Here is a 72,089-nt window from a genome sequence, read left to right on the forward strand (position 1 = left end):
TTAGGCATTTTTGTGAAATTTTCACTGAGAGTTATGAAATGTTTTAGGTATATGAATCAAAATATAAATACGTCAAATTTCTTTTCTTTTTAAATTTTGATGCGAAATATTATTTTAAAAGATTAAAAATTGTATAATATTTTTAAAATTTCAAAATATTCCGGCGATTTAATTTTTAATTTTTTTCTACTATTTTTACCCCCCCCCCCCAATATAAATTTATTTAGAATAAAACTGGATATGGTTTTATGTAATTTCAATTAAATGCTAATTTTTTAGAAATATTTTTATTTACACTGACTGAATTTAAATTAATAAATTAATTGGAACTAAAATTGGTTTTTAACTATTTAAAATAACTCGAAATATAAATTGCATACTTTATTTTCTTTTAATGTTTAATAGAAATCTTTATCATCAATTCTATTGAATTTCTTCAAAAATTAAGACACCTGGAATTTTCAAAAATAATTAAATCTAATTACAATATCATTTTGTGGAAAGTAATTAAAATGTGCTTTTTTAATTTTGGGCCTTGAAATATTCGTTTTATTGAACAATATATCTTATATTACACTATTTTAGTTGGATATAAATATATATTTTTGTGAGGAAAGGATAAAAATAAAATGTCATGTTTTTGTCGACTTTTGCTTATTTCAAAGTCCACTGTCCCCTTAATAAACCAAAATTATTATTGAAATCTATTTTTATACTATATTCTTCATATTTAAAAAGTTATTTTAATTTTCTGCTAAATACGGTAGAAACTTTAAGGACAAATAATTGTTTTAATAAAAGGAGTCACTCTTCCATGTAAGAAGCATTTTCTTTGTATTCAAGGATAAAATAAGTGAAATTCTGGACACAAACATAAATTCTAGACAAACGAACGTAAATTGCAAAAAAAATGTTTCATTTTGTGTATTCATAAAAAGGCGATTTTCGAAGAGGTTTATTTAAAAAAAAATTGTTATTCTCAATTCTTTAAAATAGGGTAATGATTTATTCTAAAAAATTTCGAATACTACAGCACAAAATAAACTCATTTTTAATAGCTCATAATTTTATCATGTCTGTTAAAGCCTATTTTCTTCATAACTAGGTAGAAATTTACAACGCTGATTGAATATTTACAAAGTGAATTAAAAAATGGATTGCAAAATAAATAAGTTCTTAATGATGAAGCAAAACAAAAACCTAAAAAAAACACTTTAGGCTTTAAAAAAAAAGAAAAAAGAAGAAGAAAAATGTCCTTTAGACACCATTTTACCTCATGGATATGTCTCAGAATTAGTCTTCGTCTAATTCCACTCAAAGCCCTCCCCTCCCCCCCAAAAAAAATATTAATAAAGAAATATTGTTGCCAAAAGGATTTGCTTTTGATTTTCTTCTTATTAGAATAGTCTTAAAACTGTCATTTCGTATTTAATTCTTATTTATTTTTATTGTAGGGAAATATATTGATGAATCTGAAGAAATGTTTATTTAATTTTCTTCTCTGTGTAATTCGTAAAATATTGCCTTTAAACCAAGGTATCTTCACTCTCTATAGTAATTTATTTATTTATTTTATATAACTCATTCAGTAAACATTGTTTTAATTTTTTAATTGTTCGAAATATGATTCAGGAATGTTAACAACGACACCCTTCCAAAATCAAAATAATAAAGATATATCTCTGATGCTGGCAGTATCATATATTCCTTTTCATTTAATGGGATATTTAATCCTATTATTCTTGAACGGAATTTTCTTTTTATGGCTCAAAATAAGTTGGAGGAACTAATCTTGTATCCACGTTGATCCAATTTTCCATCAAATTAAGCTTATAAAAGTTATAGGTTCACTTACATTTCCTACTGTGATGATACAACTAATCCTTAAATATCGTTTACCTTAGTTTTCTTTTAGACAGTTTTAGTTCAGAAAAGAAAAGGAAATATATATATATATATATATTTTAAATTTTGAGCTCTTAATTGAAAATTTAATGCTACCTTATTTAGATTTATTTTATACGTAATTTTCTTAACAATTTTTTCAAAACACTATTGTCTAAGAAACCGAGTTAATACAAGGGGATAAAAGGAAACTTCTATTAAAAAATAACGTTTTAAAGAAAATAATTTTTTGCTAAATTGTTTGAAAACATTTGACTTTTTCAAATATTGATTCAAAATTATCATTCGACTTAACTTACAATACAAGCATTCGACCTATGAATGCTTGCGTTATTTCTTTTCTCAAATATATACATTACTTGTCTTCTTAAATATGTACATTAATTCTCTTTTTTAAACATAGTTCATTTCGCACTTCTTTCCTTCCTCTTTCTCATCGGTTCTTTGTCTTAAATTGTCTTCTTCATAATTTTTTCCCTCTTAAATTGATTAAACTATATTATATTTTGATATGACCTGCCTTGATTTATACAAAAATAAATTTAAATGATTTCATTCTGAAATTTAATCATTTAAAATTTTATCATTTAACAAAAATAAATTTAAATCATTTCATTCTGAAATTTTTAGCTAAAGAATTTTCTCTGAAAGAAATTGGGAACCTCAATGGAATTAAATCCACCACGAAATTTAGATTAGGAGTTGCCTTTTCAATCTTAAAATATTTTCAAATTGAAATTAATATCAGAAATTCCTTTCTTTGTATTTCCTTCTAAAACCTTGTATTTTTCGAAAGGAGTAACCACCTGTAGAATTTAGTTTAGTTATATTAACATTCCATTTTTTAAAGTAACACTAGGGCTATTTTTGGACGAACCTAGTAATTTTGAGCCACAGTTAGATGACGAGGACGACACCTGAGAAAGCACCGCCTCTCCAAACTTCTACACCACTCCAGCGGGAGAGCGTTTGCCCCCGATGGATTTAACATGCACCAGACCCGCTTACACGACGGTTCTTCGGTGGAATCGGGTCTCAAACCAGAAACCCTCTGGTTCCGACGCCAAGATCTTACCACCAGGCCACCGCGGCCCTCTAACCATTTGTGAGAATGGTTCTATTAGAAGAAATCAGAGTGGCTGAAAATTCATGAAATGAGACATGTGTGGTGTATAACTATGTAAGTAGAGTTAAAGAACAAGAATATTCCATAATTTTTTAAGTATGAAGTATTATGATAATACTTGGTGCGCAGTATTGATTATTAAAAATAAATAAACTACATTTTAAAATTATACTCACTAACATTTAAGAAGATAACACAAAAAAAGAGTTTGAAAAGTGGTATTAAAACATTATTTTGTTATAATTTCATTGGCATCTTTTACAAAATGCAATTGGTTAAGCAAAATTATCTTTATCGAATCAAAGCAAGTTACGAGTTTAAAGAAATGCTTAATATTATATGAAGCACAAAGGATCTCTTGTGATCGAAATATTGAATAAATCAATTGAAATTACTCGTTCGAATCCAAGAAAATTACGATACTTCCTCCTTGATCTAATTTGGTGGCCGTTAAAAGAACCGGGGAAATTTCCATGGCTATAAAACTGCAATTTATTCACGGCTCTAAAAGGCTTCGTGAGTTATCTAAATTTCCCACCTAACTGAATTAAGAATTCGAGGAACTGTTTCCTCCATCAATTACATTTTACGTCGATACATGATATTCTCACTTTTGTTTAAAATGAGCGTTTGATAGTTACAGGACCTGATGGGAAAACGAAATACTTTTGTGTACTGTTTTCGAGTGATTTAATCATCCTTTGGAAATTGGATTTTTCGAAGTCAATTACTTGAAAACAACTAAAAGTGAAATTTCATCAACTAGAAAGAAGCAAGCGTAACCTTTATCTCTTTATATTTTTATTGTTGGTGCAAGATAGATTGTATTCAATTTTGTAGATTAAGCAAGGTTTATAATAAGACAAAACTAGACGCATCTTGAAACCAAGGGAACTCTATTGAGATTACATCAGTTTGATAAACTATAATTATTAGATCAAAAAATATATTTGTAAGATAAATAATCGTGAACTAAAGGAAATGAATACAAAAATATTTATGCTCTTTGCATGCAAGATTGTATCTGATCCGTGTTTCGAAAAATAGGCATTTTACTATTGAAATCCTTAATTTAGCTGTTTTTGCTATATTGGGACATCATGTCCTTGAGTAAAGATTGGAAGAATCTCAGAACCAGATTCGGAGGGCCGTAGATTCGAGACCATATTCTAAAAATATCTACTATTATATGAGGGCATAGTAGAAATTAAATTAGCTGGGATTAATTATAGTCTCGCTGAAATAGCGCGGAATGAATTGAGTCGAACAGTACAGGTTCAGGAAAAATTAAAAGGTCTTCCCTTCGTTATTTTCTGTCTTAGCTGCAAAATTCATTTTGATATTTTCTTGTAAAGTAGCTTTTTTTCCCATTACTCATTTCAATTTACAGTTGGATTATTTGCTTTATTGATAATGAAAAGAAATCTCTGTCTATTACACGCTTTGATGGAAATTTGACGGTGTAATTCCTGTTTCACAACTAGAGGATGTTAATTTTGAGTCCACTTTCAAGGAAATATACTCCACGTTTGTAGTTTCTCTAACGAATGTTAAATCTGGTCATATTTAATCAAGCGCATTTATGTTAATGTGATTTTGAAAGACATAATGTGGGATCTTATTGAAAAAAGCCAGTTTTCAGGAACCTCTAATATGATTTTAATTAACTAGTTTTGTTATGTTTGCATCCCGTTTTAAAGATATTTGAGCTTTTATTAAAGAAGAACGAATCCTTTTTCATCGTGACTGGTTGAATAAGACGACATGTAAACCGGTTTCACATTCTCTTAAGTTCCAAATAGTCATCAGCAAGGAATGACTGCATGATTAGGTTGGATGTAACCCACAAAAAATGGTGGACCCTTAGAGAAACCAAGCATTACATTCATGATCTTTCGATCTCAAAGCCAAGATTCTATCACAAAAGTAATTTAGTTTAACTGTGAAACGGAATTTTACTGTATCATATCGAATTTTCTACAAGATATTCATTACAAACTGATTCAGAAGTTAACAGCAAATTTGAAAAATCTATAGGCTACAAATTCCTGAAAATGAAAGTTAAAAGCCCAGAAACGATGGAAGAAAAAGAGCAATTTTTAGTCATGAAACCCTTTTATTTTATAATTGAATGGTTGCATGATTTATAGTTTAAACCACAAGTCGCTTTCGCAGTTACTGGAGTGATGTTTTGCATAAGATAGGACATGCATTTTGCTTTTAAATGCTTTGTGCGTCCTCCTCCAATCAGGAACTCAGCTTCAGAAGACGAATTATTCTTTTTTTTATATCTTTGAAACAATTATGCTTTTCTAATTGTATCATACAACTAGATAGTGCTTAATTCATCGAAAACTGTGGTTTCTTAATAAGAAAATAATTACTCTCCCAACTAATGCCTTATCCTATGTAACGCTCAATTGTATCAATATCAGAACTATATAGTGGATTAAATTGTAAAATTTGTTACCAATACATTTTAATTTTGTAACGAAGCATATGCAGTTTCGTTTCCTTCATTTCTGTGCAAATGTCAGTTTTTTGTCTTATTTTTCGCTTGCGAATCACTAATTTTTAAATTTGTTTTTGGGATTCAAATTAAACTGCACTTGATTGCTTTGATTGAATAAACTATCAGTTGTTTCTGAGTAAATAATTATTAAAAAGCAAAAATTTTGAAGCCCAATTAAAATTTCTATAAAAATAAAAAAAGAAGAAAATTACCTAGTGTAATTAGAGAGTCTACTCTGAGCGTGTGTGATTAGTTTTTTTATGTGAAGGTTTTTATGAATATTTTGTTATAAATATTACCAAATCTTAATCTAGGCATTGTAAAAAAACTAATTTCCATTCATAAGAATTTACACTCATGTCCATAAATTAAAGATAATTCAGAGTCACTCAGAAATCGAACTCTAAAATACATATATCACCAATAAAATGACTACACACATCTTCAAAAATCATATGCAAATTGCAGAAAGCCACCAGATGACAAGGATAGTACGTCACAATGACGAGAGTGTAAGAGAGTGATGTATAAGGAATACAGGCAAAGAAGTAAAATTGTTCGCAAGCGCTTTATAAGCCTTTCAGTGCAATAATCTCATAGTTATGACATAAAACACGCATTTAGATGATTTTTTTACATGGTAGAATTAACGGCTGTCTGGAATGTGAGCGTACCCAGATGGAATATCCCAGGAACTTGGAATCACCCAAAGTGTCATCTCCAAGCTTTGGCAATGATTCCAAGATGATGGTAATGTGAGTAGACGTTACAGCACAGGTCTCCCCCGAGTTACAATGCCGAATGAGGATCGGTATCCATGGACCGGTATGGCAGTTACTTCCAAAAAAAAAAAAAACAAAAAAAAAAAAAAAAACAGACCGAGCACATCGTCAGACCTGTCTCGTCAGCTCCCTTCAGCCACTGGTACGACAGTTTCAAGGCAGACCGTGTACAGACGATTAGGGCAGATTGGTCTATATGCTCGTAGGCCAGTCAGATGTGTTCCACTTACTGCAACTCACTGTCGACTGCAGTTAGCCTGGCGTAGAGAGCATGCATTGTGGACACCATAACAGTGGGCTTGTGTGATGTTTTCAGACGAGTTTAGGATTAGCTTGTAGTCTGATTCTCGCCGGACTTTCATATGGAGAGAGCCAGGCACCCATTACCACCAAGAGAGCATCATTGAACGACACCGTTACGGTGGTGCAAGATTGCTTGTTTAGGGAGAAATTATTCTGGGTTCCAGAACTCACCTGTATGTTCAAATTGGAACCATGACAGGCCAAATCTATTGGGACGTCATTCTGGAACAACATGTACGTTTGTTTCGGGGCGCCATGGGCGTAGAATTCGTGTTTATGGGTGACAACGTCCGTCCTCACAATGCAAACATCGTAAACGAATGCCTTCGATCAGAGGATATCCCCCGTATGGACTGGCCAGCATTCTCACCGGATTTGAATCCAGTAGAGCATGTGTGGGACATGCTTGGCCGAAGAGTTGCAGCCCATCAACCACCTCCTACATGTCTACCGGAACTTCGGAGAGCATTGCTTGATGAGTGGTGTAATATTCCCAAGATCAGATCGATAATTTCAAACTCAGCTTGCCTAGGCGTTGTACGGACTGTATTGCATCGTCTGGGAGACATTCTATGTATTAACCATCCTACCAACCATGCAATATTGGTTTTTGTAATTTTTTTTTTTTTTTTTTTTTTTGTAATTTGCTTCAGGGAGCAAAAAATCGCAATTTTTATTAATGCTATCCAACATATAGCATCTTTTTTGCTCTTTACCTTTTGTTTAATAAATAGGCTTTACAAATAGGGCGCATTTGTCTTGCTTCTGACTCTTTCTTTTCCTGAATTTGCATTATCCTTAATTTATGGACATAAGTGTATTAGGAACTATATAAAATAATTGTTTTACCATTTATTGCCATTTTACGATTTTAAACTTTTTTATGCTAATGTATTCTTAGCAGCGGGGAAATCGTTTGAAGAAAAATATGGTACTGAGGAAAATTTCCTCTTATAAAAAAGGACATTGAGAGTTTTAATGTTGCTAGAACCTTTTCTGGGGCTAAAATGCTTAAAAGAATTGCGTGTGAAAAAATTTTTAAGACACATACAGTATTCTTTAAAAAATGATATGATCGCAAGGATCAAATTCTACCAATGTGAAATCTTTTATTTGCTTTTCAGATCTTCTTTCAAGGCATTCATATGTAATTATTTAATAAAAACACATGATCCGTTATTTGTATGGTCTTAAGAGCCTTCTGTTGGGATGATTTGAAGTAATTTCATTATAAATATTCCCTATAGAATCATTCCTCATTTATAATAGCATTGACTTCAATAATATATTCATAACAGCGATAAGCATAAAGATATTTTATAAATAGGCTTTTATTGGAATTTTCCAGATTATTAGACTTGAAATCATTAGGTTTGACTACTTTAGTCACTATGCCAATTAAATGGCAATTTAATTCACAGTTAGTAGTAAGGAGAAATTTCTTTGAATAATACTCATCCAAAGTTTCAAGAGTTCAAGTTATGACCGTCGTTATTCACTTCGGAAAACTCTGCTACACTAGATACAACACATAATACTAGAAATTTCCTTCTAAGAGAAATGTTTTGATGATTTAGTCACAGTTGCTGCTATGGAGTCGAATGAATGTTTGCAGGTCTTCGTACGATGTCGGTGAGCTCATTGATGTTCTGTATGTTTTTATTGTTAAAGTAACGATGAATTTGGGTCACCAATCAATATTTTTTAAATATTTCTTCTATTAAGTTTGGAATAATTACTGAAACTTTAATTGTAATGTTTGTTTTATTGGGAATAAAATGATCTTCAATAAACTATTATATGTACTTTTAATAAATTCTTAATATTAAAATCTTCGATGGATGTTGAGATTTAATAGAAATAAAATCATGTTTACCTTTTAAGATTTGATTCCAAATAATGACTAACATAGATATACTTCATATGTAATAAATATTACAAGAAATCTAGAAACACGCTATCAATATTTATCACTTTCAATATATAGATAAAATCTTTAAACATCTACTTCAACCTTGCAATTAGTAAAACCTCTATGTTGAAAAATGAAATGATATGCAATAATACAAGCTCGAATTCTCATAATTTATAAAATTTGTTTCATTTTTTTCGTAGAATTTATCACTTGGTATAGTTTTATTTTTTGTATTACGTATAGTATTACACTGGTTATTCATGATGCATCATGTATACTAAACATTTTAAATGCATATACTAAAATATTTTAAATAGAAATCTTTTATTTTGTATTAAAAATATACTAACTGGAAAAATCTTTTATGACGATTACTCTTAAGCTGAAGTCTTAAAATCTAGGTTTATCTCTATTTATTCACAACCAGTTCATTAATGGCAAACCATCAAGCATAGTATTAAATTCCCAAATTTTTGTTTTTGTAGAAATCACCTTTAGCCTAATATCTGCAAATGAAATCGAAAACAATCGTTTAAAAATTATTTAATGGCGATAAAAAAAATCCATCTTTCCCATTTTGCCGCCTAGACGAAACAGTATGGTATAATTTTTACAGTTTTTTTTTTTTGTACCAAACGCAGTACTTGTTCTTACGATGGGCTTCGGCAAGTAAAAATGGTTTCAGAAATGCTAAGGTAATTTTCATTTTGAATTGAGTAGCAGTTCTTGGGAAATGTTTTAGCCATTTTTAAGTCAAGGAAATTTTCTTTAATTAAATAGTAATTTTTAAACTATTCTCACTCGGGAATTCAAATGTTGCCCCATCTTTCATGAAAGAACTTTAACCAGTGATAGAAGCTCATGTTCTTTTGAAGTAACCTGTATTTCTATCTACATAAATATGACGTGAATGCTTTACAAGACAGGATTATGAATTGGGACATATGGTAATCGGAAGGTGATGAACAACGTGTCCTACTTCAGACTCATGCCAAATATTTGCAGCATTACCTTAAGACATTTTGAAACATGCTATTTAATATTGCTAACATTTCTATGCCAAAAAACAACCTTGTCATATTTTTTTATATAATTTTTCTTCCTTGTTGGATTTATCGTACTCCATACGTTCTTCTAGTTCTATTAGATGCAATCAAACTTTTGTAATCTGGGGCGCTGAGTCTAAAAAATCATTTGTAATAATAATTCCTGTGGGAGCTGGCCGGATTACTTGTTGGCTTGTCAAATTTCCCCTTTTCATTTTTTTCCAGTAGATGATCTCTCTTTGGGACAGTTAGCGGTTGGCTGGAATTAGGCAATATTTGTCCTCCTAATCATCTCGGATAGAGGACGAGAGGCTTCTTTTGGCTTTATAAACTTGGATTTCTTTAAAATAATGTATCGGACTTTCACGCAGATACATCATTGTTTGGCTTAAGAATATCCATTTTGGATAAATTAGCAAATATATATTACTGATAACCGAAGTTAGGGTGGGATACGCTTATTTCGGATGAAGTGTAGTTTAGTGTACCCCCTGAATTTATCGCCAATATGGCAACCCAACGAATCGATCATCTGGCTACCTTAATGCTGTTTTGTTTACTTTTTACAATGGTTGCATTGTACATGAACTACAACTATTTTGTGAAAAATGTTAAATTAAAAATAATAAAAAATATCTATTAAAGACTTTAGTTTAGTTCTGCATTATAATTAAAAGTTTTTTACTACTAATAAGACACTGCATTTTTATTTTTAATGTAATTACGAAAAGAAAATATTTATTCTTTTGCAATTTTTAACTGTCAGTATGCACTTTAAAAAATCGTCTGAATTTTTACTTTAAAAATCTGCAATGGAATTCTTTGCAATTCTCGTAATTCTTTTTGTGCTCTGATGGTTTCCTTGATAATTTTTTATATCAGTAATTGTGCAAGAATGGATGGCAGGAAGTATTTTGAATCTACAGAATGGATGAAGGGTGAGTGGAATATAATTTACGAGTTAATGAAGTTAGGATAAGATGTTTGTTTGTATGTACTGTTCCTGTTATTCATACAGACCTTATGTTCAATGTACTAGCGAAGCTACTAGGTTCACGCTCCCCTTGATAGCGAAGCCGTAGGATGTTTTTTAAGTTGAATTCTGCCCGGTGCCTTCAGATGCTGAAAGGCATCGCATGCTCTAAATTTTGCTCTTTACACAACAGACCAACGCTGCCGGTTTGAAAAACTTCTTGATTTCAAAATTGTTAAGATAAGCAGCAATAGCTAAAAAAAATAAAAATCTCAGATACAGATTAAATAAATCTCAGATTAAAATAAAAATTACAATAATTATCTGTAAAGATCATAATATTAATGCAGAAAGTGGTAACTGTAACTGTTTCGCAGAAGTGTTTATTTTGACCGCCATCTTTATTGGCGCCTTGGCATCCTTGGCCCAGCAAGGGGCACACTAAACTACACTTTTACCTTTATTTCTTCATAATCATCTTGAGAAATCATCATCATTTATTTTTTTCTGAGGTGTATATGTGTATTTAAATTCAATTTCGTATTTTAATTTATAAAGCCTGCTTACATAACATATTTTGAAAATTACTGTTATTAAAGAGAAGGAAAAAAAATAGCATTGGTTACGAGATGGTAAGTTTCTCTTACTTCAGTTTTCAAAATGCCGCATGAGGAAAGTGGTTTTACTTGTTAAGTAATGATATTTTGATATGAAAGCAAACTGAAAAAAGTATTGATTTAAACGCATCAAAGGCTAAAATTAATAATTGGCAATTTAAATGTATTTTTAAATTTTAAACAATAAAATCAAATAATTTCATTTCATTAACAAATTACAGGATTTTTTGAGTGATAATAATTAATGTTTACCTTGTTTTGTGAGATTTGCATGATTTCTGTATTAAGATAATGCAACTTTTCAGATTAAGCTGCTATGTTATTGTAACTATTTAGATTGTTGAACGAGCACCTTTGAAGAGATATTGTTTGGCACTGAATATTAGTAAGATGGTACCGACAATATTACTATTAAAGTTGAGTTTTGGATTGGAAATTGTAGTTCGAAGCAACGCTCTGCCAAAGAACTACCTTATGGTGTATATGGTAAACGTTGTTAAGCTCTCTGAACTAAAATTGAATAAAAATTGTGGTGAAGAAATTTGTAGAGGGAAATGCCATCTCAAGTAATGTTCTGGGTTTTTTTTATTACAGTTCAAAATTGCAATAAAATAACTAGAGTGGTACTTGAGATGGCATCCAAAAGGATACCAGGATGTTTTATTCCAAAATTAGTTCTACCTGTTGCTTGAAATCTAGGTGTTTAACTGTATTAAGCTAGATAAGTAGACCGTCTCACCTTTTTTGTATGCTTTGAAAATATGTAGATAATCGTCAATTGAATATGACCAACAATAATGGATTGTGAAGCATACATCAATTAATTTATGATGATCTATTAGAATATAAAATAAAAACTAGGTTTAAAAAATACATTTAAATCTAAAGCAGTTTTAATAATGTATGGAGTTTTAATATTCTTCCAGGCCTTTGCTGGAATCGGAAATGCAGCAACCGATACCAGTTGAAGTTCATGCTGAAGTGAATAAAATTATAGTTCGTGATGTTGGATGCAATAAGAATGCAGTGAAGGCTTACTCTTTTGATAAAGTGTTCGGCCCTGAAGCTGGACAAGTAAGTATAAATATGTGAGATGTGAAGAATGTTTGTGAAATCCAGGAACAGAAAAGTCATTCTTATTTCTTCAAAGAATTTTCCGATTAGAAATGGAATTCTTGTTAGAAATTTATTTCATAATAAACATCTCTTATCAAATTGTTTCTAATATTTAATTACCAACGTTTGAAAAATCTTTATAATCATAATTATTTATGTGGAAATTAAAATCGAATGCTTACGGTATAACTTCACATTAAAATTAACATATTTCAAGAAGAAATATCAGACTTTTCCTCACTATCAAAAAATTATTTATAGATTGAAAATAATCTTACTTTTTACGAAATAGATGCAAGCTTATTGTATTATAAAGTATTTTTTAATTGTTTCTTGTATGTTCCCATTTGATGTTCAATGGGGGATGTTTAGACCTCTTTTCATTAACATTTGGGTCGGAAATAGCATAACCACATACAATTGTCGTGCCAAGTCGGTATTTTAAATTTCATTCTTCTACATCGCTTCATTTTTACTTATCGTGTTTTCGCATACGAACAGGCAATCCATCAAAATGAACCCTTTGACATATTTTGTTCACCCTTTGAAAGATCGACAATTCTAACTATAAATTCATATAAGTAATAAATACATCCATAAAGCTCGTGGTTTTATACTAATATGTTCACATGCATGTGTGCCGATTAATAATTCTTAAAACAAACGTTTGTAGTTTGGGTAAAATATAACAAATGCTTTATTTAAAGTATACACAATCGCTAGCTATACTCTTTATCCATCTATTTGTCAAATTGTGGATGCCTTCCAAGAAAAATCGTTCACATTTTAAGGTGATCCCATCAGGAAGCCATTTTTTGACATCTTCGTGGTTGTCGAATTGTTACTGGGAAAGTGCATGAGACATCGATGAAAATAAGTTTTTGTCCGAAGGGACCAGGTCTGGAGAACAGTAAGAGGCTCCAGGCAAGTCCAGAAATGATGCCTTTGACGTTTTTCACAAAGTGTGATAAGGCATTGTCTTGATGCAAATTCGCTTTCCCTTGTCTTGTAACCGAATCTGGACGTTTTTCAATCAATAAAGGATTCAAATTGATCAGTTGTAATCAGTAGTGAAATGTATTGACAGTTTCACTTGGTTTCAGAAATTCATGATACATCGCTCTTCTGATCCCATCAAAATTTAAAATCTCCACTATTGAATCATCTGAACCAACGCGTAAACGCACCTTGCTTTCGAACGTTGTCACCGTAAGTTTGAAGAAGGATACGCCGGTTTTCATTTGTGTTTTTTTTATTGAAAAAGAAAAACAGCACGTGCTGTTTGTTTGGTTTGATACTAAACATGTTTAACACACAAATACAATAACTTGAACTCGATTATACATTAGCGGCGTTTTGACAAGTACTGTTCAAACAGCAAATTGATTTAATAGTTGACACAGAACTAATTCTTGCTTTTAGTGCCATCTAGATGAGATATCAAGAATTAAGTGGCATCCTTAATATATTTTAAAATGTATATTTTTCAGTTAGAAATGATTAAACAAATTTATGAAAATGCAATTTTCTTGCATTCGGAACATTTTTTACTACGAATACGAGAAAAATAAAACTGATATATCCTTTTAAAAACTGGGATTTTGTTGCAGAAATGAGATTTATCGGTTTTATCAGCAGTTTGTAAGAAGGATTTCATTAGCAACTTGATCATATCACATGTGGTAATACATTATAACACTGTGGAGAATCAGTTTATAATATCATTAAGAAATTAAAATTTACTACAAAGAAATTCATGAAAAGAATTGAAATACTAATGGTTGCATAAATCCATAGGAAAGAAAAAAAATATCCTCTGCAATATCAGTACCAATGTAATATAAGTTAGTAATATAGTGTTATGTATTTACTCATGAATTGTGATTAGTTGAAAAATATCCTGTGTAACTTAAAAAATATAAATATTGATTTCCTTTTTTCACTTTTGTAGGCTTTGGTATACAATAACGTCGCTGCTCCACTTATTCAAGAAGTTCTTATGGGATTTAACTGCACTATACTTGCGTAAGATTGGTTTTGAAGTTAAAGCTTCAGCATATCTCGAATTATATTATAATATAAATGAAGAATATTCTTAACAATTAATTAGTATTCGCCAAGTATTTTGCCAAAATATTACGCATGGAAGACACCACATAAAAAGGACCCAAAACTACCCATTGACGAGCTTCCATTTCAAAATTACAATATAAATTTTTTTTTTCAAATGAGTAAAATAAGCTGTTGACCAATCAATTCTCAAAGAAAAGTTCGTATACGATCAAATATAATCGGATATTATTTGTCCAATAGCTAATTACCATGATCGATGAAATAGAAATGAGCTTGGTTTTCTTCTCCTTTAAATGCTTAATTCAATCCTTTTCCTCTCTCTGAAACAGTTTAAATTTCAGAGCTTTTAAAATACTAATGCTTTATTTGGTATATCATAAAATATGAAAGTGCTAAATTATTATTGTTATAGCTATAATAAGCACTAGAGATTTTTGATTATACTTTAAGAAAATAATTCTTCCCAAATAAAACTTTTTTTAAAAAAAATCAAGCCTAAAAGCTCAAGTTAATTTTGATTTCATTACTTCCTCGGTATAATTTGTGCATAATGATTAAACACAAATGCAAAAAAAAGTTTAGTCAGAATAAGGGGCACAAAAGCGATAAGAAATCACATAAATTCTTGTATAAATGTGCATTGTACAGGATTTGGACAAAAGTACAAAGATGCATCTCAAAACTTTCACCCGAAATTGTTGAAAACTAGTTCGTATTTTCTTGTTTAGCCGGTTGAGAATACTTTATCTTTCTACACCAAGTTCTGATGGAATTTTCCATGGAACATGTTCCTCTTCTCTGTGCCGATGAATGTGCTGCCTTTTTTGTGCGCATTTTTAAGCTAAAATTTCTGTTGAATAATATATTGACCTTTTGATACAATAAATAAAGAATTTTGCTGCTCTCATTTGCTTTGTAATTTTAAATTTTAGTTTTCAGTAGTTTAGCTTAAGGTACCATTTTGAAAAAATAATACGCGATTCATAAAGAAACTACAACACATTAAAATGAAGTATAATTTCACTTTCTGAAAAGATGGGCAACGAAACTGAATAGTCTTCAAGTGAAACTTTTCTTAACTTTTATTTCTCGTAAGTCATGCGAAGCTTCCTTTTTTTTCCAGTTATGGACAAACTGGAACTGGAAAGACTTTCACTATTGAGGGCGATCGCAATGCTGCATTAAATAATACCACAGAAGTAAGCCGTCTTTATTTTAAAGCAAAATCAAATCATATAGATTTTTAAGTCATTAATAAAATCATTGTAAGCGAAAAGATTTGAAAAACAATAGTTGTTTAACTTAGTTGTTAACAACTTTAACAATAGTTGTTTTAATATTTATCCGTTTAAGGCAAAGGGTGTGAACTAATTCTTTAAAAGTGATCTTATCTTTAATTTTTCAAAATTTCTCAACTGTAATTTATATTTGTGCGCCAGGATTCTACAAATCCTTTGTAATATGATTTATGCAATGAATTGGCATCAGCGAAATGTATTGAATTTTTAAGACCGTGTTTTATGGAGCATAGTCATATGTGGCTGTCATTTCATAACCCCCCCCCACACACACACACTTGATAAAAAAGTAAGCCAAACCGAATAAAGATTTAATTTGAAGACGGATATAGCTTATATTTTAAAGAAAATTAAATGTGCTAAAACTAGTAATGTATTCCATTTTTTTTCTTTCTTTGTGGGCTAATGCGTTTCATACTTCAATGTTGATTTTCTTTATTTTTTCTATGCAACTTCACAAAGTGATGATTTGGGTGCCTGTTACTTTAAAAGTTACCCAAAATCTGCCTCTAATTAACCTTATTTAATGATCCAATAAGTTGAAATTCTTGATGGTTATTCTGCATTTACTTGGGCGAGACGCGGTGGCCTGGTGGTAAGGTCTCGGCAACGGAACCAAAGGGTTTCAGGTTCGAGACCAGATTTCACCGAAGAACCATCGTATAAGCTGGTCTGGTGTATGTTAAATCTTTCAGGGCTAAACGTATTTTCGCTGATGTGGTGTGGAAGTTTGGAGAGGGGGAGCTATCTCAGGTGTCGTCCTCGTCATCCCACCGCAGTTCAAAATTAAGAGATCTGTCCCAAAATAGTCCTAGTGTTGTTTTAAAACAGGACGTTAATATAAGTAAATTAACTCAAACAAACTGCATTTACTTGGATTCGGCAAAATCAGGATTATACCTCTGGCGCTTCCCGAAGTACGAAACGGAAAACATCTGTGTAGTATTTCGGATTCTCACCTACATTATTCAGCGAAATAAATTCTATGTATATTATTCATCCCGCAAGTTTTAATTATTGTGCTTTCATCATTCCTATTTGTTGCTTTTAATATTTTTTCTTGCATTATTAAGTTTAGATCTCAAACATTGCACCCGTTTTTGAAAAAAGAAATAGAGGGTAATATTTTATAAACTTTTATTCATCGTCTTAAAAAATGTGAAAAAAAAGTTCATTTTCAGGACAGATTTCCAAAATAATATATATTTTTTATTTTTCCAATTATAGAAAAAGGTATTCTACATTTGCCTTTTATTTTGTAATAGCACTCTAAAGCTGGTATTATTCCTCGATCCATGAAGCATATATTTGAAGAGCTCACGAGGCAGAAATATGATTTTGAAGTCAGCGTTAGTTTCTTAGAATTATATAATGAAGAGATATTTGATCTGTTATCCAAAGCTGATGATTTAACGAAACTCAAGTTGTATGACAGCGCTAAAGTAAGTCACGCAGTGTTTTAAATCAAATAAGTCTAAAAGTAAAGAGTACATATGTTACATATATTGAATATCAATGTTAAGAGCGTTTCTGCTCACTTAGAATATATTTCATATTATAATTTCCACATACTTGCATATAGCAGTATGATTAGAAGGTTTGGCGAAATGCTGAAGTTTATCAAAGCATTCCTTGTCGAGTAGTTCTCTTTAATTATGAAATCCTCCATTATAACTATTCACTAAACTCAATTCATTAACGAAATGAATCCTTTACATTCAGACTTAATGATCCATAGATGTATCAAATCAACACTTAATTACATTATCAAATTAATATTGGAAAAGTATTTTGCAATATTAATTCAGAATAATAATGCCTCAGAATAATATTGCCTTATTCAGAATAATAATGCCTAGACACTGATATACTGATGATATGAGTCTTTGGAAAAGTTCAGGTATTTCCTTGAAAGCGACGTACCAACGAAGCATAAAATATTAATTATTGCATTCAACAAATGCAACATGACTATTTTCATGTAAAGAGCACGATTCTATTTTCCTAATGTTCTTTTGTAGACATGGACGTTACTTGAAAAAAAATTTAATTTAGCCTAGCAATCGAACAGATTAACCCATTAAAGAGCCATTTTTTCTAATCATATTATGTTAAAATATTTTTAGGCTTGAAATTAAAATAAGAAAAAGGATTCATTTAGATTATTAGATAAATTTAATTTGATTAATTAATTTTGTTAATTAATAATCAAGTAACAAACCAAGACATATTTTGTCTGAGATAAAGAACTGAAGCATCTAAGTTTCTGACTTATTAAAAAAATTTGTCAGAACTTATGCCAACCTACATAATTTCATTCAAAGATTGATAAATTTGGTGGGAAGCATACTTTCCACGGCCTTAGAAAGGGGTAAAATATCCGTTTTTCTTGAAATCATTGTTAATTTTTTTAACAGGGTTCTGTCACAGTTCAAGGTCTGGAAATGCGGAAGGTTAAAAGCATGCAAGATGTATACGACGTATTGGAGAAAGGTTGTAAAAAGCGGAGGAAAGCTGCCACACTTCTGAACAAAATGTCGAGCAGAAGCCATACAGTTTTTACTGTGGTTGTGAAAATGAGAGAGCATTCTTCGACTATAGAGAAGACAAAAATCGGGAAACTGAATCTAGTATGTTGAATTTCTCAATCTAATTTATTGTATTTTGAATAAATAAATTGAAATGGAAGGATGATTAAAAGATGTAATTGCGTGAAATAAATAAGTGAAATATTTGAACTGATTTTAGCATACAAAACAATTTGTTTTATAAATTCATGTATTGAAGTTTGAGAATATATTAATTTTTTGTCTAACCAGAATGTACATATATTACTTTGTAATAGTTTTAAGATGTGGGGTTCCGATTCCAAATGAATCTCAAAAATTTTTCTGCAAAATTTAAATATCTAAATTATTAATGAGTAAGATTTAGTTAAATGCCCATATGATCAGATCCATGGATAAAGAATTTTGATTGATATTTTAAAATCTGCAGAGAAGCGAAGGCTAAATCTATTGACCAAGCATTCGAAACCTGATTGAGAAAGTTTATATTTTGAATTCGGATATCTGTTATAGACGGTGCATCAGTTCCACGATTATGATTTTTCTTGTTACAAAATAAAGTGAAAAAAAAAAAAAAAAAAAAAGCTAAGAAGTTGCCAAAAAATTTTCGAAAAAAATAATCAGCTCATACGATTGTATTTATTTCTTGATGCAATAAAATACAACTTCGTATTCAAATAATATTCATGCACCTATTTTGCTAAAAAATGAATAAAACTTTTATACCAGTTTGAATCGCTTAATTGCAAAGTGATAACAACTGAAAGTAAAACATGTCATTGAGTTTTTAGTATAATATTTGTTGCAAATTTAAATAGTATTCAATTTCATTGTGCTAATTAAATTTATAAAATATATAGTTAGAGATTTGCATCAATTTTTAACATTTTATTCCGTAAATTAAAAGAAAATGCAATAACATCCTCAATTCGGCAATTCTTGTACTAAGGAAACATTTTTTCTGTACGTATAAAATGGTTTAAATCAATTCAATCATAAAAACATCTAGAATAAATTAGTCTTTCCAATCCTTATCGTAAAATTACTAAAATAAGTAAAACTGCCAAAATAGACTTTTTTTGTTAGAATCTATCAAAATATACGGGGTGCAAATATATTCCATATTTGACTTGAAATGGATTTTTAAGGACTACACTTTTGACTAAAATATCTGGTTATTTGAAACTTCGTATCAACACAGTCTAATATAAAGCCGGTCATTTTAATAACTTCCGTCTACCACGAAATGAAAGCACAGGAGAATTTTTCTTCCTTTTTTTTATGAATTGTAAGTAAAACTGTATGAAACCAAGAATAGGAAACTGTATTTAAACTTTATTTAAAAATATGTCTGGAGCGCAAATGTGACAAAAAAAAAAATAATAATTAAAAAAAAAAACGTTGAAACTGATTGAAAATCTTGTTATATTTTTATAGGAACTTTCGCAAGTTGTATCGGTTGCTAAGCAAGGCAATTGGGATTTCTGCATTTGTTTTAATTTTGAATTCTTTGAACTATCGAATATATTTTGTAGATGTTATAAAAATGTACATGATAATCATTATGTGGACCATTTATTTTGAAAAAGGTACAATTCCATTTTCTTTTACTTCGAGAAAATTAAAAGAATATTAGTCACTTCAAAAATATGGATTGTTTAATCCGGCAATGTTTCTACTAACTTATCAATATGTAATTTAATTGTATAAATTTCTTTCACACGAATTCAACTAAAATATATTTACGGATCGTAAATGCAATTGAATCATTATCATAATTAGTCAATTGTAAAAGTTTTCAATTATGAAAAATTAAATATCACTGAAGACACATTTTGTATTAATCCAATTTTGTCTATAAATAATAAGGAATAAAACAGGAGAAGTATTTTTTATTTTGAATGTTAATAATATTTATATATTGTTAAATTATAAATAAATTATTTTGGGTTTCAATAGTTATAAATTATAGGATTTATTATTTCTTCCCACCTGTATCACCATTTGATGTTAATATGAAATGATCAATGTTTGGAAGAAAATAAGATTATCTTAGAAGGTGAAATAAAACAAATGTAACCACAAACCCCACTAATTATATCTATGAAAATTGGATTTGTACCACTTTCATAATGAATCGACACGCAATTTTAAATTGAACAAAACATTGCCATTTCTTAAAATATTAAATACTATCAAGTTACAAATGAAAGAAATATCTGAATTAATTACAAATTTAGTGGTCTCATTTTTTAATGGATTTACACCACTTTCAAATAAACGGTCCATGTATTTTAATTATAATAAAAGACACGCCATTCTAGAAGATAAGAATAATTTCTAGAAAATTAATATCTTGATGCATATAATCGTACAAGAAATTTTCTTGTTGCTACCATTTTATGAAAATTCAGAGAAAATGTACCGTTCTTCAAATTACATGCTGCAGGTGTTTCGTTAGTGAATCCACGAGATTCCAGAATTAACTTCTACGACATAATTACTTTTATTAAACTACAAGTTCTTAAAAATCATGAAACATCTTTCATTAATTTAAAAATGATTGCTTCAGGTTGATTTGGCAGGAAGTGAAAATATTGGCCGATCTGGAGCTGTAGAAAAACGAGCTAGAGAAGCAGGTGAGTTAAAAATTGTAAAATAAAAACAATGATTTTTCTTCCCTATACATCGATTTCAATCTTACTTGCTTGTTATTATCAATAAGAAACTTGTTTAATTTCCGGGGCCACCCACGATGGAGATTCCAATCAATAATTTGATATAGGCTGGGGAAATTTCTTTTTTTTACAGAGAAACTTAGAAAATAATTGCTAAAGCTTTTATTTCTTTCAGGAATACAAGCATGATACGCTTCTAGTTGAGGATTTATTAGTCCTACAGATTGATTTTGGTGGTATCATAAAATCGTTTTATAAATGTTTTTTTTTTATATTTGATTCAAGATTCAAAAATGCTTTCCACGTGGCAAGTGTATTAAGATTCTTGGAATCTGTGGGATTTTGTGACCTCGCTAACAGTGAATTTATTTCATTTTCAATGTGTTTCTGTTCTGGCTCAGCTGTATAAATAAAATCTATCTCAAAGTCACCATGGTAATCATCAGTATGTTAAGGCATCGTCTCAACAGATATTTTTCATAAGGCCTTTTTATATCAACCTGAAGATAAATAGCTTTGTTTCATTACCCAATTGGTAATTGTTACTTCTGTAAGTATGTCTCTCGGGTATTTGAAAGCTGATTTTTTTCTTCTCTATTCTAATATAAATTTAAAATAAAAATGTTATATTCATGTAGGGAACTAATTATTTTTAATTCCTAAACATATACATAGACGTTATTCAAACAGATTAATTTGTAATAAAATATTAAGAAACATTTTTGTCTTTCTGATATCAACACACAGCCATGAAACTTGTAGAATTTAAACTGTATTTTAATCATAAATAATTTCCGTTTAACATCCAAATCTGAGTTCTAATTCATTGTTGTACAAAAATCGATCTTCAAAACATTAGTACATTTGCAGATATATTTATTTTACAGATGTACTTCATAGTATTTTCTATATTTTAGGAATTTGGTATCTGTTATTCTTCAAAAAGTAAACATAACTTGCTTTCAAGTTTGAAATATTTATATATATTCGGGTTATGTATTGATGCATACAAAAAGAAAACATTAAAAAATATATAAGGATTGGATTAATAAGAAAAGCCATATAGAGAGGAAAAGGAATTTTCATTTTGACGACTAAAAGCAGAATTATTGGACAAAAGTGGAAAAATCCTAACATGAATGCTATAGAAATATGCATATCAAGGTCAACAGCAATGTAAAGGAGGATTTCAGCAGAAACTATTAGGTATCTCGGGAAGCTGAGTATAATGCTACGATAGCTAGAGGAAAAAAGTCAAAGACTTGTTCATTGCTCCGAAAAATAAATATTTTTAATTGTTTTATTTATATATCTCTAATAATTTTCCACGTCTTCTTACCCTTTTGTAGGTATTTTTGAGAGTTAAAATTAAAAAATAAACTAATAAAACGTCAAAATGATGCCTCATGTTGAATGGTGAATGAGTCACCATTCGCGAGCAAAGGATTAATATTTTTGGAAGAGATGGTTGAATCCATGTATGGCGGAACTCTAATTCTACACTACTTTTTCAAATCCCTATTTCACAGTCGGGTTAGCTCAATCCTTGTAATGGGTTGTAAGTCTGAAAATAGAGTAAGGAATTTAATTTTTATTGATGCGATAATGAATAAAATGAAATATTAGATTTACTAAAGAAAAATTTAAAATAAAATGCACCGAAACCGAATTTAATATCAAATTTTATTATTCAGCAGATAACTATTACACATCCGAAATTGTGAAGTCATTATTCAACTGTTAAATGCAATGACATGCTTCACCTCAGGCTTCACATGTCAATATTACTAAACAATTGTGGTATAAAGTCGAAAAGCCACGAATGCTCCAACAGCTAACACAATTTTGTTGGTACAGTTTGAAAGCAAAGGGATATGCAAATAAATATTAGTTCCTGTTATTTCCTTTTATGTTAAAGAAGTATAATTAACGTATATTCAATTTTGTCACAATGAAATTTGTAAATTTGACAGAAATGAAAAAGTCATGTTAATGAAATTATTATCAGTCTTTTTTGTTTTATGCTTACTTTTAAGCATTTTATTCTTTTAGTTCTTAAGCTTAAATGCGAGTCTAACATAAAATTTGTATATCTGTAATGACAGCACAATAAGATACTGTGCGCGGTATTTAAACATTTTCTTTATTTTTTTCAGGTAATATTAATCAGAGTTTACTTGCACTTGGACGAGTCATCACAGCATTGTGTGAGAATGCAATTCACATTCCTTACCGGTAATTTTTTCCCCTAACAAATAAAGTAAATCTGTACATAATCAATATTTTAAACGGTAATATTGCAGAAAGCCAATGGCTGTAGACTGTATTGAATCAAGAATATTTTAATTATGTATTAAATCCTTCAAAATATTCTAAACAGTGTACAGAATCTAACCCCTGTACTTTTGGTGTGCTAGATTTTGGTTCGTATAACAAATATTTGCATAAAAATATTTTTTAAAACTTAACATCTATCTTAAAAAGAACCTATCTATACTATAACCTGTCGGAAATCGTGGTTTTTTACTGTTGTGATTACTTTTCTTTTAGAGAAAGTAAGCTGACTCGCCTTCTGCGAGATTCTTTAGGGGGTCAAACGAAAACGACTGTCATTGCCACTATATCACCATCTATTTTTCATTTAGATGAAACTTTGAATACTTTAGAATATGCCTTGAGGGCTAAAAACATCATGAATAAACCAGAAGTTAACGCCCAAGTTTCTGCAACAGCTCTTACGAAGGTAATGCTTTGTTTTTCAACAAACTTATTTTAAAACAAAATATAAAATATTACTAAAACTGATAATTATAATTTTTAATGTAATACATTAATTATATTGCATTTCTTTTGGCAGAACACTACTTAAAAATTATCAATTGGAAGTCGATTCTCATAATCGGTATACGCCACAATACTTTTCTCACGTGATTAAATAGTCGGACAATTTGCCATTGGATAATGTTAACTAAGAGCGTTAACAAAATATGAATAACTCAAAAAATACTACAGAGTGTTCAACAAAATGTATTTTCGCATGGCTTATGTTAGTTGCCAACGATGAAAATTTGAGGATACATTACTGTAATTTCTGAAAGGAAATAATTGAACCGTATTTTTTCTCATAATATACTTATAAAATATGAACCACATTATTTCAAAAATATTTTAATTATTTCATTTTTAATCATGCTTTTAAATTTTACCATTTTATTTGACGATTAATCAAATTTACCTTTTACGCTGCTAAACCACAATCAAATATACATTTATGTATATTCGCAATGGCCTGTAGTTAAATAAATTTTTTCTCAAATTTATTCTCGGGAAACATGGAATTTGCTTTTTTAATCTTTTAATATTAAATTACCTATATAGGTAGGTCATTATACACTAAATAGGCGTTGATACAGTGAGTCTCAAAATTATATGTAGGCCATTATACACTAAATAGGCGTTGTTACAGTGAGTCTCAAAATTATATGTAGGCCATTATACACTAAATAGGTGTTGTTACAGCAAGTCTCAAAATTATATGTAGGCCATTATACACTAAATAGGTGTTGTTACAGTGAGTCTCAAAATTATATGTAGGCCATTATATGCTAAATAGGAGTTGTTACAGTGAGTCTCAAAATTATATGTAGGCCATTATGCACTTAAATAGGTGTTGTTACAGTGAGTCTCAAAATTATATGTAGGCCATTATACACTAAATAGGAGTTGTTACAGTGAGTCTCAAAATTATTTGAACTCGCAAAGTTCTAAAGGAGATATTTAGAAATTAAGTTTTAAAGAAATAACGGAATAATCGCGAAAAAAATAAGCTTTTGGAATCGGAACATAAGTGCAATGCAATAAATGAATTATATAGAATTTTTACAAAAAAAAAAAAAAAAAAAAAAATGTACCGAAAACATAACTTTTCAAGTATTTTGCATTTAAATTTTGTGTCCGTTCCTTTGAATTATCTTGAAAAATCCCATCACGCATACTTCGGGCTAATGTCTGGAGAGTATTGGACTGTAATGAGAACTAATTATGCTTTACTTGTTGTTATAATTCCTGAATAGTTGGAAACTGACAACCATGGGCATACACTTGTCCAAATACTCCCACAAAGGTTTCCAATTAGATTCAAATCTGGGGTGAGGATTGACAAATTCATAACAGTCACTTGATTCTGGATAAACCAAGCTTTTGTTCAGTAGGAGGAGTGAATCGCCGAATTGTCCGGGTGACATTTCCAGTTTTCCCTCCCCTTCAAACTGACTTCCCTGAAAAGGAAGCAATAGAAAATTCCTCTCTTCTCCTTAATTTCAAAACAGTAAAAGGTTTGCATTGGTTTGAAAATGCAGGAAATGATTTCCCTTTTCATAAAAATAAATCATTAACCTTTAAAATGGTGAGAATCTACTCCTACTCATCTGAATATTTTTTATTCTGTGATTATTTTAAAAATAAATCCAAATTATTTTTCTGCAGGAGTATTTAGGGAAGATCTGTGCTCTGGAAAGAGAGATAAAGGAATTAAGTTCCAAAGGGAATTTTCAAGTTCATCCAGATAATTTGAAGTAAGACATTTTGATTCAAATCTTTCCGTTTTGATTTTATCAAAAGGATATTTCTATGGCTCTATATGAAGTTATTTATAAGATTTTTAATAAATGATAAGTAAAAAAAAGATTTTTTATTTTTACTATCGCATAAATGATTAGTAAAGATTTATTATTTTTACCATCACATGAAAAACACGGATTAAGCAAACATTGTTTCGTCTACGTTAGGGAATTTTAACATCAACTCAGTTCAAATGGTACTTGCTAAGAGGCCGCAGAAATTTTTAATCCAATGATAATCTTGTTTGAGGAAAAATGATATTATCTTACTTCATAGGTCTATGTCAATTAACATGTTAAAGTCAGATGAGATACAAAGTTGAATTTTTCAGATGACTCTGCAATTTTTAAATTATATTCCACTAATTCTGGAACATCCTTATTTACAGTATGTTAAAGAATCCGAATTAAAATTTGTAGATTAACTAACCCGATAGAGTAGCGAAATCTTCAATGAAAAACGTTTTAATGCCCATTGTTAAAAGGCACTGTTTGAACAAAAACATATAAATGCAATGTTTCAAGTACCACATCTGGCTGAAAAAATAATCGGATTATGAATTATCTGCATTTTTTCACGACTATGCACATTTGTGTTTTAGAAAAATATTTTTCGTTAGAGAAATATTTATTGATTTTTATGCGTTTTTAATGTGATGTTAATAATTTTAAATAACTTTTAGCAAAGAAAACTTTTTTCTTAAAGGAAAATTCCGAGAAATGAGAGACTAATAAATATTACAAAGTTAACACAGCATAACAATGCATTCTTGCATAGTTCAGTTTAATGCAAAACATATGTTCTATCGAACTTTGATTACCTCGAGTTCTTTGTTAATTAATAATACAGTTGTAATGATATATCATTTTTAGTTTATTGTCAATTTCTTCTTTTGAAAATTGTTTTTATTCTATAAAATAAATATAAAATATATTCTCTCTTAATTATCTTAATAGATATTTAGATACTGCTTTACAAACCAAATCCAGAGAAATAAGAGAAGAACTTGAAATGAAAGAGAAACTGATGGCAGAATCTCTAGAGGTTAGTATTTTGGATTAATTCCATTTGTAACTGCTATTTCATTAATGTGATAAAATGGATTAGTCTTACCTACCCAGTTCTAAATGGAAAATTTTGTGGGGCACGGTTTCCTTGTTAAAATAACATGCTCTTTGAAAAATCCATGTCTTGTGCAAAATCAGTATAACTTGAAAAAGTTTATTTTATTTCAATAAAAAATTGTAAAAATTTCTTAACACTATACAAATTTTCGATTGTATAAGGTATGCACAAATGAAAATGTGTCTGTAGTGAATTTATGAAAAGGTTTAAAAGTTTGAACATTCACAAATTGAAGAATAATAGATAAGTGATATTATCAGTGCAAACATAATTTATAAATAATCACCTTGTTGGTTGAAACAAATGTCCTATCCATCTATGCGACAATGATTAACTTCAGGGGAAAATGTTGGATGTATATTGTTCTTTGTACGCAGAAAAACTATCTACATCTTCCATTCCAGGCGGTCATTTGACGATCTTCCTTTATAAGAGAGTCATATACCGCTATTGATTCTTTAATGAAGACTAGATGTTTAATCTGCCAATGGTCTGTCCGGGATCATTGCAGCATCAGAAAAGTTTACTGTATAACATATAATCAGTTCCATTCACATTCTTCATTGGACTGTAAATTTCATTTTCACTAATACCTATTGCGGATAAAATTTGGTTTGCTAAGCTCTAAGAATGATTAGGAGAATTCATTACTTTCTTGAGGCTTTTGTTATACTTAACACACCGCTGCAAACCACACTACACCAAGTCTCTAATAGGAAAGGCATCCAATATATTCTGGCAAGGAATATATTCTGCATTCTGTTATATATTAATCAAAAATATAATGGAATGACTTCGCTAAATCCACACTCGGTATGCCATATTTTTGAATATTTAATGAAAGATCGGAATGTTTTGATAAGCAACGAATGTTTTTAAAATTGACATTAAGATTTAGTTTGTTGAAAGGAATTGGAAAGGGCTAAAAATGTACTTATGTAGGAAATTACTCACTAAAAAAAATCATGTAACAGTAATAATGTGTATAAACCCTGTTTTTCTTTTATCATCATGAAAGGAATGAATTGTAATACGTATAGATGTTATATTGAATTATCTGAATGAAGAGCAACATTCCCTCTGTAGTACTGTGCCCATGTATTTTTCTGGCATCAAAGTGAATTATTTTTGTTGGGCTTGAAAAATGAGATCTGTTCAGAAGTTACTGTTATATTCGTATCATCCTTCGAACCTGTGAAGTCCTTTTTCATAGTCTAAATCGTGACGTATATGGAGAAAAATGAGGTTTTGAATCTGGCAAATCAGTATTTCGCTATTTGATGCACATTTTCTGTACAAATAGAACAATCTCAAAGTAGATAGCATCATTGATTTTTATTTTTTGAGAACTCATTCGTACTATAAATGAAATCAATTGCTTTTGAATGCAGCAGAATATCAGGAAATAACCTTATTGAAATGATATGGAGAAGATAACATCGTTCGAAAGCTAATTTTTGCAAAGTATATGTTAGATATTCCAAATAATTTTTCAATGACCAAAATACAATTCTGGAAATCCACACACAGACGGAGTTTCAAACATGCAAATTAAATCTTTAGGGGATATTCTGAAATTTGCTAGAATTTCATTGGAGAGTTTATAACGTCAGTTTCTTATTTAAACCGTGCTCGTTTTGCTTTGCAAAGAATTGAGACAAATGCCACAACAATTCCATCCGTCAATGCTGTTAGTTCCGAAGAAATGAATATGCATCAAGCGCCAATTTGCCCCTATAGAAGCAAGCATTTCCCCAAAAATCTTAGTGATTAAAATCAAGAAGTTGAGGCTTGATAACAAGTTCGCGTAGTACATAATTAGAGGTGTAAACATGCATTTCTAAGTTGTCCAGGCAGTCATGCCAAGTAGTTTAGCTATAAAGAGAAATTTTTTTGTTTTCTTTAATGTGACATTTCAACATCTTACTGTTGAATTTTCAATGCAATAATTCTATATGAAATTTGATTTTAAGTTTTGGAAAGAAGCAATGCCGCTTAAGCATGTTCGAACCGTCAACATAATCATAAATTTATTTTAAATATAGCATACCTTAGAGCTATAGCATTCAGATTAGTAGGAAATTTGGGATTGTTAAGTGATACGAATAAAAGAAACAGGAAGACAAATCAAGTAAAATCAGTTACTGAGATAATGAAAAACGCCTTTAAATAGGCATTCCTTTTAAACAAGTTCATCTGTTTGAAATGAATTATATATGTTACTCTGAATGCAACTGTAATTTTTAAACTTTGATATAAATCCTCTATTGTCGGAATTAATACCCCAAAATTTCCAAGTGTAATATAATTGATAGGTAAACGCAAAGACTGCGTTTTTAATGAACGCATTGTACAGCAAGAAAATTCTGCAGTTAAATTAAAGGCATCAAAAATTATTAATCTAATAGGAATCAGTAGGATATATAAGGTATACCGACATATAAAGATAATTTAATGTTTTTTTTTTTATTTCGATTTACAAACGATATTTTAATATTGTTAATAAACTCGATGCGGTAAAAAAAAAAAAAAAAAAAAAAAATCGAATTACTGACGAATTCGAGTTAGCGAAGTTATTCTAATGTGATATTAACAGTTTTGTAACTGTAAAAGTCAACTTTTATTCAAATATAAATGACTGAATATCCTCAAATTAAGCTTAGAAAATATTTAAAATCATCTTAAAAGTTCTCCTAGAATTAACATTTCATTATTTTTCAGCTGGATGAAGCCATTCTTAAAGCAACGGAAACCTTGCGCTTAAAGGAATTGGAGTGGAAGAAATGTATAAGCGATCAAGAAGAAATAGCCGAAAGATTGACAAAAGAACAAAAGGAGATTCAGATTGAAGAGAGAGTGAGTGAAACCAATGGAACTCTTTGTAAATTATATGTTGTGTGATAGGGTGAATTTAACTGCTCAATAATTTGCAGAGAAATAGGATTTACAAGGAAGGTATTTTTACATATGAATGTCTCCCACCGGTCTCAAAATTAAGGATGAGAAACTTCCAGTAAGGTGGTTGGTCTTGATGGATACAGACATTGTAGGGGTCTGCTACCTTGTATCGATTACAGGACATACTTCCCATAGGAAGGGTTGTACCGTGGTCGGCGATAGTCCTTAGGACTCAACCATAGTTCCCATCAATGTTTCTGTCGCGGCTGTCCGATCATTTAGAATTTTCTGTATGCCTTAGGTTTCCATATGAATGTGTGGTCGGAAACGCAACGTACCACCGTTACAGTATGTTTGTGATAATGAAATAACGAAACGTGTACCTTTACGAAAACTTTTTCTGATGCCATGACAAAAGAACTGGACATGATGTTGAATTATTTTTCCGAGTGGCGTTTGCTTGTTGCCCACAAATTTTCAAACTCAAAAATAGCAGTTATGTACAATACCCCATCAATACTCGAATGTGTGTAATTTCTTCTGCAAGATAAAACACGGGCTGAATACTCAGCTTGTGCTATGGCTTATTTATTAACTGTTTCGACAATACTTTTAATTCATATTCTATGTTTGTATCATTCCACTCCCAACCATATTGTTCCTATATCGCTATTCCTTGGTTTTGTTTTCGGAATCCTCTTGAAAATAACAGAATAATAGTTATAAATCATCCCCCATATTTGTTGAGTTTGCTTTTAAAAATAAAGTTAGGTGGTTATTGAAACTTTGTATGTTGTCGGCTGAAAGTATAAAAAGGAAATGTGGTTCCTCTTCTTAGAATTCGAGTATATTTTGAGTTCAAGCTTCAGTCTAACTATTCTTGATTCCTTTCTCAACAAAATTAAACAAGAATTTCTTATTAAATGATCGAAAGATAAATTTGATTGCGTCGCCAGTAATTTGGCTGATATTTCAAAATTCTCAAATCTTTGACATTGGCAGGCTTATATGAGCGTAGCTCTAAATGTCTCAGTCAGCTTGAATAGTTGATAATGTCACTCCTGCTTTACGGGTAGAAAGATTTGATTCGAGGTACCAGATTTTCCACTAAAGAGAAACTTGAAAAGCCGCTTAAATAAGTATAGGTCCTCAGTAGATCATCGCCAATCTCCCTTAAAATAAGTTTGTTACATTTAAATTGGATCATGAAGAAAATGCTTAAGAAGGATACGTTCAGATTGCCAATCAATAACGAAATTTCAGTTTCAAAATTTGGGCATATATTCATTGGCTCGTCTGTCTATTCAGATTGATTTGTCATTTGTTTCAAGCTGTAGCGCTGTTCAAAGTAATGGTGTGTTTGCCCTTTCAGGACGAGGATGAAATTAAAAATGCATCAGAATAATGATATAGAAGGCACTAATTAAAAAATATAAGTGCAATTCGGTTTAATGATTGGTGAGTACGTTGTTGATTTTTATTTTGCGCAAGTATTTTGTCCCACTTTTATTTTCATTCAAAACTTCCATTCTAATAAGGAATATATCCCAAACAATTTTTAATTAGGCGAATTGAAATTTGGTCTTATGTTATCAGTAGGATAAATTTTAATATTTGATTATTTTATTTTTGGACAATTTTTCAATAGTTTTCAGTCATTAAGGTAAGACGATTTGACATCAAGTAGCACATTCAACTGATTAGCTTTTCAAATTTTCTTACCATTTTGTGTCTAGGTTTTTGTAGAATAGATAAATCAGAGAGATATTAGCAAAACTAGTAAAGCCAATATGGGATATTAATAATGAAATATTTTCGTACTTATGAAAAAAAATTGAATATTCCTCGCAATATTATTGTGTACTTTTTAAATCCTTTATTTCAGGAGCTGCATATTTTGAGGCCAGTGAAGGCTAAATTACACGAGAAATTGCACAAAGTAACGAAAGAATACGAAGAAATCAAAAATGAAGTGAAAAAAGTAATTATTAAATTGTTGGATTTCGAATTTTTAAATAATTTTAATCATTATTAAAGAAATATCTTGAGTGGGGTTTTTTTTTTGGGGGGGGTATTTTTTTTTTTTTTTTTTTTTTTTTTTAAATATCGTTTCGAGTTTAAAAATTAGATGATAACTTCATGACCTAGTTGAGTTCTGAAATTTTATATAACTGCATTTTCGATGCGAAAGAATTTTTTTTTTTTGAGATTTTAATTTTTAGTTAAATCTCGATTCCACATGAGTTGTGCTATCGAGAAAAGAATTTAAGGAAAAAAAAACTAGTAATATTAGATATTTTTTAATGTTTTTAAATACTAATTTTTTAATGCATTAAAATGATTTTATTATAATACGGGCACGAAAAAAGATTTGATTCTAGGTATGTTAAAATATTAAATTAAGCTTCGATGAGTATCATCAAATCTGTAAACATTTAAGTATATTATAAATGATACTGAACCACTTAAGTGTATCAAAACTGAGGTTAAAATTTCTATATAATGAGAATATTTTCTGTCAGTGCCTACCGCCGTTATTTAGATCGTACTTCGATGTTAGAAATTAAAAAAAATATATTTAGATTGCATTTATTTAAAAAAAATTGTATAAAAATATTCTTTGTTTAAAAATTTTTCGAATGGATCGTTTGTTTAAATAATATTCTGATCGTATTTGCCATCCTTTTTGAGTTATGATTTCATGTCTAATTATTTTTACATTTGTGAACGAAAAATGAATACTTCATACTTGTGGCACTGCAAATACGATTTTTATTTATACAGTGAAATAAAATTTTAGAGGAATTTCCAGTTTATAATTTGCTAAAATGGATTATATATATAATATACTATATTCCTTTTATTCCCCCGCCCAACCCGGCGCGCTTCACATATGCGAGATAAAATATGTGAGTATGAGTAAGTAAACATTATTTATAAGCATTAACACACGATTTTTTTTTGAAAAATTAACTTCTTTAACGTAAACTCATTAGAGATAATTGAGGAATCTGTCGGCTCTTTTGCTAGTGTTTACTAAGGAGAAAATAGTTAGGTCGGTTTTCTTGAGAAATCGCAATTTCTAATGATTGAGGTTTTCATTCGCCACCATGAGTGTTATATTTTCAGTTATTTTTTTTATCCTCAAAATCCTACAGTCCATTTATAATTCAGGGTTTCTAACTTACAAATGCCTAAGTTAAATGCAGGCATAAATTAACCCACTACAGAGTTTGAGCCAAGCTGGCCTCATGACAATCTCTTCTTCTGGACTGGAAGATCTATTCCCAGGAAAATCCCCCAAGTAAATAGCCCTAGTTCGGATTGAGTAACTCACGAATCAAAGGTCCTTCTGTTGGCGTAATGTGGGAATTTGGAGAGAAGTGATTTGTTTTCAAGTGTCACCCTCATTTTCTGGCCATGGCACAAAATTGTGTTACCTTAAACAGCCGTCTTGTTATATTAGAAAAGGGAAGTTTTGTAATTAATAATCAATTTATTCATATCTTACAGCCAAATTAGAATTTTTAGAATTTTTCTGTTAATTCAGAAATAACTATGCGAGTAAAATAATTTATTTCGAATTATTTAGCATTTAAGCGTCAATGTCCTTTCAAGCCTCATTTAATAATTTCCCGATTCTTACTGGCATGCTTAATATTTTGTCATTAGTGTTTCAACTCCTGTATAGCTTTTTGAATTTAAAGGCAGATAATAAAAAGCAATTTAGAACATTTTTCTTGTAGGGTATACTCAGATTTAAAGCTTTCCAGTTGGCTAAATGCGGTGACATCCTTATTTAAGATATAACCTTGGTGTTTATACTGATAATTTTCCGAATAATTTAAAGACAAATTTTCTAGAGTAAATCGATATACTTTTTTTCAATTTTAGATGGAAGAAAGAACATCAGAAGTTGTAAATGAGAACTCTCGCCTTCGAAAACAATATTCTAGCATGTGCAGAGCACAAAGAAATTTTAATGAAGCCTTATTGCAGTTCAAAAATCGACTCATGAATTGTATAAATGAAATACAAAAGAATATTGTGTGCGAAAAAACTGAATGCGACAAGTACTTGTCATCATTGAATGGTGGATTCGGTATGTTCCATTTACAATTTATACCACCTAACATTTTTTTCTTTATATTCATAAAATTTCCACAATATTCAGCGTTAACTTTTCGTAGACATACGGCATGAACGTGTTTCTGTAAAAGAAAAGAAAATCGAAAGATGCTGTTTGATTTCTTCCCCAGTCATCATTATATGGCATTAAAACATTATGACAATTTTGGTCAATGGTGTTTAAAGCAAGATAAACAGAGTGATCTTATTTGATTGCAGCATTTGGGAAGAATTTTTCTTTCTCTGTTGTCTGTTTCAGATGTTCTTTTTTGTTAAGTCATTAATGCCATTGAATGAACAGACAAATCTTAATCTGTATTTCATTATTTTGATTTTGCATCTTCTTTATCTAATTCTTTTTAAAAACGAATGAGTGAACTAAGAAAATGCTCCATAAAAAATGTAACAAGATTTCAAAAGAATACAAACCGAGTTCAATAATTTCAAAAGATGAATCTTTACATAAGTAAATATATTGTTATTAACGTATTCTTTTTATAGATTCCTTTACAGATAGCGCTGAAAAATTGAATCATCAGTTTGAGAATGTAATAAATGATGTCGAAAAACTGAAGAGTAACTTGCATGAAGCTTTAAAGGAAGCTCTCCGAAATGAAGAAATTAAAGCGAAAGAACGTCGATCAGATATAGAATCCAGTGCTTCTACCCTTGTGAGAACCACTTTTGCTTCATTAAATTTTATTAAATGTATCCTATATAAATAAATATTTAACTATTTAATGCGTTAAACCATTGAATATTGTGCGACTCCAATGACGCAAATATGAATAAGAATAATCGCTACGTTGATTTAATAATAAAAATTAGCATCTAATATTTAAAAAAAAATGCAATGCGTCAATGAAGTAATGATGTAATTAGCCGTATGGTTTTGATATTAATCATAAGCAAATCTGAAAACTTAGATTCTTTAGTAAATTTCCCTCCAGAAATTTCTGCTATCATACAGCCCTAAAAAATTCTTTAATGATCATGTCAAAAAATTAAAAGCCCAGCGCTATTATACAGGATGTTGCCGAATTCTACCGACAAATTTAGAGGGGTGATAGTAGGCATCAGGAGGATAAAGAATCACCATACAACATGGGTCCCAAACGACATTTAATTAGTGAAAATCGCAAAAATATAGAAAGTCGGAAAGCTGTTGGAAACTGTAAAAAATTAATTAAAAAAATAAAAAATGGTGTTTCACAAACGAATTTTTTTAAGTGAAAGCACATTCTTAAAAGTTTTAATTTTTCTGGTAATTTTTCCTCTACTTAATGCCTATTATCCTTGCTCTGAATTTGTTTTCCGAATTTAACAACGCTCTTTGCGAACATCGGTACTGATGTTACAGCGATGTTTTCTGGTTCCCATTTTAGTTTTTCTTGAATATCTTTAAAACTCCCCAGTTCTCAAGCTACACACTTATATCAAATTATAGTCTATAAAATTCCTTACATTTTCAAGTTTTTATATTTCTTCAAGTTTTAATGTTTTTGTAAATATGGGTTCTAAACTACTTTTTTGTTTTCAGTAATTTACGACCCCCTAGATCATCAAATCCGCATATTACCAGCATGAAAAAAACTTTTAAGAATGTGCTTTCACTTAAAAAATATTCGTAGTTGAAACGCAATTTATTTTTATTAATTTTTTACATTTTCCAACAGCTCTCCGACTATCTATATTTTTGCTATTTTCACCAATTAAACGTCATTTGGGACCCGGTGTTGTATGATGATTATTTATCTTTATGCCCGCTACCGCCCCTGTCAATTTGTCGGTTGAATGCGGCAACACCCTGTATATAAGCGGCAATTAACAATTCATACCCTTTCAATGACTCATGAACATTTGGATTGTTGTCCCTATTAATCTCTTGTACCAGGATTTTAGTGTTTTAGATACTAGATTGTATTGCTTCGCGTTACCTGTTATTCAAATGAAATTAAATAGAATGTAATGGGAAAATGATTAGCGGAACAGAATTCTCAACCCGATTCGGAACATTTTCAGTATTTCTTTGTAGATGGTTTACTCATATTGACAACAAAAATAGATTGAACAAGTATTATTCAATCTAGCAAGCTATCACATTGCGAGATTTAAAGCGCTTAGATAATTTCAAATAGAAAAAGCAGATTTTAATGTTTTTATATATAAAAAAAACCTATGTCAGTATCTATTTATCATGGAAAGGAGACCCAGATTTTGAAACCTAAATAAATAGGTTTTAAAACAAAGCAAAAAAAAAAGTGTTAATTTTGATTAATACCGCCTTTTAAATGTAGTCAGCCTTAAACAATTCCGGCGATTCAAAATTTCATAAAACTATACTACACGAAATCTATCTGTTACAGCTGAAATCCGATACGAAAGATTTGAAATATTTTTCATGTTGCAATCATAAAATACCTTAAGTTGAATATCTTACTTCGTGCCTAGATGGCATTCTAAATAAATCAACTGGCAACGTCTTTTTATAATTGCTTTTGATTTCTTTTTTTTTCTCAAAATTTAAATTGTTGTCAGTGATTAACTATATTGATTACACGATTTGTAGTTATGTCACTGGCATTGTTTAAATTTAAGAAACATGTTCTTTGCTTTTATCTATTAAGATTATTATTTATGTTGTGGATTTAGTTATTGGAGTCTAAATACGAGAGATTTAAATCTTTAAATAGAAATAATTACAAACCCTAATTAAAGTTTTTTTCAAACAAAATTTAAATATTAAGTTTTCATATTCAAGTAATGATTGATATTCCTTTTCTGTAAATAAAAAAAAAAAATGTAAATATTTTTCTAAGAAATAAGATAAATTAATTCTATAGATACCTATTCTATAGATTAATTCTATAGATAATGAATTCTTTCTATAGATACCCTGCAACTTCGAGTCGCTTCAACCACTATTGACCAACTGCGAAGAAAATCTGCGTAACTTATTTCAATCTCTAACACACTGGAGAGATACACTTATGCAAAAAGTAAGAGATAGTTAAGTTTGCAATTAAGTTGACTGTTTTTTTTTTAAATATTTAGCATGAACTCGAAGTTATTGTACTGAAGAGTGTAATTTAATTTTAAATATTTTTTTAGTTGACTAGACAGGAAAATCAGCTAAACATCTATCTATCGTCAGAAGATCAACATTTAAGCGAATTAAGGGATTCTTGTAAAGATGTAACCAAGAAGCAGGAGGAATTTATACACGAGTACAATGAATTGATATCTGGAGCATTATCGAGCGAAAATGAACGCAAAAAGGTAATGTTTCTTCAGTTTCTTAATATTGGAGCAGAAACAAGTATATCTTTTGTTGTAATGTTTGTATTTTTTTTGATTCTTTAACCCTTTAAAGGGCCATTTCTTTCTAGTCATATTATCTTAAAATATTTTTAGGCTTGAAATTAGAATAAGAAAAGGGATTCATTTAGCTAATTAGATAAATTTAATTTGATTAATTAATAATTAAGTAACAAATCAACACACATCATTTTGTCTGATGTAAAGAACTGAAGCATCTAAGTTTCTAACTTATTAAAACAATTTGTCAGAACTTATGCCAACCTACATAATTTCATACAAAGATTGATAAATTTGGTGGGAAGCATACTTCTCACGGTCTAGAAAGGGTTAAGTAAGCTGATCCATTCACGAAACGTTTAAAGTTTTAGGGCAATATTGATAATTGGTATATTATAATTAGTAATAATTTGTTTGGAAATAATGACTTATTAGTGGATACTAATCGTAAAGGCATCAAACTCCTAATTGACATCAGCACAGGTTTTTTTTCAGTTTCAAATTCCGCTTATCAAAAGTAACAAAAACGAAATTGCTTTTTGTTGAATAAATTCCTACTGCCTTTTGTATAATCTATGTAAATATAAGAAGCAGTAAAATTTAATCAGGCCGGGTTAGCCTGGTTGGTAGAGCATTGGATTCGCGTCCCTTAGGTTGCGAGTTCGAACCCCGCCGGCCGAAGATTCCCCACGTGCTTGGTGGCTGAGTAATACCACTGTCGAGAGTAATACCACTGGGGGTACTGGATCAGGGGTGATCGTTCTCTGATTCCGGTCTAAATTACGATCTGTGGATGAGTGAATGAAGTCCGCCCCGTAAAAAGGGTTGTGACGTGTGTGTCGTTAAGTCGTACTCTTGGCCCTAGTTGGTTCTACGATAAAAACAAAAGGCGCCTTCCCTTAGGCGTAAATCGGCTGTCTTTGAACAACGGGCTTGTCCGTGGCAAGTGTCATAAGTAACAACAATAAAATTTAATGGCTCAGCTCAAAGTCGTTGGCACAATTTAATCAAAGCTGATGCAAAACTCTGTGTAGATTCAACTGATGCATTTTTGCACTGCAAGACTTTGCATCCTAAAGTTGTTGAATGATATTTTACTATATAAAATGTCGATAAAGGAATATTTCAATTAATGAAGCATGGTTTAAAATCATTTTAAAACATTGGCCTACTCTCTTAATTTTAATATGTATTTGATCCTTTAATTGTATTCATTAATTTGAAACTCAAAATTGTATATCTCAAGATTTCCTTTTAATTATTGATGTTGAATCTGCTGAATCTTTTTAGAAATTTGATGAAAAAATAAGTGTTTTAGAGGAAGCTGTGGAACAAATGCAAAAAATTTTCACAGAAATGTTGGACGACGATATTGAGAAAAGTATTTTGGTATGCTCAATTTCTATTTAAAACTTTATCCTATATAGATATGTAGACTTAATATCAGAATAATTTTTTTTCTAACACGTTGAATTTTAATGTAAATCTATAATCCAATGTAAATCTTGTATAATTCTTGATACAAATTTGTTTCAATTTCATGGAACAGCTATTGTTCCCCATAGACGGATGGCACATGATTATCTTATATAATCATTTCTGCATTTATAGTAAGGAAATATTGGAATTATTTTGAATTGTTTTTATATAAAATACTGTATTATTGGATATGGTAAAAAATAATAATAATAATTTTACATGTTTTTATTTAACTTTTGATTCATGTTTGTTAAATATTTTTTGTAATTAATTTTTCACTTCGCTATAAATTTTTGAAAATTAGCACAACTGCGTGTTTTCGTTGACACTAGAATAGTGTTAAATGCGAATAAATTTTGGACTTATATGCGCAACTTCACGATGATTTTAAGAAAAATTGACTTCATGATTCTACAATATTTATAATGAATTTTGAAATATACAAGACAATAAAAGTTGAAACACAATACTTTTTTATTAAAACCCCTTCATTCGGAATTGCGAAATATTTAAAGAAAAATTTAATGAAATATTTTGTAATAAAAGAAAACTGATTATTTTTTTATTGAATAAATCTTGTATTAATGACAGGCTCATGATATATTCAGAGAACATGCAGAGGGTGAAATGCGCAATGTTGAGTCTTTAATAACGTAAGTATATAAAGAATTTAAGTACATTTTTAATTGTAAATTTGGTTTTAAGATTCTTACAAAGGTTCTTCTTTTAGATTCTGCGAGTCTTCTATGAAATCAACAGAATCCTTTAAAGAAGAAACATCGTTCACGTCGAACGAAACTTTAAAAGAAAAAATGGAAGATATGGTTAGTTAATAATGTTTACTTTTAGAAGGACTTTTACTTTTTCATTTAAGTTCTACGTAGGTGGTTCAAAAAGTAAGGTACCAAAAGTTTAGCTAAAGTAAGGCACCAATTCCCAGTGTCAATTATATTCCATTTCCATACAGAATATATAATCTCAGCAGTCAAAAGCCACCGTAGAGCTTAAAAGCGTAGTAGCACTCCACGATTTCTGTTAGAAGATGATTGGAAGATAAATGGACCCTGATTTTTTTATATGCCAGTTTGGTTTACTGATCGTACAAAAGCTTCAACAATCGCGGTGATTGTGTTGGAAAGTAATATGTACTGATACTTTTCTTTCTCTTTGATTCCCTGAATAAAACGTTTCTTTAAGAGGATTTCTTGCCTTAGTTATTGAACCACCTTCATAATTTTGAGCTGGTTCTCATCTCGCTTAGTATACAATATCTATGGAAAACTTTTCCAGTGTATTAGACACATTGTGTAATGGAAATGTAAAACAGCATCTGTTTCTCACAGAGACTATATATCTCCTAAAATAGAAACCTGGTATTGGGTAGGTTGCATTCCTGTTGGACTTTAAAAAGAAATCGGCTCGTGTGAGTTTTGTTCGAGAAAAATTTTATCAGCCACTTCTACGGCAATATGTTATTAAAGACATCCGGTCATAGAGTTTCGAAATAACGCTTGTTAACCCGGGAGCACTCGCACCCCGTTTCGAACACGAGAACTCGCGCCGGGTATCTCATACCCTAATTCATTTCTGCTATTTAAATATTAATTAATACTGTTTATAAGCAAACCTTAGGTAGTTAAATATTACAAAACAATGCATTTAAGAATTTAAGTGAATTTAATAATAATTACTTACATGTTTAGAGACAATTTTTACAAATTACATACTGATGCTCTACACAGAGACTCCTTTCACATTTTTGGCACATAAACCTTGATTTTCTGTCTTTATTACATGGACAAAATGCACATCGTTTATAGTTTCCTTTGAGCTTTTTTGCAGGCGGTTCACTATTAGTAAATCCCAATTCCTTAGAAATGCTTGGATTTGTTATTATTCCTTGAGGCTTACGGTTCTGTGTTGTTCTGAAAGAGCGAGTCCCAGTGTTTTCAGAAGCGACATTTCTTGAATAAGGTGTATTACCTGGAAGCTTGCTAATTATATTCCTTGAAGGCTTCCTAACATTTTGCCGATATTTTGTCTTTTCCCATTTTGTTACTTTATCTTTACCTATATAACAATCTGTTGTTGACAGTGAACATTCATCTTCTATTTCTGTCTCAATTTCAGTGGAAGAATCGTGATCGCTGCAGTATTTTTCATCCTCAGAGGCAACACTATCGTCACTAGAAAGTTTCTATAAGATGTCGTAACTATTCACTTTCATCCTCGTAATTCATATAGCGCGTCATACTGCACTAAACTAAGAGACAGAAATGGAAACGTTTGACGAACACGCGGACTCGCATGGGTATGACATGCTCCCAACCCCTCTTTCTCAAAATCTATTTTTAGAACAGAACTGGTTTTTCCCTTAATGAAAGAATGTGGCCTTGGATGCAGCTACATGAAATTCTTGCCTAATCCGAAAAACAGGAAGTAACAAAAACGCTGAATGAAAATGGATCGGGCATGTCATACCCGGTGCGAGTGCTCGCGGGTTAAGTAAACAAAAAGATGTGTACAAAAGTTTATTTATATAGCACTTTACGTTTTGTTGTCATCGTATTATCCTGGTTTGGGGAAGACAGCCAGATAGATTTCCCCTGAATGGATTTTCTTCAATATTAGGTAGAAATCTTCAAATTTAGTGTAAAGAACATATTCTAAATTTCAGCTGTTTAGCTCAAAGCATCTTTGAGTTATCGTTTTCATAGACATATTTACAAAATTGTGTTTTCGGATTCAGAGATCTAGTAACATTCTATAATGGCATTCGGGTATTTTATACGATTATCTTTCTTTTTGTTTGCTTTTTAGACTAGAATGAAAATATTTCTACACTATAAATCAAATTCTAACTTTTCGCACGTCTAATCATAGTCAGGAGATTTCATTAGCATATTTTAAATACTAAATGTTTATAACGAATTAAAATTTCATAAATAAAAAGTTGAGACATGATCTGTGGTAAATACCAATGACAAACAACAAAAATATACAGCATCAAAACCATATTTACTGTTATGTACAAAAAAAAAAAGAACTTATTAAAAGTATGAATAAAAATGTTAGGTTTAAAGCATGGCTACATAATTAAATATATCATGATGAATGTCATAAAAACACATAATTAAAATGAATAAAATCCATTTTAATCAATATGGATTTTCCTTCCATCATATATTTATTTCTTTTAAAATATTCCTTTTTAGCATTCAGGAACGATATTAATATTTAGATTCAAACAATAATTGTTGGAAACGTCTTTCGTAACACTTAAACCGATAGTAAAACTTTCAAAAATGGAAAATAAGACAATTTACATATAATTTTGACAAAACATTCATAAACCCATTAATCGTTTAGCAAAACCGTTTCAAAGAATAATAACTAAATGCCAATGGCGATTCATTTCTGTATTGTATATATTAATGCAGAACTTAAAATTCAATTTAGAGCATAGTATGAACTACTATGTTCACTAAATACGATAACGATAGTATAATAAATGTGCACAGTCAAGAAAGAAATAATAAAAGGATGTTATGGCTGATTCACTTTATATAAAACTAACAAAAGTATTTCATTACTTTTCAGCGAGGAAGTGCTAATAACGCTATTGCAAATTTCAAGGAACTTCTCTCGGAATTCACAAACTGTGTTCAGCAAACAAAGGTAAGTTGAAAGTTGCATCGGCAACACAGAATATTTTAATTATGTTAGGTTGGATTCAGCTTTGTTTTTAAATCTCTTTTAACACTTTTAATGTTATGATTTAGGACGAAGTCGGAAATTGTGAGTAAGATGTATCAACCAGATATTGATTATAGTCATGATGACTAATGTCGAAATGTTTTTACGTTCTTTTAGTGTATTCTGATGTGTACTTAAAATGGAATAAAAATGCTAAATTATAAAAGCAGCATAATCGCGCCACTGTTTTCATTTTGATTGAGAAAGCTTTAAGCGTGTTATTTAAAAAAATTATGCAGTCATCCAAATCTAAATAAAAACTCATTTTCTTGCAATTTTATTTATTTATTTCAGTATGTTTTATTTCGATAACAGTTTACAGTAGTTTTATAAAGGCTCTGTTCAAAAGCATCGGATTTTGTCACTTTTAAAAGATTTACAAAACATTGTTTTATTTCTCAGTTCTGTTAAGGGTACTTGGCAAATTTACGATTTGAGGTTATAAAATTTTTAAATACACCCAATAATATAAGCGTGCAGTATGTTGGAGCTGTACAGGGCTGATGATTTGAAGACCACCTATCAAATATGGCAAAAAATACTTTGAATGGAGAGGAAAATGTTCAAATCGGAGATCGAAATTAATCAATGAAAATTAATTCATATTTTGGCTAATTCTAATTTTCAAAATCAGTGTCATAATATTTTTATTTTACTTTAAAGTTCAATATATTTTTGAATTATATTAACTTTGTTGTCGCGCTATTTTTCCTTCATTTTATAACAAATTTTTCGAAATTTTTATTTACAAAAAAGCATTTAATTAAAATTTTAAAGTAATTAGTTTTCAAAAATTTAAATAAACTTTTCATGAGATTTAAGCTGATTTCGTTTCAAACAATCAGCTTCCTGTTCTTAAAACTAGAGTGAAACAAAAATGTTGGTATTTTTATATACTTTTAAAATTGTTAAATATCTTCCTGGAATTCGGTGTTAAATATTTAAAATCTTTATTCAAGTTTATCTTTAAAAAGTTTGGCTTCATCTAATGAAGTATTTCATGATAGATTTAGGCTTAGTGAAATATTTATCTACCCCAAATTGAAAATACTTTTTATAACGTTATAGCGGATATTTGTTTTTATTTTGTTTTCTCATGATAATCTTCATTTTAATTTATAACTTCTTGAGATTCTATTCTTTTATACAATCCCGTTGTTTACGCCTATTTTTGATGCAATTTTGCACCATAATTTCAAAGAAGACAGCTACTTAAATTGGTTCTAGATTCATCAAGCCTTAGCGAAAAACGCTATATTTGAAAAAGCTCTAATAGTTCGAATCCGTTCACAATAACTTGTGTAACATTGTCTAGAACAGAGAGAAATTACTCAACCGCTTTTAAATTAATTTGGATTCTCTAACATCTTTTTGAATTAAATATGTTAGAAAGGCATAGAATGTTAAGAAAGATAGACATTTTGTTGTAATTTAGGATATTTAAATGAAACATTCACAATTGTAATTTTATTTCAACCGTTTGGCGAGAAAATGATGCATTTCATAATTTTTCTTTTGTCTCCTTGTAGCTTTCAGACGAAAGTATAACGGCATTGGAACAGCGAATTTTAGATGATAAATCAAGAAGAACAGAAATGCCAAGTATAACATCTAGCATTCAGGTATTTTTTCTTCGCTATCTTAATCCCTTTTTAACAGTTTTTATCAGTTTTTTTTACATATTAGATAGAAATATTTCTCGTTGCCAAATTCATTCTCTGAGTCAGCTAAAAATAATTTAGAGAATAAACGAGAAATTTCTTTTAAAAAAAGTGATAAAAATCCGTATTGTCGAGTGAAAAAGAATTGTCCTTTTAACAAAAAATCTTTTTATTTGTTTGTCATGGATTAAAGCTTTTATGATACTCAATAAAATTTAACTACTTATTTTTTTCGTTTTTTTGTTTAAAAGTATATCATTAATCTGTTTAATTCAAAAAACCTTATATAAGTACTTTTCTTAATAATTTTAATAATTTATCAAATCTATTTATTACTTCAATTTTTTAAAGCTTTATACATTGTAATGTGACTTTTGCAGAATTTCAAGGAAAATCTTATGGAAAAAGATCAATACATCAGTACTTTATACAGTGAACATGAAACTGAACTAAAAACCATCGAAACGAACGAAGTTGCAGCTTTGAAAGAAGCACAAGATGCCTTTAATCATTTGCATGTTACTTTCACAGAAGGCGTTTCGAGGAATATTTCTAGTATAGAAACAAGTGATACGTCTGGTTTTTCTTGGAATGAAGATATTATTAAAGGTTTGTATATCATTCGGTTTACTTTTTGAGTAGTTATAATAATCTTTGGTGTATCATTTTTCCGTATTAGGAATTTTTGGTCTTCATAGATCAAATCTGTGAAAACTTTCCTTCATAAATTGTGGTCCTTAATTATACAGTTAATTTGGAAAGGTTAATAAAAAAAAAAGAAATATTACGAAAAAATATTTTTTTTTGCTATATAGACACTTCCAAGAAAATCTTAGAATGTTGATGTGGTTATTGGATTAGAATTACAATTTTACTTGTTGGCAGTTATAACACTAATGGGATTACAACATTTAAAAGGAATTCTTCAAATGTACATGGATAAGAAAGACTTTTCAGTAAATTTAAAACGCATAATAGTATGGTATGGTTTCAGATGCATGGTGGAACAGATATATTGTATGAAAGAAGTACGAGAAAATTGCCGATATTTAATTAATATAGACGCTTTTAATGCATACCTTCAAACATTGGTTACCCAGTCGTCCTTAGCACTTCTTGCAGATATATAATATATAACATAATATCAACAAATTATTGCATAATAGTTAGTTCCAAGGAATTTTAATTAATTAAAACATTACTCAAAATTATTTGACATTTATTACTGTCTAAATATATAAGTGAAATAATTTTACTTAAAAAACAATAAAATTTTATTGAGCAAACAAATTAATACTGTTTGTTAGACATTTATAATTTTTATTAAATAGAACTTTTTTTAAGTCAGCATTGCTCAGTTTAACATTATAGCAAACTCCCATATGCCTTTTCTAACCAGTGTTTTTGCATTCATACAAGAACAAGATTCCGCCTTAAAAACCTTATTAAAACCATGCTAAAATTTTGTTCGTTAACCACTACTATCTTTGCTATGAGAAAGGATACGGGCAGAGAATATTTTTGGCGTTTTTTGAAGTTAACAGTAGTTTTTCACTATATATACGTAACTCTGTAGTTTTCGACTAATTTCCGTTATTAATCTGTTGTAGGATATGTTTGTAATTAATATCTGTAAGTAATCTGTTGGAGGATATGCTTTTAATGGGATCTCTTTTAATACTTTTGACTTTTCCTTTTTTACTATATTCTTATATTTGAAGTTAATAATTACAACTTGCTTTTGCTATGGAATAAGATATTTCTAATCAAATATATGAATGAGAACTTTTTTTCATTAATATTTTTTCATTCATATTCTTCTAAAAACTACCGTTAAGACGTGGAGATCAGAGGCTTCCAGGTTCGAGACCTCTATTACCCGTCTATGCGGTACGTTGCATAATAACTTTGCCATCGAGTGCTAGTTTTCTTCACGATAGTGGTATGGAAGTGAGAGGAGTGAAGTTTTGGTGCAAATTCACCAGATCCATTAGTAAGTAGTTGTTTTCAAAGGACTTTAAACGGGAAATGTTAATCTAGAAAAACAAATAAGCTTCCCCACACGCACAAAAAAGAGAACTCATGGTTTTGAAAATAGAAATTGAATTTCAAACGCATTTCGTTGGAAAAACTGTTAAGACCTTGTTTTCGTTCGAATCGCTTCTAAGAATTTTAAATGCAGAGTAAACAACAAAGAGGGATTAAATTCAAAATATCAATTCGGTTCGCATGCACAGAGTGTGTAAATCGATAGAATATAAAACAAAAACAAAAAGAGAAACGTAAACATGAAACAAAATTGAGCAACAACTCGTAGCTCAACTTTCACTCTGATATATAAAAATTCTCTGTAAAACCATTTTCGATGTAAACTTACTTGCCAGGCGGCAAACTATAACTTAACTATTCTACAGAGCATCTTATTTCATAACATTCGTCTAAAACGCAGAATAATTTGATGGCCGGAGCTTCACTTTGAGTCTAGTTGCTGTTTTAAAATCCATTTGAGTAAAACGTTGATGGTGTTACGAGCCTTTTTATGGATAAAGACATTTGAAATGTAAAATTCTTTTTTTTCTTTATTCCAGTTCATTTTATTTTTGTCCAACGATTGATTCTAACCATTTTAATTTAAAAAGGGAAAAATCTATCATGATACATAAAATTTATTTTAAATGTTTGTAATATTTGTAATACAATCATAATATGCTTTTCTAATTTAAATACTCATTTAAAAATATCGACTGAAAAGTAAATGGTTTTATATCCTTCTTGGACTAAATATCTTTAAATTCTTTACTTTATACATGAAATAAACTTATTTTATTACTTTCATGTAGATGATGATCCTGAGACAACTCTATTGTCTGCTGAAGATAATTCGAGTCGAGAAGGAACTTCAGTTTTGGTAATATTTTCGACAAATTCTTTTAAAGGAAGTGAAATCGTGAATTCATTTTGTGAATTTTGTGAAAGAAAGTGAATCGTGAATGATGACTGAAAACTGATTCATTTTTTTTATTAATCTTATAAAATATTGCAATTTTGTCCAATAAAATTTTTCTCAATTTATGAGGATTAGCAAGTTGTTCTTCCGAATGGAAGCGGTTAAATTTAAAGTTAGATGCTATTTTTAGCATATAATATTTTATGCATTGGTTCAAGCATAGAGTGAACTCTGATATATATCATAGACTTTTATCTATGAAAAGAAAGGCAATAATTTTAAAATTAAATAGTTGCGGTTTAATTTATGTGTATCGGATGAGATTGAATTGGTTTTACTTTAAGTTTCAAATAATAAATTAGCTTTATAGAATGAATGTGCGTTCATGCTGAAAGAATTTAGCAAATACATCACTATTATTTTATACATCACTATAATAAAGAAAAAAAGAAAAAACTTGTCAAGAATTTTGACATTTTGCTTGAGCCGTGTATAGCTATATAATTTCTCTTGACATAAAAGCTGCACAAATACTTGCAGAGGCATATCTATCTATCTATCTGTCTGTCTGTCTGTCTGTCTAAAACATAATGCAAAATAAATACAAGCACGAAAGTAGCAAAACATTTTAGAATAAGATTAACAAGCAGTTTTCATAAATTGAACCTTTAGAGTAAAGAATTTTTAAATATAAATATTCATAACATAAAGTCCTAAAATAATTGCAGTACTTCAAAAACTGTTACTGCAGGTAAAAAAAAAAAATCGAGGAATAACGTGCAAGATTTTAAAGGTATGTAACACAATTTAAATTTGTCAAGAGATAGTAAAAGAATGCTGAAGCAATATTAATCAGCGATATTGCTTACAAATGACTTTATTATTTGATTAAATTATAATTTTTTTTTCTTATTTTGAACATCGTATTGAAGAAAACGTTGAATGAAGAGAATATACTTCTAAAATAAAGACAATAGCGTAATTAATTGTTAAATCTTTGAGCAAACCTTTGATCAGCGTAAATGATTTCACGTTTAAAATAAGAACAATCATTGCATATGCAATATTTACAACAATTATACCACATTCGGACTTCATAAAAGTACAAAACTTTTTTCTAAGGACAGCTATTGTGTATCTAGGTCTCTGATCATGTATTTTATTAGGATCAGTTATTCTATGATATGTCCTCGATGTTGTTCGATATTCTGAATACTAAAATCGTTTTATATTCGATGTTTGACTGTATCATGACGATTTTGTAGCAATGTTATGGTTTTGTGTTAATGTGGTAGAAGTGCCTATAAAGGAAGAGAAACAAATTTTATGTAAAATATTCGGGAACAAATGCTACTGTAATCTTAAACTTTTTTTTAATTCTACAGGATGTCACGTTCACTCTTTCGCAAGAAAATATAAACAACGAGAATGAGACAGGCTGCAAATTTTGCAAAAACAAGGACGGTAATGTATTGCATTATTATATTTGGTGATGATTAAAAGTTTTGGCTTAATTATTTCCTCTTTTATTTAAAGTAGAACTGAAGTGTATTTAGAAAAAACTCGTTATATTAGCAACTATTTTGTTTTTTTCTTAATATATTTGTAATTATTTATTTTTTCAATAATATACTGCTATTCTTAATTTTTAAAAAAAATTGTTTCAAATAATGTTTCTTTCTACTGTCATCAGGACGCATTTTTCTTTTGGTTCGGTTGTATTGTAAAGTTATAAAAATAAAAACCTTAGTCTTGATTTAAATGAGTTCTGGCGTTTGACTGAAGCGTTTTGGCGCAGTATTCGTCAATTTATTGTATCCAAAGTACGTTAATTTTAAAGAGCATTGAATGCTTTTTTAGAAACTATGTAGAAGTTACTCTGCGAAATTATTAGAAATTGAATTATAAATAAGAGGAATGAATCACTTTTCAGATCCAGTTTTCTAGTTTAAAAAAAAAATCTGGGATTTTATGACAAATATAAGGATTTCAGTTGATTTTGAATCCAACGAATTGAAATAAATGAAGAAATCTGAGATGATATTTCGTGAAGTTTATTCTATACAGTTAACATGAAAAAGATAATGCTGACTATATTCATGAAAGTATAACCAGATAATCTGAAAGAATGGAAACATTACTACTAAGGTCTTGCATCATGACATTAATCAAATAAGTAGATGAGAAAAGAATGCCAGTCATATTTTGAAGTTCGTTTTTTAATCGTAAAAATTTGTATGAATTTCAAAAATTTCATCAAAAATCGAAATTTAAAAATTGTTAAAAAAATTATAATTTAAAACTAGAAAAAAAATTAGCGCAAGGAAGAAAAACAAGTAACAAAGACACCCGATTATTTTTTAATGGTTGGGTACTTGGAATGCATATTATTCTAATATTTGCTTTCAGCTTTCTAGTAATTATCACTTTATGCAAATTAAATGTAAGTTTCAAAAGAATGTGCAGTTTTTTCCCAGATATGTATCACAATATTTTAATGAACCTCTTAAGAAATATAAGATAAAAAAAGAGAATTCTATTTTCATGGGATTAAAAATTTTCGCAACATTTAGAAAAATTCATTTATAAATTCCTTTCCTATTTAGACACGATCGCTCCGCAGCCTTTGTCTACAAGTATATCTAAAGCAAAACCAAGCAAATCTAATGTAAGTAATTATTTTTAAAACCATTACAATTGAATTTTATAAATTCTAATAAGCTATACTAAGATTTTTTTTGTGAAGAATTGTCGCTTATTGAATTTAAATTCAAATAAAATCTTTTGTAAATATAGAAAATAAGCATTTAGTATCCATTATTAGCATTTATTGATTTGAATTGGAAAATTACAAACACGGTATTAAATAAAACGCAAGACTGGTTTTGAATTGATAGTACTGATATTTGAAAAGAATATTTTCTTTTTCCTTCTATTTTCTTAAAAGAAAATGTTATTAGACATATTAATGATTATTTTCTTTATTTCAATGCCTCACACGCTATTCATTCTCAGTGGCATTTTCTCAAATATACCGCTTGTTTTGAAATTTTTTTTCATTAATATAAAAATGAAAGCTATCTAATTTAGTACTTGGTAATTAGTAATTAAGTACAATTCTTGGATTATTCTTATAATAAAAGTTAAATCAGTCATTTCCTAAACAGATATTGCAGTATTTACTAATTTCAAAGCACGCACGTATTTCTATTTATCTTTGCATGCTCTATTGTAGCTTTTTACATGTCAATACTGTATAACTTTTTTAAACAAAAATAATAAACATTTTTTTTTAAATTTATGATTGTAACTATTCCTCCATTCTATAATATTGGATTTTTTAAATCTCTTTTTTATGAGACCTGTGTTTCACTTCAAAGATTGGACTGTATTTATTTGAGCAAATTTAAATTATAGAAATTTGATTGTGTACAAAACATTCATTTTATCCAATACACAAACTTATTGCTCGGAATGGATTACCAGAAGGTCAAACTAAGTAACAGCTTAAGGTGTTATGTCATTTAAGTCACTATATACATTAACTTTGTTGGATATTTTTATTTTTTAGACGTCAAAAACTTCAAAATATAGAAAGAATAAAAAGGAAGCCACGTATTCAGATCTGGTTGAAAAGTGGTGCCAAGAATTGGTAAGTCAGTCCTACTATTACACACGAAAAAAAAAAATCCTCAGTGTTTCTGATAATTTTCGTAATATTGCATATTGGATCCTAAAAGAAATCTTATTCTCTTGCAACCCCCTCTAAAGAGCCGATTTATATGACACCATACTCATTAGAGTTTGACGGTTTTCAAACCCGGTTTTAAAAAACCGGTTTTTTAAAGTAAATTTGTCACATTCGAAAACCGGCTTTTAAATTAAGAAAACCGGTTTTAAGAATTCACATTATTATGTAAAAATTAATTTTGAACTTATTTGATTTGCTATTCATTCTATGCAACGGGCAACAAACACATTTTTTCAACATTGCAAGTTGCGTTGGCCAGTGCTTGGGCTCTGCACAGTTGCGCCTCGAATTCGTCAATTTATGCTTTTCATGAACATCCCTTTTCACTTTTTTTTCTAGGTGAAACAAAAGTTTGATAAAGTTCATTTCTTGCTTCTCGTCGGATGTTTTGTCTATCGGTATGAAGTCGGCGTTAATAGAAACGTCAGCAATTTGACTGGTTCGTTTCGAAGAACGAGTGAAATTAATAAATAATTCCCCGTTTTCTGCTTCTTGATCACAGTATTTAATTATATTATATAAAATTTTCTTCGTACCACTCCTGAAAGCGTTTTTAAACCACTTGAACTAGCTGTATCAATACGAAATATTCATTTAAAATGAAATGTTGTCAGAAATGACATAACACTCATATACACGTGAAAAAAATAGAACTAAAAAAGTATCTAATGCGAGAAATCCAAGGTCAAATGTACTTATCGTTCCGCGTCTCACCCCTTAATGAAATGGAATTGTCGAAATGTGGTCTCAGAATCCGATCCGTCTGGAATCACGACCGGTTTGCTTAATATTGTGAAGGTGAAAACTGGAAACAAAAATATAAAGTTGTTATATTTGGTAAAAATAACGTAAGTATTAAGTATATTTAATTTTTATGTTTATATTTTCTATTTTACATCTTAAAATTTAAATTTTATTATATAAATTTCTTCTATCAAAAATTAGGGTAAAATAAGAAGTTCTGGCTTCTGTTGAATGGAATTTTAAATAAAACACAGGGTGTTTAAATATTCCATATTTTCTTTCGCAACATTTTAACATAACTTATGTCTTTAGTAAGCATCGGAATTAGATTAAGAAGAATTTTTTTCAAAATTCCTAGAAAATGTGTAGATTAGAATATTTTAAATTGCATTAATATTAATAGTTAAAATAGTAAAATTGTAAAATAAACGTCAAAAATATTTATTCAATAACTTTAATTTCATTTTTAGATAAAAATGAGTAAGTCGGAAGTTTGGGATAGTTTCAAAAAGTCGGGATAGACAAGGCAATCTGAAATCATTGTAATAAAATGTTGAGCTGCAAAGGATCATCTGCGAGCAATCTACATAATCATTTGAAAGCAGTTCATAAAATAATTGTCGAAAATAATATAATTGTTTAGTTTCTTGAAGACCCTGAAGAAAAACTTACAAATCCAAAGACACTGAAAGCTGAATTTTCATTATTTGAACAAACGAATAAAAGAACAAAAAAGTTAGATTTGTAATTTGATGCCAAACTCAGTAACTAGTGAACGAGTATTTTCAATTTCAGGCAATATTGTGTCCAAAATAAGAACGAGATTTAGCCACCGTTCAGTGGATATTTTGTTTTTTAAAATCCTATTTTCTTAGGATAAATTAAAATTAGTGAAAATAATATAAATATTATTTGAAATTTTTGTTTGAGTTTTCGTTATTTTGTGTAAGTAATATGTATATGTAATCTTTAATTTTTTTATATTTTGACTTTGATATTGATTTCGTTTTTTTATTTTATATAAATTAAAATAAAATAAAAAAATAGAATAGGGAAAAATATTTTATTTTTCCCTATTATTTTTTTGACAAAAATTCAAAAACCGGCTTAAACCGGTTTTTTTGGAAATATCGAATTTGGAAACCGGTTTATCAAAAAGTCGGTTTTTGTATAAACCCTAATACTCATATAACGTAATTACTATTAACATGCAACAACTAAACGCACTTTGTCTTCAGTTTCGTTGTAGTATCACGTCATTGTTTTCCTGCGAGTACTGCTATGGATTTCAAAATTAAATTGGCACAATCCACTCAAAGTGCACCGCATGACTTTGCATTCTTCATTTAAACTTGAAACGTTAAAAAAATTCCACGTATTGCTTGTTGAAGATTTTCGAAATTGTAATAAATTAGGAATAAAGTAATAAAAAAGATAAATATTCAATTCGTCCCGTTAATTTTCCGGTTAAAGTTCTTAACTAGCCGTTAATACATAAGACGTAAGCAGATGTTTTCAGCCACTAATGAAAATTGTTAATGCTAGGCCTAAATTTATATTTATCCTTAAAATGCACAAAAGGTGGCAAAGTTATTTAACACATTTATCGTTGAAAGAGATTGCTTGTTGATGTATGACTTGAGCTATTAAATGCTCTTTAATTTTTAGAATAAGAACTGTTATCTATATATGCAAAATAACAAAGCTAGAAATGGATATAATCTAAATAGTATATAACTGCTATTTGTTGAGCTGCATACGAAAGCAAATTTCCTAATTATCTTGCAAGCAAAGATAAGCACATTAAAACTCATTGAATTCTTGATTGTCAAAAAATATCCTGGCTCCAATATAAATAAAACATCTTATTCTACGCCGTGTTTTCCTAATTCATAAAATAGGTTCGAGTCTATAGTTTCATAACATAATATTTTGCAGCCGATCTCTATAACTGCGAAACAGGTCATCGTATGACGCGCCTCGTGTATTTATTTCATCTACAGTTTATTGTTGAGCGGTCTGTCTTGAGGAGCCCCTGATAAGTTTTTAAGTAGATAGGAAATTGAGTTAAATCACGCAGACTGAAAAAGAACCATTTTTACTGTAAAAATTAGATTATCTATTAATGACTCAATAAAGTTTTAAGCATAATAGGATAAGTGCTTTGATGTTTTAAAATTTTGTTTATGAGCGTAAGTAGGCTGCTATATTTAATATTTTGGAGTCTTCAAATTAAGCATGACAGAACAACAGCCCTTTGATGCAATGAGGGCTTAGTATTTCCTATAAATTCGGACCAATGAATGAACTTCTGTATCATTTTGGTGTGTAAGGAAAAATTCCAGCACTAAATACTGCTTGCACAATGTAGGCTGTGCGACAGTTGTTTCTTTTGCTGAAACTGCTAATGGCAAAGTTTATCCCAGATATATTTATGGAAGATCGAAATACGATTGAACTTGGCTGCTTCGGAGCTGATGGGGCCACAAAAACAGTCAGTTTATCAAAATATCGAAAATAAGAAACACTAAAATTAAAAATAAGAACAGCAAGAGAAAATAGAAATAGTGGAGAGGATTTTTTTTTGTATTCAATCTTAAATATATAGGATAATTAATGAATAAATTATAAATGTTATAAAGTTATGATTAATATTACTGATTAATTTTTTTAAAAAAATAAGTAACATTATAATATAGCAAATAGATATGACATTTTGAATTAAAAATGGCATTGTAAAAGCTCGAAATAATTTAATCCTCAATTAATGCATTCAAACATTTTAAAAGCGAAAAATTTCTATTGCTTTTTATTTGATTGAAAAAAAATGTAAAAGAACATAATTTTCGAATGAATTAATTGCTATAACTATTATTTAAATGTGATCATTGAGAAAAAAATAGAAATAAAAACAATTTCATAATTTTTTTTTATTTGACTTTGAGTTAATTGGAATTCCCATTAAATGATATTATTTAAAAATTGTTAATAAAAAAATTCACAAGAAAAAATAAATCATTCGAATTAGCAAAGTTCCTCTATTTCCTTTATTGATGCTTAGATCAACTCATCACATAGGCCTGTCGGTTAAAAAAATAACACAGTATGAAATAAAATGTTAAATATTTTCAGAAATCATGTGCAATATTCGTCGTTGTAAGACATCAATACAAACACGCAATGTGAAAAACTGTCATGACCGAGTTCAAGAAGTATGTGCAAATAATCTAAATAATGTAACTATGATAGAAGTGGAAAGGTTGATCACTTGAATAGAAACCCATTTTATTGCAAAATATCGTCATTTTCTATAAATGATACGATATTCATGCATTAACCTCCCGGAATCGGAACATTTAAAGAAACTAATAACGTGAAACAAATAGGCTCCAAGAGTATATTTTATAAAAATTAGTATGATTATTATTTAAAACTAATAACACAGAAAATATGCTTACATTGAATTTTTGACATTTTACTTTTTTTCCCCTTGTAGTTTACTGAAGATATGAACGACGAATCATCTGAAAGCGACAGACCCAACAATACTTCATAACGCTTTTGATTTTACATTCCCCTAAACTTTATCAGTCAAGATCAAGCTCCAATTGATCGTTTATTATTTATCATTTTTTAATTTCTTTATAATTTTAATATTTTAATGAAATCTTTTAAAGATGAATAAAGTTTAATTTTAGTCTGATGGAAGGGAAAGTTTATACCTGAAAATTAAGCAATTTTAATGGAATTTTTATCTGTTGTAAATCGCTAGTGAATGTCTAAGTAAAAAGCCACAAGCATTTTGCTATTTTTTTAAACTTTTATGATAATAAAATTCCTCATAGTTACATTTTGATTTAATAAAAACATTTTCCAATTCAAAATATCAGTTCTGAAATTCCTGAATTGCTCTATTATAATTGTTATTTTCTATGTGTAAATATTGCTTCGTATTTTATCAGTAGAGAATTATAGCAAAATTGAAAATATTCCTTTTTTTGAAAAGTATGAAACGAAATGTTTGATTGAAGTTATAAAAGAAACGTTTTACTGTAGAAGGATGGGAGCAAAGAATTTAGTCTGGTGAAATGAATATATGTAGCCTAATTACATGTTCGAATGTGGTGTATATTCAAATAGCATTCATAGCGATTTTACTTTTTAATTCTTTACAGAAATCTTATTATTAAACTTGAGTGATTTTAAGATGTTATTATTTAAACTAAAATTATTCAAATTTCGTTTTATTATTTCTACTTTTCCTTCACTAAACCAGAAAATAATTTAATTTTGTAACGGAAAAAAATTATGGAATTAATAAAGATTTAAATCTGAGGAATATTAAAATGTCATGGTTCTTTTACACTGCAATAACAAAATTAAAAAAAAAAACATTGCAATAACGAAATTTGATTATGTGATAAAAATATTAAATATAGAAGTGAAATATGTTAAAATTAAGAAAACAGGGCAAGTGGGAGAGAATGACTTTTAATACTTTTATTTAGATAAGTTGGTCTTAAATGACTTACATGGACAGATCATATTTTTATGTATGTATTTCTTCAAGGTTCATGTAACAAATAAAATGATTGTTTTAAATCTATCGATTATTGTCAGATCTCAAATTCGCTATTTCTTGAAAAAAATTATGAAGCATAATTTATTGAACTAATTACATCGATTATGACAATATTGTTACGGAACTTCAATTCTACTAACTCTGTAAAATCCCTAGGTTCGTTTGTAATAGGTGTATAGTGTGAAACTATCAGTAGGCCTCAGTAGAAAACAACGACGGCGTTTATTAAACACGACGACTTTAACACAAAGACGACGAATACACATACGACAAATATATACGGCCGAGAAGAACACATTCTACACACAGCATCACACTACAACAAACAGTAGCCACAGTACACAAAGCGGACAGACAGAAGTCAACTGGAGAGGGGGATCATTGTAGCTTTACGTTCGCTCCAAACAGCTGCAATTCTCTGTCTCCTCGCTTTAGCTGTATCCAACTGCTGACACACTACTTCACGACTGGCTACTCCTCACAGGGCTTGATGCTGCTTCCACAATAAACACCAGAACTCACCACACAACTCAGTTCAGCAATTGCATCTGGTTCTTCGTCGGACTATTCCTACGTTTCGTTATTCTCTCGATATCTCGATACTTGTCTACGACTCCAGCTTGAGATTACCAGCCTTTATAGATCCCGGGAAGCGGGTCGAGAAGGTTCTGGAGCAATCGGGCATATCTCAATTCCAACTGGATGAATCGTTAAAATTCTCGAGATTTCCAGAAATTTCCATTTTTGCAGCCAAAGTCGCCAAATTCATCGCTAAGTCGCCAAATGTTCGCCAAGTTTGTCTCCAAGCTCTAAGATAACTGATTTGCACACGAGCAGTATCCAATGCAGCTTCCAGTGAGTGAACTAACTATGCTGGGAAGCAACATTACAGATTTGTAACAATACGAAAATTAATACCTCTTGCGAAATTATTTCAATACTTAACGCAAATAAAAATGTTTAATCTTTCCATTTGCATAGACTGCAGGGCAAAAATATTCAATGGAAAAGACATTTATCTTCCTAATTTCTGGGTAAATAATAAATGTTAAATGGGCTAATCTCAAGTTAACATTAAACTGCATTTTGTATTTATTATAACTTTCTTTTCATATAACATATTTTATTTCAAAGGAATTTAAATTAAAAGTTTTTTAAAGCTTAGAAATATGACAGGTATGTCTTTGTCAGGAAAATATGTAATTAAATAGAGGTTGAAAGACGTTTTCGACTTAAAAATGAAACAAGCAAGTGCTTTTTCAGCAGTAAAAGTATTCAAAATTTTCATGCGAGATATATTTTACATTACACAATAGAAAAAAGCAAATTCAAAACAACTATTTCTCAAAAGCCTCAACTCTAACTTCAAAACAGAAGGAACAATTTTATTTCCGTAACTTTTCTTTCTGTCCAGTTAAAAAAAATGAAATAAATTCCGGAAAATTAAAACCCAGCTGTAATTTAATCTGAGAAAAATAATTTATGACGGTATAATGTTTTAATTCAAGAATAGTAAAACATACTAGAATTTATTTTCTTGCAAGTTCCTAGTGGATTTGAAAACGGATGTGCATGTTTTATGTTAAGTATCGTTTTATATAAAGTTGCGAGTCATATCGACTGATATTTTTATTCAGTTCAAAATATTTGAATAATATATATTGGAGATGTTGAAATGAAAGATAAATTTAAAATATCACTATCACAATTTTTACATCATTAAAAAAAAACTTCAATTAATCCTCCTAATTTTTCGTTAGTTAAGGTGCTTAGCAGTAATTTTTTAATTTCTTTAGTATTAAATTTCTGTATTTTTCTAATATTTGCTGATAAATATTTCAAAAATATTAAGTTTCATGGAGGTTGATATTAATAGTCCCCAATTTTTTATTAACTCGGTTTAAGATGACATATGAGTTATTAAAAACTCATCATTTAATTAAGAAATTAGGACATATCATAAGAAAGATATTTCAGCTGATGAATTTCTTGCCAAACTTTGACACAAACACGCACTCACGCGAATTACTTCAAAACGAGCCGTTGATACAACTAAACTAAGTTCGCGTGCAGACAGATTTTCTGTAAACTCGAGCCGTGAACTTCTGATCATAAAACTGAGAATGTGACACATAAACATATGTTTGAAGAAAACTTTTGTTCAACCTATGTAAACAACCGATTTTTAACGAGTTGAATAGATGAATTTTGGTTTTTCCGTTATTATTTTAATCTTATATCTTTAATACAGAGTAATAGACTAATTTAGAGTATTTCAAAATTTCATTGGACAGATATACTGCGTTTTAATAGCTCATTATTTATTCAATCTATAGAAACCTATTTTTGTTCTAAAAAAGTGAACATATACAATACTGATTGCATTTATTTTAAACTAGCCGCCTTTGGAGACCAGCCGGTTCACCGAGAATTTTTGTTGTGTTTATTTTCAATTGAACTTCTTTTACGTTATTTATATTTGATTTTCTCAAAAAAAAATCTTTTTAAATATCAACTTGTGACAAACTCAAAACGTAGTAATAGCCTAATACCTGTTCTGTTCTATATATGAACCATTCTTAGTGTCAAATGCCATGACCTCATAGAAATTATAAATAAAATTGTCCGGTTCATTTATTTTCTTTCTCGGCTCTATAATTTTACTTTCTTATTTGTCACGGAAAATACACATATATTAAACCGATTCCTCCTCTCTAACTAGTTTTCATCAATGGAGAAAATCTTATGATTATATATTTTATGAAACAATGAAAACTATTTGAATTTCAGAGCAACAATGTAATCTTTTGTTCAAAATCAGGTAAAACATATTTTTAAAAATTGTAAAATTCAGGAAAAATGTGTGCGTTTTTTTAAATTGGTATCATTACAAAGATATTTTTTTGAATCTGAAGATCTTTTAAAATTCATTTTTGTGCTGTGATACTTTTGAGAATAACCACAAACAAAACCGTCAAAATTTTGCCTGCTTTTTAATTAATATTCCTACTTATTCTAATAAAAAGTTTGAAAAAATTGCTCCTTAGGTGAAAAATTCCTTTCACCAAAGTATATTTGTGCCAAATGTTGTTGCTCTAGATCTAATGGTCAGTCCATCCCGTAAAGCGCCTCTCTCTCTCTCTCACGCGCGCGCTTTTTTTTATTTATAGAGACAACTTTAAGATCTTCATAAAAATTAACAAATTTGTAATGATATAGAAAATTAAAAACATAAAAGCAAAAAATACTTGGCTCTCTATAAATAAAAAATGACTCGAAGAATGACTTTTAGAAACCATTTCATGTTTCATCGATGTTCGTTTGCATTTCATCCATAAGGTTTCACTCATTTACTATCTCAAATCCTTTTTGTAATCAATACGCTTGTGGTTTTCTTTTAACATGAATAGTATTTCACATGGAAATATAAATGGTGTTTTTGTAATTCGTTCTCAATTCTTTTATTTATAAATGAGAGAAACAACCATAAACTTTGTAATAGCTAAATAAAACAACTTTGAACCATAAGATAAATCGCTTAAAAAAAAGGTATCCTCACTTTCCGCAATATTTAGGTTAATTTGTAGTTCGTCATAAAGCAAACATTTTAATCCTTTAGTTAGTCATAATATGCTACACTGATGTCACCAATGATAATTCATTAAAATTAAATTAATAAATATATTTCGGATTCCTCCGGTATCATGAATACCTTTTCATTTAATGGGATATTTAATTCTATTTTTCATGAAAGGAATTTGCTTTTTTTTTTGCTTCAGAATAAATTGAGCTGATTAATCTCTTACGCAATGAGATGCTTTCCCATCGCATTAAGTCATTAAAAGTCATAGATTAATTTACCTTCTTTCTCTGCAGTGACGACATTAATAATCTTCAAGCATCTTCTTATCCTAGATTGCTTTTAGATGATTTTAATTCATAAAACCAAGAGAATTTTTAAAAGGTTAAGCTCTTAATTGGAAACTTTCTGATATCTTATTTAGATTAGCTTTGTAAGCAATCTTCTTAACATCTTTCTTTAATCACTATTGTTCCAGAGACTTAGTTAATGCAAGGGGATAGATGGAAATTTCTCCTAAAGAAATGGAAATTTTCGCACCGTGTGATTGTTGTTAAATTTTTTGAAAACATTCGTTTTATTTGGAGGAATATTGATTCAAAGATTATTATTCGATTTAATTCACGAATGTCCACATTAATTCTCTTCTCAACTAGAAGCTGAATATTTTCTCTTAGTACAGAAAGAGAAACTTCGTGAATATTTCTTGAAGTCTTGAAAAGTTTATAGCAGAAAAACAGTACTACGTTTGTGTGTACAAGGTGTGTTTTTTGTTATTACGTTATTGCTTACAATATGGAACTAGAAAAATAAAGAAAAACTACTTAGTTCTACCTTTACGCTTTTAATTTTTCGAAACTCTTTTTCAAATTCGATATTTTACAAAATCCTAAAATTCCATGCCTTAGATAATAAATACCAAAATAAAAATGCGTGTATAGTTTGATGGAATTTTTAATTTTGCTGTATGTCCTTCTGTATGGCCGTATGATTTTCTGGCTACATAAATTGCTGATCTCTTTGTTCATGAATGTTATTACGATTTGAGGTTATTCCTTTAAATTTTCTGTTTGTTAATTATGAATGAAACTAAATATATATAAATTAAGCTTCTGGAATTAAAATGGACGGGGAAGTTACACCAGAGTGCCAAATTTTTCCTTTAAAGTAAAAATTTAGCAATGGGTATTAATATAATTGCCGTAACGTAGAAAAATTGTTAATAATACTAATAAAAAATACTAATAATTGTTATTAGAGTAGGAATTATTTTTAGTTAGTTTTGGAACTAAATAATAAATAATATGGTGCATGGATACTATTAATAAGGAGACAGAAAAAGTGCATTTATAACACACTACGAAAATGAAAGATAGATGTCCTACTCGTGTTTAAACTCAAAAAAGTGAAATTTATCTCTCCAGAGAATTTTTACTCTCCAAAGAAGAAAATAATTGCTCATAAGAAGCAAATTGTTTCATTAATTGCTATACATATTCATGATTCATTTTTATTCTAAAAAATGTTTTCATTTTCAATAAAAAAAAAAAGATTGACCTATTTTTAATGAAATCGATTATTTATCCTCTTCTCCTATGTTGAATGAATTGTGGTATTAGTTTATGGCCATTTATATCTTTGACAGATATTAAAATCATTTTTCAAATAATTAAAATAAAGTATGACTTCAGTTCTTTCTTGATTATGATCAAATTCAAATGATTAATGCTTTTCGCGTAGAGAAAATTACCTTGTTGCTGAATATTTGGATTTAAAACAAATTAATTTCCGATCTTTTTAGCAATTATACTTTTTAGATGAACACTCTTAGCGCAAGTATCGGGAGTGCTCTACCACAATAGCTAGCTTTCTTATTTTCTCAATAACTTCCCTGAAGTGTGCTTCCCATTGGTGTGGCAAGGAATTTTGGAGAGGGTGTTCGGGATTGATAACGGTTCAAAATTACAAGGTTTGTCCTAAAATAGCCCTCTTCAAAACGAATGTCAATAAAAGTAAATGCCTTTAGATGCCACTCTATAACATCGTAATTTTAATAGTAATTTTTCTCTTTCGTTTTCTCACCTAACATTTCTTCGAATTAAACTGTATGTCTTGATACATCACGAGCTGATATGGTTGTAAGATTCACTTAAATTGTTTCAGGCAAAAAATTCAGCAAGAACATTTTTTCCAAAATAAATATCCTTTTTCGGTTGGAAAATGGGAGTAATTTTACGAATGTCTGTAAATCAGTAAAAGGAAAGATATGCCAATTGTAGTATTTTATTAGAAATAAATATTTAGATTAGGCAGTAAAGCTTTTAATATTTAATACATCTACATTTAAAGCAATATATATATGTGTGTGTGTGTGTAAACTACTTCTATTGGTACCAAAAAACCTAAAGCTACATTGCCAGTTATTTTTCTTGCACTATGCCGTTCGCACGTCTGATCGGAATTCTTTTGTTTGGCGTCAGAAGGACTTCTGTCGCTGGTGGTTTTTCGAGTTTTCGGGAGATCGTAATTTTCATTTTTATAGGGTAAATAAATTATTAGTTAAAATAATAATAATAAATATTAAAATATAATAAATTCATAAATAAATAAAAATTCGCGTGACACCAATGTGGTATCATTGGTGTCACGCCTTATAATTGGCATTTGTTTTATAATTTTCCCATGACACCACCGTGGTGCCACCGGATGGCATAGTCTTAAAGTAAAAAACACGACAAGCTAGTTAACTGAGTCTTGGATTATAAATAGAATTGCTAACTACGGTGAAAACCAGTAGTCTTGATAAACTTCATACCTGGCTTTGGATCAGCTGAAGAAGGGATGTCTATCTCGCATGACTGAAGATACTTAGAATTTTTAACTTCGTTTTTTTCCATCCCGAGAGGCATGATTTATCTGCAAGCAGAAGCAACGAACACAATAACACAGAACGCCACACGAGTGAAAAGAGGAAAAACTAATGAAAGATTTATCCCTGTGATTATATACTGTGAGATTTTGATAGGGATTTCTCTACACTTGTCGACCCAGGCAAGGGAATCATAGGGATCTTTTAAAAGAATATCTTAGCTCAACAATTTTTTGTCCCTTCACTTTTAATGCCTGAACTTGTCGATGTCGGCAGTTTTACAGAGCTTCCATTGCATTAATTAAATAAAAAAAAGGTGGAATGGGATCATGAAATAAGAGAACATTTTAGAATGAAGTTAATATGGGCTAAATTAAACTGAAAATTAATTAAGTTTAAAATATCTTAAATTATCATCACACACACACACACACACACACACACACACACACACACACACACACACACACACACACACACACACACACACACACACACACACACACACACACACACACACACACACACACTATAGGGTTTATCCGCAATAACATAATTCGCTTCTAGCTGCCCAACACGGAAGGTTTCAACTTTCTCATGGCAAAAGATTTCGACTCGGGAGCAAAATCTGAACATTTTGTCGCAAATCTTCTTTAATGGTGATTTCACTAACATGTATATTTTTAAAATTTGGTTAAATTTATATTGAATAGCAAAATCTTCAGTGAAACGTTAACATTTCAAAAAACACAGTTTTACAGCGTAACCTTTCGGATTGTACAGCTTCCTGGAAAACTTTTACCTATGCTCAAGTTTCTTGTAACAAGCAAGTACAAGTGTTGAAAATTTACTAAGGGCAAATATATAATTACACCCTATAAAACATAGTACTTGTTGAAGGCTTTATAACCATCACTTGCGTTGTATACAAATATGTATAGCAATTTAGAAATCATTTAATAACAAAGGCAATATTGTTTATGTTCATGGTTTGATTGCAATGATTTATTTATGTAAGAATTTATGGAATTTATTATTCACTTCTGTCGCAAATCATGATTGATTTTTTTTTGCTTGCTGGGGCTGGCAGATACTCTACCAGAATTTAATCCCCTGTGATCATGATTTAATTCCAAAGAATAAGCTAGGAATACTTTGTGTCATAGACCGTGAAGTTCTAGACAATTCCATGTGAGCTTTGAATAGAACTGTCATTGCTTCAGCTAATTTACAACTACCAATCTGAAAACAATTTGTACAAAATACTTGTGATTGCATTGAAGGATCGCAAGTATTTTATGCAATATATTCTGAAGTTCTTTTTTTTTCTCCCAATTCTGTTTAAAGTCCTCATGTTTCATATTAATGTTATAATAATGTATTTGATAATGCGTTTCAGCTACATAAATTACTGCAAGATGCATATATACAATGTGAGATATTATATTCTGAATTTCAGTTTTCTTTTTGTTATACCATGTAATAAATTTGAAACCGATTGATTGATAAGTCATACTTCTGAATCTCCGACCCGCCACGAAGGCACACGGATTTAGACCATAAAACTGAATGACCGGACCGCCGCAACAGCAACGCTGGCGGGAACTGTGGTTGAGTCCTAAGAGCCATCACCGGCCATGGTACAACCCTTCCCGGAAAAGAAAATACGTCCCGTCACCGATGGGAGGAGTCAGACCCCTCCCCCACCTATTTGTGTACCCTCCAGGGTGGCGAGATCCAACCACCATGCCGGAAGCATCTCATTCTCATTTCGAGATGCCCCCCGGGGGTTAGATTGATTGATAAATAAAATTTCAAAAAATATGATTTATCAATGTACGTTTCGAAACACCGAAATTCTATTTAATATTTGTTACTAGCCTAGTGTAAAGCAAATATTTTCTTATGAATAACATGAAACATAGATTTAACGTTATTAATCATTACAAAATTATTCTAAAAAGGAATATTCTTTGTATATAAAAATCTAGAAAGATAGAATTTTTGATGCTTATCCTCTTTTATATTACTCTAGAATTTATTAGATTACGTCCCAGAATCTTTCCTAAAATTTAATTCAAATATTATAAAACTGGATGTTAAGGAAGCGAAAGATGGAACTATTCTTTTACTGTACTAAATTTAAGTTTCTAATATACTTTAGAAACATTTAAAGTATTTTAACATACTTTAACTTGTGTATACCTTAAAAAAATAGTTCAGCTACTCTTTCATGCAAAGAGTTTGGTTTCCGTTTTCGAAGTTATAATTTAAAAGAGATTGCCTGATGTTAGAATTTATCATCTTAAGTAAAATTATTTTCAGGAATTTGAATTTTAAAGGAAATAATTTGATCTAAGAATATTTTAACTTTATATTTTGAAAGGAATTTTCTTCAGTAAACTTAAGCTCAAAAGTCTTTTCAAATACATAAGAAAGTACCTTTTAAATGAAAGCCTCAGGGAAAAAAAATGAAAAAGTATGCAGTTAAGTTTTTATGAAACATATATAAACAAAATTGAAAGCTCAACAGTATGATACAAACATTTTCGAATAAAAAAAAAAAAATCGAAATCGATGAATCTTATTTTAAAATTAGTTAAAGAAGGATCCTACAGTTTCAGGATAAGTATACAACCTTCTCTAGTGTTTTCTAAATTCCATGAACATGCAAAATCATAAGTAATCGCATATTATTTACAAAACAATGCACTCAGCATAATTTTACAAAACCAAGAATTCAACTGGAAACTAACCTTTTCCAAAACTTTGAAGTAGAAAATGAATCTAATTATGATGTTCCTTATTGAGTTTATTTTAATTGGATGAATCTTCGGTTCTCAAAGAGACCTCAAAATTTTTAAACATGTTCGGAAGATTAAGAAGAACGATGCATGCAAAATTACCTCCATCTCCCCAAACTTGCATACCACACCAGCGACTGCTGTTAATTGAATGGCAGATGCTACAGAACGTAATTTTAAGAATGTTTAAATATATCTACATTGTTACTTGTTCGGCGTTTATTATGGAAGTAATACATACAAGAAATTAGCTGAGAACTCTCTTTTATTAGAAAATACAATCAGATGATTCTTAAATGTGTAACTGATTAAACTCTGTTTTTCGGGGGTAATTTCTCAAACAGCTTGGGCATATTTTGTATGATAAACCCATTGGAATATTAAACAAAACATATCCAATATACGATTTCAATTTATTTGATATCGTTTTTTTATATTTATAATTAGATTGATAAAGAAATGGAGCGCAATACAACGCAATTGCGATCTATCAGATCGTCGTACCGTAAGTTAGATTTTTCCCACTTTATATATTTTTCCCCCCTATTTTAAATCGTATATTAAGTGTTTAATAGAAAATTTATTTTACGTTGAGTGAATTTCTACAAAATTTAATGAATTGTCATTTAAAATTGATATGATCTATACTTGTACTCTTTATACGATGAAGTGAATGTGGATTACTACTGAATACAATCCTACTGGTTATACGTGGAATATACGCGCAGGTGCGCTCTAATCGGATGAGATTAAAACATAAGGCGATTAACATTCATTTATTGAATGCGCATTAATACCTATTCAAACAAAATGTCCACCAATATTAATTCGATATCCTCACAACATTTAGAGTAATATCTCTCAACATCGTGGATATATTATAAGATATCTTGGGCTGATAAGGAAATTTAAGAAAGATTGTATTTGTCGTCACAGATGAAGCAACCTTGAAGCAATTTCAAAGGAGCTTGGTCTTTCAGAGACTATTAAGACTATCCTGGTTGGAATTCTGAATCCCCCCCCCCCCAAAAAAAAGCATCGTGTAAACGGGTCTAATACGCGCTAAATTATTTGGAGCCAAAAGTCCTCTAGGGGGCGTGATTCGGAAGTTTGGGGAGGGAATTGCCAGCTCAAGCGTCATTCGCGTTGTCTGAACGCAGTTCAGAATTACGAGGTTCGTCACAAAGGAGCCCTAGTATGGCTTTAAAATGGGATATTAATATAACTAAACTAAACAATGCATGACGGTTTTTATGTTTAAACTGGAATGAGCAAATCTTCTGTTTGTTTGAGATATCACTTTTAATTTGCAAATAATGAAAGGCCTCATCATATAATTGTATTAAATAAACTAGTTTGGGTTAATGTATGTTTTATTATATATAAGTTTTAGTATACTAAATATTAATTAATGTTGTCTAAAACGTTTAAATTTGATTTGTTAGATAATCTAGTATGTGAAATTGGGATATAAAATTCCTTAATTGGAAGTTGTTATAATCTCGCACTTAGCAGTATTAAGAAAAAAATTTATAGTAAAAATTTTATTATTAGAATTTGAAGAATAATTACAAGTTAAATGAGTTTTGATGAGACATAAATTTTAGTTAATGATTTTCATTGATTAATAGTCTAAGGGGATTTAATCACTAATCATGCACTGAAGGAGATTTAGAGTTTCTTATTTTTAGACATAAATTCACTGTTCTTAATTTTAGTCACAATGTTCACTGCAGATATGAAATATACTTACTTTTCTTAGTTGCTTGAAAATATATCTTTTGCAAAATAAATATATATGAGACCTTTACATTTGTATTTAAAACTTTTTTCTGCGCATGAAAACATTTTTATTTGATCTGAAGCAAATAGGATAATGAAGCAAATAGTTTGAGGAATGTAACTTAAAGCATTTCTATCTGCTTTCTTCACCCTTCAAGAATTTTTATTTCCAAAAACATATGTGGAGCTTAATAAGATTACTTTTTTTTTTCTGGTTTGTGATATCATCTCCTCGCACGTCATCATTATCTATAAATACTGCAGATTGTTATCTTTCAATGTATCTGAAGGGAATCCTACTTAAAAATTATTTAAATACTTCAACGTTTAATTTTTTATACGAATAAGAAAATGAAAATTTGCAATTTTATCGTATTGCAGGATTTTAAAAATACAGGGTGGTTATAATTAAAGTTCCACTTTGAAAGAGGTCATAAAAATTTCTTTTCTGCCAAAAAAGTTCGAAAACTCACCACCAGGGGAAAAATGGCGCTGTATGCAGTATTGTTAAGCAAAATACGAAATGAAGATAACGGTTTCAAATGTGTATAATCGTTTCTGAAACGTGTTACAAAGCATGTTCAATGTGTGTTATCTCAAAAGCACTGTTTATGGTGATAATATAAACAATTTGGTGGAACTGAAAGATGTGGTGCACCGACATGTGCGTAATATTCCTCCTGATATGCTAAGAGCTACTGTTGAGAACGCAGTAATGCGATTTAACTTGCTTTCAAAAAATGGTGGACGCCACATTGAACATGTTTTGTAAAACGTTTCAGAAACGATTAAACACATTTTGCACTATTTTACTTAACAATATTGCATACAGCCCATTTCTCTGAGGTGAGGTGGTAAGTGTTTGAAATATTTTTTTTTTGGTGAAAAAGAAATTTCCATGACCTTCTTTAAACCATTACCAAGTTTGATAACATTTGGCCCAATAGTTTTCCTTTTATGGCCATTTTAAAGCAGAACTTTAATTATAACCACCTTGTATTTGATGAAACGCATGATATTTAAATACTCTACTGATGAATTTAAGATAAAATTAAAAATTGCTTTGAGGACATCTAGTAGCTGACATTAAAAAGTAAGTTGATTTTTGAATTACTTCTTATTAACATTAAAGAGCTTTGAAAATAAGACTCTGCAGCGATTGAATATTAAGATTACGTAGTAGATGATATGTAAATAAATTAACATCTCATTTGCAGTTTTTTTGCATTTTGTTATGAAGTTATTTTGAAAGGATAAGGTGTATGTTAGTTAAAATGTAAAATGAATTTTTAATTAATGTTTTCAAAATAATACCAATATGTTTAAACATAAATAAGTTATTTCGTAAAATTGTTTGTAGAAATAAAAATAAAACATTTGCAGCATGATTGGCAAATTAAGTAAATATAACTTCGGGGATATAATTTAAATAATTGAATGTCATTATAATTAAAAATGTAAAGATTAAGCTTTTATGCACTTAATACCATTTAAATACTTTATTCATTCCAGGATTTTCGTCTTTTTTATTGAACAAATATAGCCTCCGGGGGGCACCTCGAAATGAGGATGAGATGCTTCCGGTATGGTGGTTGGATCTCGCCACCCTGGAGGGTACACAAAAAGTTGGGGGGATCTCGCTCCTCCCATCGATGATGGAGCGTACTTCCTTCGGGAAGGATTGTACCGTGGCAGGTGATGGCCATTAGGGCTCAACCACAGTTCCCGCCAGTGTTGCTGTTGCGGCGGTCCAGTCATTCAGTTTTCTTTATCCGTGTGCCTTCGGTCGGATCGGAGAGTCAGTGATATGACTTATTGAACAAGTATATTATTTTACATTTTCAGATCTGTTCAAATAATGATTAAGTAAGTGCTAATAAAGCATAACTAATTGTATAATTTAATTATTATAATCGAATTACATATAGATATAATTATCTTAATATTAAATTATATGAAGAAATGTACATTTAGCCAATGAAAGATCTATTGATTTTTAATTTTAATGAGTCTTTAAATATTGTAGCGTAAGGCTGAACAGTAGAATCCATGTAATGGATAGTATGTAGAAAAGGTATTAGATATTTTCATATCATTTATGTAATATATATAAGATAATTAAGATTTAAAAATTCAATGGGAGAGATTGTCAAACAAATACAAGAAAAACAATCTTTCCTGAATTCCCAGACAATTAGCCTTAATTATATAATCACTAGAAGCATAAAGAATAAGTTATTTCAAACATAAATAAAAAATATCATTAAACAATTCAGTAAAGCAATTTAAAAAAAACACATGAGTTTTAAGTAGAGTTAATTGCTAATGATAATAAATCTTCAATATTCATGGAAACAGATATATGATGATAATGAAATGCACTTGACATCGTTAGTATTAATTTATTTGCCTTGTAAAAGTTACCACTAAAAATAATTTATGCCTATCTATTTCGTTTTGATAAAAAAAGAATTTATTTAAAATTCTATAAAAATATGAATGAGTTATAAATTTTCCCACCTTACAACAAAAACTTTAAGTTAATGGAGATTTTCAAGGTAAGTAATAAATCCTTTAAACAAAGACAGGATTTTTTTTTTGTGAATATAAATGACATGAACCATTATTTAAGATATGCATCATTATTAAGATTAGAAACTAAAATCTTTTAGAGAAAATTACTTGGCAGTTATGACGAAAAATTAAACAAAAGCAAACAATCGGCTTTTTTACCCTAAAAAATTTTTCCAAAAGGACTTTATTTTATCATTTTATCTTATGTCTTCTGAGTAATGTAAAATAAACATAGGTATTTTTAAATACTCTCAATAAATATCGTCATGCTTGTTTAATGTCTAGCAGATTTTTCATTTTATTAAAGATTATTAAAGAGAATATTTTTTGAAAATATGGCAAATAATTGCTTTATGTGTAATATGTTATGAGTATTATATTTTTGTACATAAACCCTTTAATCGTGTTATGCTTCTTTTTTACATATTAGAAGGAAAAATATCTAACATGTGCGAAAAGAAGATACGATTCAGTCTTTAAAGAAAACTAAATATTTTATTCTTTGGCTTTTGCATTTCCTTTCCTTTTCTTTCTTAAACATTTAGACTTTTTTGCTAAAGATTTACACCTTTCTTAAGGTTTCCTTGCTAAAAATTGAGCCTTTAACTGCACTTTCCTGAAAAAGCCACTTTAAAAAAGACGTTCAAAAGAAGTTGCTAAAGATAATCATCTTTCCTGCTCCGCTTGGTTATTTTTAAGCACATGTGCTGAGCTCCGCATATTAAATTTTGTAAGATGGAATTTTGCAATCAATTTTTCACTCGGTTGCTTATGTACTAGAGATCGGTAATGTTGAAGAATTATCGATTTCCGACGTCAATAGAAAATTGTAATAACTTTAGAGCTCCTAACTGCCAATTAATATACTAATTTACTTAAAAATAAATTTAACGGATATAGTACCTACTAGAAAACAATATGAAAATTTTAGATTTTTAAATCATTATATTTCTATCTATGAATTATAAAATACTTTAAACATTAGAAAGTAAAAAAAATAGCAAAAAGTTTAAGCACAGTTTTAATAAAGTAGTAAAAGTACGTGTTAATATTTTTCTTATTGAAAAGCAAGTAGTATTTTAAAAATGTAATATAATCAGAAAGATACTCGTAAATATTTATTGAAAGTTAAAATATTTTATAAATGTGACTAAAATTCCAATTAGAGTATTTATATAAATTTCAGGTTTATATTTTTAAGGTTTTGCTTTGACCTCAATATCTTTGATAGTAAATAATTACAAGTAAAAGTTTTATAATATTATTTGTATATTAAAATTAAAATACTTATTGGAAGTTTACTAATACAAGCTAGAATTTCAGCATTTTAATAGAATATTAAGTATACAAATTGAGCACAAAGTGAAATATTTATTAATGGAAATCTAGAATATTAATAGAAATAATTTTCCTCATAACTAATCATTGATAAAACTGTTTAGAATATGGATGTAAATTTAAAGAAAGCCGGACTATTTAGTACAGTAGTTTGCATCAGCGTTATAAAGTTAGCGGGATTGTATTCGATTTCCGAATAAAGCTTAAGTTTTTTTTTAGAAATTTTTAAAGCCGAAATGAATATTATAAAATCTAAGGACTAAATATTAAAAAAATAATAAGCGTATTTTATTTTTACAAAATGTTTTAATCGGTGTGTTGAAAAGGGAAATAATTTATCTAAAATCTGGATGTCAAAAGATGTGAAAAAATTTTGAGACACAGGAAACAATAGGATAAATAAGCCAAAATAAATATCAAGGTAAGCAGTGAATTTCAAACATCCATTATATAATGAATATGATATATTATAAATGCAGTTACAATTCCAGCTTGCTTAAAGCGCTTTGTCAGCAAATGCACTAAAGTGTATAAGCGATTTCTGCTTTCACAATTTTCGCTTTGATCTCCATTGAAGAAAGAGTTTTTAAATTTTTATTTGCACTCATTTGAACTAAAATTCTCTTTGTGTATTGATAATACTTTGACGTTACATTTGATTTATTGAAGAAACTCATGTAACCAAAAGAATAAATTATTCATTCCGAAACTCTATGTTCCGAAACCTCATTCTTTGCGTAATAATGGAGCCATTTATCTATGACACGATACTCCCTTCATCCGGAAGTTAACATGTGCTTCGAACGTCTTATCTTCTGAAATGGGAGGCATTCAAGATAATTGGTAACTTGGAACACCTTTATGTGCTCAACATACATTTTTAATCGCCACTGATGTAGGAGTTTGGTATCATCATGCTGAGTGATACTTTTGTTTGATGTTCCCATGTAAAGCTGCAGTTGCGTCCTTTGTGGTGTTTTAGGAATTGTAGCTTTGTTATAAATTTTTAATATCATCAATCGCTATTGAACATTACCCATTATATAAATTAAATTCTGATTCCTTTGATTTGATAAAAAGAATTAGGGAAATTTTAAAATGTTAATGAAAGTTAGTAAGAGAGATTTTATTTCTGGTGCAAAAGGGACCTGAAGGGTGAAAGGTCAAACTGTGCTCTTATGGAGGGACCTGAAGCTTAGGAAAGAGCACATGTAATTCATGC

General features: G+C 29.6%; 1 protein-coding gene across 2 annotated transcripts; it reads left to right on the forward strand.

Moving 5' to 3' along the window:
* Positions 1 to 8,136: 8,136 nt before the first annotated feature.
* Positions 8,137 to 55,177, forward strand: LOC129960431 (kinesin-like protein KIF11). Of its 2 annotated transcripts, XM_056073856.1 has the most exons (28): positions 8,137 to 8,260; positions 12,106 to 12,253; positions 14,247 to 14,320; positions 15,492 to 15,567; positions 16,932 to 17,108; positions 18,084 to 18,296; positions 20,806 to 20,872; positions 23,068 to 23,146; positions 23,462 to 23,654; positions 25,397 to 25,485; positions 26,488 to 26,575; positions 29,378 to 29,512; positions 31,440 to 31,535; positions 33,449 to 33,656; positions 34,184 to 34,353; positions 36,574 to 36,681; positions 36,794 to 36,961; positions 38,291 to 38,389; positions 39,071 to 39,132; positions 39,210 to 39,303; positions 42,080 to 42,157; positions 43,765 to 43,857; positions 44,277 to 44,505; positions 46,737 to 46,804; positions 48,229 to 48,307; positions 49,450 to 49,511; positions 50,415 to 50,495; positions 54,835 to 55,177. In XM_056073856.1, the coding sequence occupies exons 1-28, from the start codon at positions 8,220 to 8,222 to the stop codon at positions 54,892 to 54,894; spliced, it is 3,135 nt and encodes a 1,044-aa protein (XP_055929831.1). In that variant the 5' UTR covers positions 8,137 to 8,219; the 3' UTR covers positions 54,895 to 55,177. The 2 variants fall into 2 exon arrangements, with proteins under 2 accessions (XP_055929831.1, XP_055929832.1); XM_056073857.1 differs by lacking the exon at positions 16,932 to 17,108.
* Positions 55,178 to 72,089: the final 16,912 nt, after the last annotated feature.

The sequence above is a fragment of the Argiope bruennichi genome, chromosome X2, assembly GCF_947563725.1.
Source record: "Argiope bruennichi chromosome X2, qqArgBrue1.1, whole genome shotgun sequence".
Lineage (NCBI taxonomy): Eukaryota > Metazoa > Arthropoda > Arachnida > Araneae > Araneidae > Argiope > Argiope bruennichi.

Excerpts from the sequence above, each read along its gene's own strand:
- LOC129960431 (XM_056073856.1), top strand. The coding sequence starts at position 8,220 with ATGGAGTCGAATGAATGTTTGCAGGTCTTCGTACGATGTCG. Across the intron at positions 31,536-33,448 it reads TCAAAAATGAAGTGAAAAAA|ATGGAAGAAAGAACATCAGA; the intron begins GTAATTATTAAA and ends TTTCAATTTTAG. Across the intron at positions 33,657-34,183 it reads ATCATTGAATGGTGGATTCG|ATTCCTTTACAGATAGCGCT; the intron begins GTATGTTCCATT and ends TTCTTTTTATAG.